Source organism: Musca vetustissima, unplaced genomic scaffold, assembly GCF_032173495.1.
Source record: "Musca vetustissima isolate MV318-11 ecotype Yass unplaced genomic scaffold, APGP_CSIRO_Mvet_v1 utg4378, whole genome shotgun sequence".
Taxonomy (NCBI): domain Eukaryota; kingdom Metazoa; phylum Arthropoda; class Insecta; order Diptera; family Muscidae; genus Musca; species Musca vetustissima.
In genome coordinates this window covers 398,738-470,826 of record NW_026887069.1, presented here as the reverse complement: position 1 = coordinate 470,826, position 72,089 = coordinate 398,738, and the positions used below count along the sequence as shown (strand labels likewise).

At 35.5% G+C, this 72,089-nt stretch overlaps 6 protein-coding genes across 6 annotated transcripts in view; 5 read left to right on the top strand and 1 right to left on the bottom strand.

Moving 5' to 3' along the window:
• The window catches only part of LOC133334569 (uncharacterized), a 19,100-nt gene extending 2,425 nt beyond the window's left edge, over window positions 1–16,675 (top strand). Inside the window, exons 3-5 of the mRNA XM_061542884.1 lie at window positions 1–418; window positions 16,076–16,425; window positions 16,640–16,675. The exon at window positions 1–418 is cut by the window's left edge and continues 492 nt beyond it. Of these exons, the coding sequence (XP_061398868.1) occupies window positions 1–418; window positions 16,076–16,425; window positions 16,640–16,675 (804 nt within the window). The remainder of the gene's footprint in view (window positions 419–16,075; window positions 16,426–16,639) is intronic.
• A 121-nt stretch (window positions 16,676–16,796) lies between these two features.
• LOC133334568 (uncharacterized) lies at window positions 16,797–20,215 on the top strand. Its single transcript, XM_061542883.1, has 2 exons — window positions 16,797–17,204; window positions 19,211–20,215. Exons 1-2 carry the CDS (start codon window positions 16,797–16,799, stop codon window positions 20,213–20,215), a joined length of 1,413 nt encoding a protein of 470 aa, XP_061398867.1.
• An 11,267-nt stretch (window positions 20,216–31,482) lies between these two features.
• On the top strand, window positions 31,483–34,571 carry LOC133334567 (uncharacterized). The gene is made up of 3 exons (XM_061542882.1): window positions 31,483–31,619; window positions 31,877–32,420; window positions 33,570–34,571. Exons 1-3 carry the CDS (start codon window positions 31,483–31,485, stop codon window positions 34,569–34,571), a joined length of 1,683 nt encoding a protein of 560 aa, XP_061398866.1.
• Window positions 34,572–35,916: 1,345 nt separating this feature from the next.
• Window positions 35,917–36,450, bottom strand: LOC133334566 (keratin, type II cytoskeletal 3). Its single transcript, XM_061542881.1, has one exon. The coding sequence runs from the start codon at window positions 36,448–36,450 to the stop codon at window positions 35,917–35,919; it is 534 nt and encodes a 177-aa protein (XP_061398865.1).
• A 6,442-nt stretch (window positions 36,451–42,892) lies between these two features.
• LOC133334565 (uncharacterized) lies at window positions 42,893–43,423 on the top strand. Its single transcript, XM_061542879.1, has one exon. It carries the CDS (start codon window positions 42,893–42,895, stop codon window positions 43,421–43,423), a length of 531 nt encoding a protein of 176 aa, XP_061398863.1.
• A 13,924-nt stretch (window positions 43,424–57,347) lies between these two features.
• LOC133334564 (uncharacterized) lies at window positions 57,348–57,728 on the top strand. The gene has a single exon (XM_061542878.1). It carries the CDS (start codon window positions 57,348–57,350, stop codon window positions 57,726–57,728), a length of 381 nt encoding a protein of 126 aa, XP_061398862.1.
• The last annotated feature ends 14,361 nt before the right edge of the window (window positions 57,729–72,089 follow it).

The window sequence follows — 72,089 nt, the reverse complement described above, 5'->3', positions numbered from 1 at the left end:
AATTATATTTTTCTCTCACCCGAATATAATGATTTTTATCCGCGCAATAAGACCCGAGTTATGAGCAATGCCTTCAAGAGGCTGCACGAGATAAACTCAAGTCGCGAGAAATTAACCGCCATGGCCCTACTAGACTATTTAGTTGATTTTATTGCTAAAAATATACACAACACTTCGTTGACCTATGTCGAGGAGGATATCTATTCGTTTCAGTGTGTCATGATGTTTCGTAAATATTCTGTGCTGCCGCAGAGTATTAATCCAAAATTGAAATTGCTGACCGATGCTGGCATTACAGATCACATTGCCAAACGCTATGTTCGTTGGCAAAAACAGAGTGGTAACCAGCGTGGTGGAGGAGTACCACCAACTGGGATACAAGAAATCACCAATCATAAATTGCGAGGTGTCTACAATGGTTATGGGGTCTTGTGTGGATTTGCTGTATTTGTATTTTTTATGGAACTATTGTCGGAGAGAATTGGATTTTTAAAGAGGATAATGGATTATTTAAATTGAATAACTTGGATTTTGAATTTTGAATAATATTGAATAATAATGAATAATAAATGTGTTTTGAAGTATTTTTTATTGTATTGGAATATAAGATAAAATGAGAAATACTTAGAGGGACTTTTACGAAGAGGCCGAGTTCCCATTCTTAGACCATAATTAAAGCAGTGGGTTTATAAAATAAATATATGTATGTATATCGCATATAAATATTTCGAGGACGCTGATTACAATTCTGCAAGAAAAAAATTCAAGAAGTCGGATGGAAAATGGCGGTCTTTATACCCTTCACCACACAGTGGTACAGGGTATTATGTCTTTGTGCATATGTTTGTAACAGGCAAAAGTAATCGAGATAGACCCATGGTTCCTTTTGAGAACGTGCATAGAATCACTTTCTGAGTTGATTTATGCATGTCCGTCTGTCCGTCCGTCTGTTGATGTTAAATTGTAAACAAAGTACAGGTCGCATTTATAATCCGATTTGGCTGAAATTTGACACAGCTCACTTGTTTGGCCCAAGGACGAACCTTATTGAAATTGGGAAAAATCGGTTCAGATTTAGATATAGCTCCCATATATATTTTTGTCCGATTTACGGACTTTAGTCCCTGAAAATGATTCGATTTGCATGAATTCTGGCATAGCGTACTGAATTAAGTCTAAAATGATGTGTGCTAAGTTTTGCCCGATTTTAGGTAAATAGTGCACCAAAGTCCCCATATATATTTCGATTTTGGGAAATATGAATATACCCAAAGTGGTGAAGGGTATCATACTGTTTTTTTTTTTAAATATTGAATTAATCCAATAATTTTTGAACATGGCCTATATAAAGATCTGTGGTCTCTATACAGATCAATTGACCTATATGTTGAACTGTGGTCGCTATCCGGACCAATTGGTCTTTATAAAGATCTGTGATCTCTATACCGACCAATTGACCTATATAGGCCTTTGTGGTCTCTATACAGAACAAGGCCTATATAATGAACTGTGGTCCGGAACCACGGATTTGTGGAAACGGACAATGCTATTTACTGTGCAACATAAAAAATATTTATGTTTTTAAAAATCAGCCAACAGGAAAATTGAGAACGCATACAACTCTAAATTGTTTCCTTATTAAATGTCCTCCCGTATTCAATTTACTCAATCTGCCTGCTGAGAAAGTTTAAGGGAGCAAATCTTTTTTCATTGAATAACTCGAAATTCCCAGCATTTTCATATATGTTACACATATAAGTGGCAATGGCTCAATTATAGGAAAGATATGGAAGCGATAGGAATATAAATTTGATCGATTTTCATTCATGTTTTTCAATTTTATTTTGAGGTTTCGAAAATATTACATTTTTCAAATAAATCATTTTTTTTCGATAATTTGTTTGTTTGTTTACTTTTTTCTGTCAAATGGTGCTGACACTAGTGTAACTTAACTTGGTTGTTGTATCGTTTGTTGTACAACAACAACTCATGTTAGTCCTGATTTATATTAGGCGAGTTTACTTGCGGCAATTTTTATCGTTCTCTTTTGAACTTGCTCCATGCGTCTATACAAGGCAATTCGGTTTCCAAAATATTTTTTATTTGTTGTTTTTTCACATTTAAATATACATATATAAAATGTCAACAAATACGAAATACACTAAACGAATTGCCAGAAAATTGTCGGTACGAGCGATTTTTTTCATTTCTATACCCCTTGCTCCTCTCTCCTACAAACAAAGACTTGCCGCAAGTAAACTCGCCTAATCTAAATTGAGACTTACCTTCTGTTATACCATGTTTTACTAGCTTTACTATTAAAAAAGTACTGGAACAGACCAATTATTATTTTAAACATTATTTACACTAACTTACTTAGCTGGCTTGTGACAGAACGTTTGTTGCTGGCGCGTCAATCTAGTACGCAGTTTTTCCAATTTGAAAGACCATGTACCGAGATGTTGTCTTCCACTTAATTTTTCAATCGAATTCGTCGCCTTCCTCTTCAGCTTCAACCATCAGTTGGCTCGTTTTTATATGCCTTTTGGGGCACAACATGGCCTAGCCAGCGCTGTCGCTGCTCCTCGATACGTCTGACTATGTTGATGATGAGAATATATGGTACAATTCATGGTTCATTCGACGGCGATATTCACTGTCGACGCAGATCGGTCCGTAAATCTTTCGGATAATTTTTCTTTCTTAGATTCCAAGAGCTGTCTCATCTGCTTGCATAAGTACCCATACTTCCGATCCATATAACAGCACGAGTAGTATCAGCCTCTTGTAGAGTGTTACTTTGGATAGTAGCATCTGTTGGCCAACACTATCATTTTCCCAATTTCAATACTATTATTGAATGACTTCGAGAGGTCCTTTCCGACTTTAACTACTGGCCTTGGTAATAGAGTTGTACAGTTCACGAATGAACTAGTTCAAATGAACGATTCACTTAACAGACTGATTGAAGTAGGTCTTACAAATTCGTTCTTTTTAGTTCATTAAAAGAACGAACTGGAACAATCGTTCCTTTTAGTTCAGACGTGAGCGTTTTACTGACATAGTTCTATTTGGTCTAAATGGAAGCGACACCGATCGAGTTTTATTTTGCATGTGATATTACAACGCTCCCATTTAGTAAACACTAATAAAAATATTTATGTTGGCAAGTAATTTTTCAATTATTCTAAAACTTTTCTTTAAACAAACTAAGCCTTATAGGTCCACATATTCTTCGAACATTTTTTATTCCACCCTATAAGTGCATCAAATCTTTTGAAACATTTATTTAAAAATCCATAAACTGTTCTTATTTTTTTCATTTTAATATCCTCGCCATATAGGTCCAAAAGTATCTTACAAGAACTCAAACTATCAACTGAACAAATCGGAGAGTGATGAACTATTAAAAGAATGGCCGAAGTAAAACGACAGTTGAATAAAAGAGCTTAATTGCGAACGATTTAACTACTGAACTAGAAGACCGAACTAGTTCAGCCAAACGAGCTGAACTAAAAAGAGTGATCAGCCAACTGAACTATATAGAACAACTCTGCTTGGTAAGAATGTGTCGATATATTTTATGTTTTTCGTGGGTCTTTTCTATGATTTGGCGCAGCGCGAAAATCTGGTCTATAGTGGTATTGTCTGCTCTGAAGCCGCATTTATAAGATCCAATAATATCATTGACGATTGGCTTCAGTCGTTCACACACCCTTTATATGTGATGGGAAGGAGACTAATTCCTCTATAGTTGGCACATATCTTATCTTATCTCCTTTAGAGTGCACGGACACAGGATGCTAAGGTTCCAATCATTGGGAATGCATTTCTCTAGACAAATTGTACTAGTCAGTTGGTGCAAGCTCCTGATCAGCGTCTTACCTCCGGTCTTGAATAGTTCCGCTGGTAATCCATCGGCTCCTGCTGCTTCATTATTCTTCAGTCGATTAATTGCTTGGCTAGGTAGTATACAATATATAACGTCATCTCTTTACCGGCACTATTTGATACCCGAAGCTTTGCAAAATGCTCCTTCCAGATCCTCAACGCGCTATTTGTATCTGTCATCAGGTTTCCTTCTTCATCTCTACAGGAGGATGTGCCTACAGCAAAGCCTTCAGTTCGGTGCTTTACTCGTTGATAAAATTTCTTCTTCTACAAGATAATGGTCCGAATCGATATTCGCTCCACGAATCGATCGAACGTCTAAAACAATGGCCTTCCGTCTATCACAATATGATTTTTTGTTTTTTGGTCAGGAGAAATCCATGTGGCCTTGTGAATATTGAGATGCTTGAATCTGGTGCTGCTCACTACCATGTTTTTTGCTGCCGCGAAATTAATCAACCTCATTCTGTTGTCGGATGTTTCTTAATGGAGGCCAAAATATTTTCCCTTCCGATTTTTGGATTTAAATCTCTTAGTAGAATTTTAATATGCTGTTTCTAGATGCTTGTAGAATATGTCGTTGGTATGTTCATCTTTTCTTCCGTCGGAGCATGGGCACAAATAAGATTGATGTAGAAAAACTTCACTTTTATACGGATTATAGCAATTCGCTCATCTACTGGAGTAAATGTGGAGATGAGATATTTTATTCTCCTATTAACCATAAATCCGCAGCCATATTTATGTCTCGTTTCATTGCAGCTATAATACTTACTTACGCATGTCCCTTTCCATCGCATTCCTGTAAGGTAATAATATCGGCTTTGTACTTTTTGAGTACATCCGCCAGAGCGAAAACTGCGCCTGCTCTGTACAACGTGCACACATTCCAAGTGCAGATTCGCAGATCGTGGTCCTTTATACATTTGCGGGGCCGTCAACATTAAGGTTTAGGTTTTCGTGGCTTTTTCATCCTGGGAGGGGTTTTCCGATTGTGGGCTACTAAACCATTTTTTATACCCTCCACCATAGTATGGAGGGTATATTAGTTTTGTTTTTTCCGTTTATATATAGCAGTGCTGCCAGTTAAATTTTATGAAAAATCGTCAATTTTTCAGAAAAAAATCGGCATAATCGGCATTTGTATTTTTAAAAATCGGCAAAAAATCGGCAGCATATAATTTATAAATAAATTCATATTTTTTTGGTTAAACGTTTTTTTGTTTTTGAATGGGCCAGTAAGTCGCATTTTCCCGAACTAGCTTTCAACTGCACGTTGCACAATTTACAAAAGAAAAAATTGTTCCTCATTTCTGCCCAACACTCCGTATCAGAGTCAATCCATTGTGATTTCTGCTTACGTCTTGTGTGTTGTTCCTGCTGGACACTTGATGCACAACGATTTTCCTCGTCTGTGTTGTTTTCTATGAAAAATCAACAAATCAACACATGTATCTTAGACACTATTGGTCTGTTCCCGTACTGCAAAAATCTACTCGGAGTAAAAAATAGTAGATTCTTGCAGTACGGGAACTATGGTCTGTTCCCGTAAATACCTTTTCGTTTTGTCAGGTATTTATCCATATTTATAATTAAATAAATTAACTTTATAGAATACACCACCAATTTGATACGTGTGCGCACTTTTTATTCGTTTATTTTTAATTTTGCCTTATTCGATGCAATGCTGACAAAAAATGCAGATATCTAAGCCATTGAAAACGGCTGCGGCGAGTCGCCGATAGTTATAATGATGTAAAGCTGCCAATTTTATATGTTTGTATGGTAACGCCGTATTAAATTAAAAAAGTTAGACAATTTGTGTCGATTGTTGAAATATCGGCAATTCTGAAGCAAAAATCGGAAAATCGGCATTTTCCATTTTTAGAGCGAAAAATCGTCAAAATGCCGATAAATCGGCAAATATGGCAGCCCTGCTCTAGCGTCTAAACGAATTGAGATAAATCGCCAAAATTTTGCATAGAGTCGTCCTTTGTCTGCAGGCAGGTCAAGTTCGAAGATGGGCTTTATCGATCCACGTTTAGGCATAGCTCCCATATAAGGGTACCTCCCATTTTTCGGTATTTTGAAATTCTTAAGCGTGTTTTTCAACCGAATTCACTGAAATTTGGTACATTGGGTTCTTATTGGTTTAAATGCCTCCACAAAAAATTATTTTTGGTCCACTCTTTCTGGTAGCCCCCATATAACGGTACCTCCTACTTTTCAGTATTTTGAGGTTCTTGAGCGCGTTTTTCAACCGAATTCGCTGAAATTTGGTACATTGGGTTCTTATTGGGTACCAAATGTCCCAAAACAAAAATTATATATATAGGTCCACTTTTTCTGGTAGCCCCCATATAAGGGTACCTCCCAATTTCCAGTTTTTGTTTTTATCTGAGGATTTTTTTGCCTAATTGACTGTAATTTAGTAATTTGAGTTCTAATTGGGTAGCAAATCTCTTCACAAAAAATTATAAATATAGGTAAATTTTTTCGGGTAGCCCCCAGTATAAGGGTACCCCCAATTTTCGATATTTTGAGGTTCTTGAGCGCCTTTTTCAACCGAATTCGCTGAAATTTGGTATTTTGTAGCATTTCGTAGCTCTGGTAAAAACATCTGCTTTTAAAAATTTTTAATATTCACCGCTCTTTATAATCAATAAACCCCACAAATTTTCCATACCCTCCACCATATATGGAGGGTATATTAATTTTGTTTTTCCGTTTGTAACACATCGAAATAAATCATTTCCACAGAATTATATATATAAAAAGCTTATGTTAAGTGAATGCAATGTTGCCCAGACGAAAAACGGCATAAAGCTAGAAGCTTGAAATTTTGAGTGTGGGTTTTCATATGTGTACGTGAGATAAGGCTGGGTTTTACTAAATTCAAAGAATGCACTGCACATACAAAATGTACCGTAAATTTATTCCTTTGTATTAATATCTTTATAGATGTTATTATTTTTCTGAAATTTGGAATGATTTTCACAAATGTATAGTTAGGAAGATGTACAAAAGCGAGTTTTATATGGTTTTTCAAGTAACCAGTAATCAGTCGTATTGCAAAAAGTGACGAAATTGATACCATTTGTATTTCGAACCGGTAGAGCTACGCACATCAAATTTTCTTGGTGGTCATAAATTAAGTAATTTATACCAACGGGTTTTTGGAAATTCAAATCAAAATCAAAAGTACCTGTACTTAATTTTGTACAATTTAAAAAAATTGATAGAGCTAAAAACTTGAAATTTGGAATGCGACTTAGGGATAATTGATGTAGTCAGTCTATTTAAGGAGATGGTTTTGAAAGCGTGTACTCATGTGTACGAAAAGTACTATATGATACTATATTTGGTACAAATTTAATTTGGAGATACAAATTTTTTTACCCAGTTTCAGTAATTTATATTCATGGGTACTAAATGGTACTAAATTTGGTACAATTTGAATTTTATGCGAACCAATAGAGCTAGAATCATGAAATTTGGAGTCAGGATAACTGTTGGGGTGTAAGATCGAGATATGTAGGAAGTTTTAAAAATTTTTACTAATGTGTACTAAATTTGGTACAATTTGAATTGTGGGTGAACCGATAGAGTTGGAATCATAAATCTTGGATTTAGGATCAGTCTGGGGGTGAAAGTTTGGGTTAAGTGGGACGTTTTGGAAATTCGTACTACTGTGTACTAAATTTGGTACAATTCGAATTGTGAGTGAACCGAAAGAGATGTAATCCTGAAACTTGGATTTAGCATCTCTGTTTAGGGTAAGTAAGAAGTTTTCGAAATTCGTACTACTGTGTACTAAATATCGTACAATTTGAACTGTAGGTGAACCGATAGAGTTGGAATCCAGAAACTTGGATTTAAGATCACTGTGAGGGTGTAGGATTGGGGTCTGTAGGAAGTTTTGGAAATTCGTACTACAGTGTACTAAATTTGGTACAAATTGAATTGTGGATGAATCAATAGAGTTGGAATCTTGAAACTTTGATTTAGGATCACTGTGGGGGTGTAGAATTGGGGTATGTAGGAAGTTTTGGAAATTCGTACTACAGTGTACTAAATTTGGTACAAATTGAATTGTGGATGAACCGATAGAGTTGGAATCCTGAAACTTGGATTTAGGATCACTGTGGGGGTGTAGAATTGGGGTATGTAGGAAGTTTTGGAAATTGGTACTACTATGTACTAAATTTGGTACAATTTGAATTGAGGGTGAACCGATAGAGTTGGAATCCTGAAACTTGGATATAGGATCACTGTGGGGGTGTAGGATTGGGGTCTGTAGGAAGTTTTGGAAATTCATAGTACTGTGTACTAAATTTGGTACAATTTGAATTGGGGGTGAACCGATAGAGTTGGAATCCTGAAACTTGGATTTAGGATCACTGTGAGGGTGTAGGGTTGGGGTCTGTAGGAAGTTTTGGAAATTCGTACTGCAGTGTACTAAATTTGGTACAAATTGAATTGGGGATAAACCGATGGAGTTGGAATCCTGAAACTTGGATTTAGGATCACTGTGAGGGTGTAGGATTGGGGTATGTAGGAAGTTTTGGAAATTTGTACTACTATGTACTTAATTTGGTACAATTTGAATTGAGGGTGAACCGATAGAGTTGGAATCCTAAAACTTGGATTTAGGATCATTGTGGGGGTGTAGGATTGGGGTATGTAGGATGTTTTGAAAATTGGTACTACTGTGTACTAAATGTGGTACAATTTTAATTGTGGGCGAACAGATAGAGTTGGAATCCTGAAACTTGGTGTTAGGATCACTGTGGTGGTGTAGGATTGGGGTAAGTAGGAGGTTTTGGAAATTCGTACTACTGTGTACTAAATTTGGTACAATTTGAATTGTGAGTGAACCGATAGAGTTGTAATCCTGTAACTTGGATTTAGGGTCACTGTGGGGTTGTAGGGTTAGGGTAAGTTGGAGGTTTTGGAAATTCATACTACTGTGTGCTAAATTTGGTACAATTTGGATTGTGAGTGAACCGATAGCGTTGGAATTCTGAAACTTGGAATTAGGATCTCTGTGAAGTGTAGGTTTGGGTTAAGTAGGAAGTTTTGGAAATTCATGCTACAGTGTACAGTCATTATGGGGGTGTAGGATCGGGGTATGCAAGAAGTTTTGTTGGAAGTAGAAGGGTACGAAAAGTACTAAAATGTACCAAATATGGTACCCTTTTTATTAGCGAACGGGAAGAGCTAGAATTCTGAAATTTGGAATGTTGGTCACTGATGGAAAGTTAGAATGATGTGCAAAGGGTTTTTGGAAATTCGACCTATAAGTGTACTAAAGGTACTAAACTTTACTGAATTTACTTCCTGTTGTATATATATTGAACATATATAGCATGAATCTTGACATATGAAATGAAATACTGGTTGGGAAGTAGTGTTGATGTACGGAAATAAGTACATTCGTACTTATGTGTATAAAAAGTGTAAAATGGTACTTAATTTCGTACTATTTACATTCAGTTGAGTGTGTAGAGATGGAATCTTGATAATCGGAATTAGCTTTAAAAAATCGTACTTATTTGTACGAAAAGTACTAAATGGTACTAAATTTGGTGGAAGTTGGATTTAGGTGAACAGACAGAGCTGAAGTCTTCAAATTGGGAATTAAAATGACTGTTGGAATGTAGGACTGAGGTAGATTATGAAATTCGTACTTATTGGTACGAAAGGTACTATATGGTACTAAATTTAGTACAATTTGGATTTTGCTTGAAAGGATAGAACTGAAAACCTGAAATTTGGAATTAAGATTTCTGTTGAAGATTGAGCTATAGAGACATATTTGGAAACTCGTATTTATGTGTACGAAAAGTAATAAACGGCACTAGATGGATTTGGGTGAACGGAGAGAGCTGGAAACCCATAATTTGGACTAATGGTTGATGTTTGAATATAGAATTGAGATATGGAAGCATAGTACCTATGTGTACTAAATAGTACTATATTTCGTACAACTTGATTATGTATGAACGGATAGAGCTGGACTCCCGAATTTTTTAATTAAAATTACTGTTGGAGTGTAAGATTGACATAGTTTAGGAAATTGTTAATTATAGAAACAAAAAGTACTAAATGGGTCCGGAAATCTTACAAATGTGTGAACGGATAGGGCTGTATTCTAAAATTTTGAATTAATATTACAGTTTGAGTGCAGAATTGAGATATGTCGGTAATTTTTTTAAAATTCGTCATTATGTGTACTAAATGGTAAAAAAATTGGTACAATTTTGATTCGAGTTAACGGATAGAGATAGTAAACGTAAATTTGTAATTAAAATTGCAAGATTAAGGAAGTATAGGAATTTCGTACTTATGGATACGAGAAGACCTAATTGGTACTAAATATGGTACAATTCGTTTTGTGTGAGCGGGAATCTTAATATTTGGACTTAAAAATAATTTGGAACAATTTGGACTTTGGTGGAAGTAAGATTAGGATTGATGGATTGATGTAGTTTTAGAAATTCTTACCTATGAGTATGAGAATTACTAAATGGTACTAAATTTGAAACCATTTGGATTTGGTTGAATCTTGAGATTTGGAACTTGGATTACTGTTGAAGTGTAGTATTGAGCTATGGAGACAACTTTGGAAACTCGAATTTATGTGTACCAATAGTATAGAATAGAAAATTCACTAAACTTGGATAACGGAGAGAGCTGGAAACCTAAAATTTAGAATGTTGGTCATTGACAGAGAGTTAGAAAGAAGGACCAAAGGGTTTTTGGTACTAAATTTAGTGGTGTTCGAAAAGTTCTAAATGGAATTACATGTGGAACCTGCACGTTTTTGCTAAAGTGTGGATTTCGGAAAATAGCATGGACAGACAGACAGACAGGCGGACTGACATGCATGAATCTACTCACAATGTGATTCTATGCATATCCTCAAAAGGAACCATGTGTCTATATCGTTTTCTTTTGCCTGCTACAAACATATGCACAAAGACATAATTACATAGAACACCTTGTATTTTGATTGAAGGTCATAGGTCATCTTCCAAAATACCAGAAGGTATTCACGTCAGAAGGGCCAGAAGGTCTTTTATCGAAGATAACAATGTCTTCTTATTGAGGAACAGATGGTACTCTCATAGAAAAACAGAATGTCGAAGACCAGAAAATCTTCTTGAAGAAGGCCAAGTCTAGAAGGTCTTTCCATAGAAGACCAGAAAATCTTCTTGAAGGAGACCAGAAAGTCTTCTAGAAAAAGACGAAATGGACTTCTTTTCAAAGATCAGAAGGTTTTCTTATCAAAGACCAGAAGGTTTTTTAATCGGAGATCAGAGAACCTACCTTCAGAAGTCCAGAAGATATTATTTTAGGATAGCAGCAAGTCTTCATTTGGAAGGTCTAAAGGGACCAAAGGATTTTCCTATAGAAGACCAAAAAGTTGTAGGATACCAGATCTGCTTATTGAATTCTGGATGTTATGCCTGTTGAAATCCAGAATATTTTCTTTAGAGGACTAGAAGAAGAAGAAAAAATCTTCTGAGAAAAGTCCACAAGGAGAATAATAGTAGACATTCTAATTCAGATTTTCATGTGAGGTCCTCATACAAAAGACTAGGAAATCTTGTCATAGAAAGCGAAAAGGGTGTACTCTGTTTGTTTTCTTCTGTTATAACAGGCTATTACAAGGCCTTGTTATACAGACACCTTTGCTGTCAGCCGTCTATATAAACGCCCTGTAATTCGGCCTTTAGTTCATTTATGTAGGCTCGCTGGTTTTTAGATTGTCTGTATAGGCTCGCTTTTTTTCAATACTTCCTGACCTGTATAAACAGGTGGTCTTCAGTTCGTCCACTTTTCTTCCTGAAATTGAGATACTATATATTTTGCTAAAGTGTGGATTTCGGAAAATAGTGCTTATGTGTATGAAGAGTAATTAATGGTAATAAACTTGATATTAAATGTAGGAATGGAGGTGGAATTCAGAACTATAGTACAACTAATTATACGGTATTCACCATTTCCATATGAAATATTTTTTTATTCCCTTTCCGCATACGAAGTAGCGGGTACTTTGCTAGTAAAGTATATATATTCTTGATCAGCGTAAAATTCTTAGACGATCTAAGCATGTCCGTCCGTCTGTTGTAATCACTCTAGCGTCTAAACAAGTTGAGATAGATCGGCAAAAATTTGCACAGAGTCGTCTTTTGTCTGCAGGCAGGTCAAGTTCGAAGATGGGACATATCAGTCCACGTTTAGGCATAGCTCCCATATAAGTACCCCAAAATTTTCGGTATTTTGGGGTTTTTGAGCGCGTTTTTCAACCGAATTCGCTGAAATTTGGTATATTGAGTTGCTATTGGGTACCCAATTTCTCCACAAAAAATATACATATAGGTCCATTTTTTCTGGTAGCCCCCATATAACGGTACCCTCTAATTTTCAGTATTTTGGGGGGTTTTGATCGTAGTTTTCAACCGAATTGGCTGTAATTTAGTACTTTGAGTTCTTATTGGGTGCCAAATATCTCCATTAAAAATTATAGATATAGGTCAATTTTTTCTGAAAACCCCCATATAAGGGTACCCCCCAAATGTCGGTATTTTGGGGTTCTTGAGCGCGTTTTTCAACCGATTTCGCTGAAATTTTGTACATTTGGTTCTTATTGGGTGCCAAATATCTCTACCAAAAATTATAAATATAGGTCCAATTTTTCTGGTAGCCCCCATATAAGGGTACCCCCAAATTTCTCTATTTTGAGGTTCTTGAGCACGTGTTTCAACCGAATTCGCTGAAATTTGGTATTTTGTAGTCGAATATGGTAACAAATTTCCTTACAAAAAAATTTTAATATGCACCCCCTTTTTGGGGTAGTCACCATATAACCCCTTTTTATACCCTCCACCATAGTATGGAGGGTATATTAATTTTGTTTTTCCGTTTGTAACTCATCGAAATAATCATTTCCGACCCTATAAAGTATATATATTCTTGATCAGCGTAAAATGCTAAGACGATCTAAGCGTGTCCGTCTGTCCGTCTGTTGTAATCACTCTAGCGTCTAAACAAGTTGAGATAGATCGGCAAAATTTTGCACAGAGTCGTCTTTTGTCTGCAGGCAGGTCAAGTTCGAAGATGGGACATATCGGTCCACGTTTAGGCATAGCCCCCATATAACGGTACCCTCTAATTTTCAGTATTTTGGGGGGTTTTGATCGTAGTTTTCAACCGAATTGGCTGTAATTTAGTACTTTGAGTTCTTATTGGGTACCAAATCTCTCCACTAAAAATTATAAATATAAGTCCATTTTTTCTGGTAGTCCCCATATAAGGGTACCCCCCAAATGTCGGTATTTTGGGGTTCTTGAGCGCGTTTTTCAACCGATTTCGCTGAAATTTGGTGCATTTGGTTCTTATTGGGTGCCAAATATCTCCATTAAAAATTATAGATATAGGTCCATTTTTTCTGGTAGCCCCCATATAAGGGTACCCCCAAATGTCGGTATTTTGGGGTTCTTGAGCGCGTTTTTCAACCGATTTCGCTGAAATTTGGTACATTTGGTTCTTATTGGGTGCCAAATATCTCTACCAAAAATTATAAATATAGGACCAATTTTTCTGGTAGCCCCCATATAAGGGTACCCCCAAATTTCTCTATTTTGAGGTTCTTGAGCACGTGTTTCAACCGAATTCGCTGAAATTTGGTATTTTGTAGTCGAATATGGTAACAAATTTCCCTACAAAAAATTTTTAATATGCACCCCCTTTTTGGGGTAGTCACCATATAACCCCTTTTTTATATTAAAATAGTTATGCAATTTGTTCCGCGTTTTGGGTTGGGTTCTAAAACTCTGTTGTAATCATATTACCAGCGGAGGATATCGAGATAAAAAACTAGAACATAAGGATCGATAATGAACTATATATGAACTATAACCCGTATTTAGACCTAGCCCCTGTGTGGGAGGTAATAGAAGGAGTGGATCGATATTCCCCATCTTCGAATTAGATTAAGTTTGGAAGAAATAATAAGATGAGCAAAGTTTGGATGAAATCTAAATTTTTTGAAACAGATTTGGTCCAAAGAAACATGGGGTGTAGAACCAATATTTCGATGAGGCACATTTTCACGGTGTTAAAGCGTATACACCCAAATTAGCAGTAAGGCTGAGGCTATAATTATCCATTAAAAATTTCTGAAATTTGTATTATAGTTTACATAGAAATGTCGGTATAAGTCCACTTTTTGGTATGTTCCCTATATTTTCATTTCTAGTACCTGTAAGTATATCTATGGTGGAGGGTATCCAAAGTTCGGCCCGGCCGAACTTAACGCTTATTCACTTGTTTATATTAAAATAGTTATCTGATTTGTTCCGTGTGTTGCGGTTGGGTAGTCGTTACGGGGAATAGTCAATGTTTACCCTACAAAGACTATTTAGCCATAAGCATTCCGCCTTCTAAAGATATTGTGATAAAAAAACTCAAACATGATGATAATGAAATATATCGGCAGACATTTAGGCATATCCTCAATATAGTGATACCTCCTGAAGGAAAGAATTGAGATAAACAATTAAAATATTTGGTTCAAAATTGGCATATACCGGTCATTAATTAGGCATACCATCATATGATGATATCCCCAAATATTCACTATTTCCTACACTATGTAATCAATATTGGTCCCTCTTTAGGCATAGCCTCATATAACTTTGTAATCTAAATTACAGTAGTTTGAGGATTTTATACTCTACAATGCGTTATCAATATCAGTCCACTTTTTGGATCTTACAGATTTTAGGAAAAATCCCCATTAAAAATTGCCGAAGTTTGTATTTAATGTACATAATGGTTTACATAAATCGGTTTGTATTATCGGTATATGCCCACTTTTTGGTATGTTCCCTATATTTTCATTGCATGTATCTGTCAGTATAACTATGGTGGAGGGTATCCAAAGTTCGGCCCGGCCGAACTTAACGCTTTTTCACTTGTTAAATATTATGGGTGAACTCGCGGCACATATCAATTAACTATTTCAACGGATGATGAAAGTATCTACCACAGGTGACGCCATGGGGAGGTAAGTGTCCACAATTGAAATGAAAGAGCGACCAAAATAAGCCTGGGCTTTGCCATGTTAAAGCCGTTGCTTGGCATCTACCATTCCCTACGTCACCCACTATTTTACTACTCCACTATTTGCGCTCATTTTCCCTCCCTCCCTCTCTCGCTCTCTCTCTCTCTCTCTTACAAAAACAAATGTGTTTCTCCCAAGAATGAAAACACAACTACCACAACCACCATTCATTGATCAGTTGTGCTTTGTTTTGGTATTGTTCTCTGTCTCTCCCTTTACTTGGTGATTGTTATTTTTGCAACCGTTTATATGACCATTGTTTCTACCGACAAAATTCCCATATGTATATTTCAAATTATTTCGATATAAATGCTTACTGCAATGTACCAAAAAATTGTTGATGCGAACAACAAGCCCACCCAAATGTTCAACATTTCATATGGTAGTTCTAATTACGCAGAACGTGAACATGATGTAACTAAATAAGAATAACGAGACAATTCATAACAAAGAAGAAGAAAACATAAAATGAAAATGAAAAAATAGAAAAAAACAGAAAAACGAAAAGAAGTTTCGGTGCCATGATACCCACCACCAGACACTCCCACACTCCAAAGTTATTTTTCACTCTCTCTGACATGAAACCAGTATTTAAAGTTTTATGAATTGCATTCATAAAATGCAGAAATTCCGACATTGGCAATATTTTATGAACATTTTTTTCAGTGTATTGTAAGTTGGTTGAGCCGACTTTTATAATTTCTTTTATTTTTAAACCACTGTAAAATTCGGACTACTAAAATTAGGACTCATGCATTGCCTACCTGCCAGTTATCTACTGTCATATCTCAACTAGCTCTACTAACTAACAATCGATCGCTACGAATTGGATATAGGTTATGAAATTTTAATGAAACACATTAATAATAAATTATCGAAGAAAGAAAATCTACAAAAATTGTCACAGCAACAAATGTTGCAAACGACAGTTCCATACAGTTGCCGTTAATACATTCGTGTAGTAGTTTCACACTGAACGCTAATAAAAATCGAAGAACGAACTTAAAAATTGCAATATGCAAAAATTTTTGCTTTTATTTCATTTTGCAGTTTTGTACTGCTCTGACCCTGCCGATATACATGGAGTTAAACATAATTATAGCCGTTCATTAATATTGGGAAATATTGAAGATTCTCAGGCGTCATTAATGCATTATGGCCAGGTGGCCTTGTACATGGTCACCCAATATATAAGTCCACGTACCAATACGCTGATAATAATGGAGAATTGTCTATCCCATTGCGATAAACATCGTCTGTATCATTCTACGGTTTTGAAATTTTTCCTCAATAATCTCAACTATTCGATGGCAACACAATTGTTTCTTGGCCAACCCGATGAACGGCCATGGGATTATAATATGTTCGTGGTGCCGACATGGCGTGAATTTGAGTTGAGTGTATGAATAAAAAATAAAACAAAACTAAAAAATTTCAGGAAAAGGAATATAACTTTTGAAAATTTGAATACATTTATATTATATACTTTAAAATCCAGAAGTATGACACTGTCAGCCTTAAAATTTTTTTTAATAAAAGCTTACAGCTCTGCTGACTCTTGACAAAATTTAAACATTCTTATTAATGAAATGTCTTCACTTCTTCATCTTTCAGAACCCTGCAGCTGAACATCCCGAAAACGATTTATGATCGCCAATACTACTTCTTCATTGTTTTCACCTGGTTTATGCCATATCGTGATTTGTATTTTGAAAATATGAGAAAAATATTCGAAATCTGCCGTAGTATGAATGTAAAAAATGTCGTCATTATGATGCAACCGATTGCCGAACAATTTATCAGCTTCTATACCTATACCCTCTACACGGGAGAGTTTTGTAATACCGTATTGACCATCAAAGAAATTAATCGTTATGAAAATGGTAAATTTCAAAATACATTTCTATTTCCGGATCATATGAGAAATTTTCATGGCTGTAAGCTGACAGTGTGTGGTCATGTTGTTGAACCACTACTGCAGTTCAATGGTGATGTGAATAATCGGAAACATTTGAAGGATATGAGTCGTCTAAGTGGTATAGAGGGTGAAATTTTGAAATTGGTCGCCTCGACAATGAATATGAAATTGGAATATCGTTTTACATCGAACGACTATCGGGTGACATCGAATGATTATAGTGTGCGTTGGGATAGTAATTTTACGGGATGCCTGGCGGATGTAAGTATATTTTTATAAATAAGGATATTAGATGAAAGACATTTCATTGGCCTTCTTCAACTAGAACGCCTTTCTGACGATAGATATATAACTTTTCAGATGTAATCTCCTAGTTCATATACAGATTTTATATACGAAAGTCTATGTACAGCATAGCTTTTATGGAATTCTGATAAACAAGAGATCTTTCAGAAGCGCTCTGTTGATGAAATAACGTACAGAATCTTCTGTTGATGGAAGATCTTCCAGAGGTCGTACTTTTTTCGATCGGATCCACCCTGATCATATCCACCCCAACTGATCTTGCAGACTCAGACCGGACTATGGAGGGTTAGTATTTGATGGTGATGAATGAACGGCTACATATGATAGACACAATATTTTCCCTCTTGAAGGCAGGACTCAAAATACCACAAAAGGCTTTCTAGAGATAGAATAAATTTCAGAAAGAAAACCTTTCACTTGGAAAGGTCTTATATAGACAAAAGACCTTTCGGAGGCCTTCTTCAAACTGAAGCCATTTTAAGGAATTTCTATAGATGACCTTCTGTAGATGGGTCTTTCAGACTTCTGTCGACAGAAAACTTTTCGGAGGTTTTCTACAGACAAAAGCCATTTTCGAAGTGTTATATAGATAGAAGATTCTTTGAACACTTCTACTCTCCGATCTTGTTGAAAAAAATACAGAAGGCAGGAGATCTCACTTTATAGGTAAAGGACCTTCAGAAGCAGAAGAATCTCCTTCCACAGAAAGGAAAACCCTTTGAGGACCCATAAACAGTAGGTCATTTATTAGACAATTCTTTTTATAAAAAGAAGGACATTTAGAGGTCTTCAATATGGAGAGGGCCTTTTTGATTTCTTTTGAAGACAGGCAGAAGACGTGTCGGTTGGTCAGGAGAGGTCTTCTTTGGTCAAAACAGGTCACCTTTGGTCAGAAGAGGCCTTCTGTGGTCAAAAGATAAATTCTGTGGTCAGAGGAGATCTTCTGTATTCAGAAGAAGTATTCTTAGGTCAGAAGAGGTATTTTTGGTCAAAAAGTTCTTCTGTGTCTGAAGGGGTCTACTGTGGTAAAAAAAGATGTCTTCTGTAGTCAGAAGAGGCCTTCTGTAAACCAAAGAGGTCTTAAGTATGCAGAAGACGTCTTCAGTAGACAGCAGAGGTCTTCTGTAGACAGCAGAAATCTTCTGTAGACAGAAGAGATCTTCTGTAGACAGAAGAAGTCTTCTGTGGTTAAAAGAGGTCTTCTGTGGTCAAAAGAGGTCTCCTGTGGTCAGAAATGGTCTTCTGTGGTCAGAAGAGGTCTTCTGTGTTCAGAAATAATCTTCTGTGGTCAGAAGAGATCGAATGTGGCCAGAAGACGTCTTCTGTGGTCAGGAGAGGTATTCTGTGGTCTGAAGAGGTATTCTGTAGAGATCTTCTTTAGTTAGAAGAAGTCTTCTGTGTTCAGAAAATATCTTCTCTAGTCAGAAGATGTGATCTTCTGACCACGGAAGACCTCTTCTGTAGTAAGAGGTCTTTGTAGACAGAAGACTTTTCAGAAATCTTAAATAGACAGGCCACTATTCAAAGAACCTATCGGTTCTTTTGTAGACGGAATACCATTTAGAGGGCTTCTGTTAACGGAAGGCATTCCAGATACATTCTATCTACAAAAGAGTTAATTCAGAGACCTTTCGTAAAGGTCTCCTGAGTAAGTTTGTACACAGAACTTCTATTAGAGATCTTATAGGGGATGAAAATGTATTTGTTGAGGGAGATTTTCGGATGAAGTAGGTAGACCATGCAATGTTTTTCAATAGAGATAAATGCTTTTTGAGTTATTCTATGTACAGTAGTTCTTTTAATGGAATTCTGTGGTCAAAAGAAACCAGAATCCCTTCCAATGTATGTTATAAATTAATGAGTCGTTTTAGGTCTTCTATAAATCAGACTCTAAAATAGAGGTCTTCTATTATCCTAAGTATTGAACATTACCTAATTTTCCTGTACTTTTCTCCCTACAGTTACATGAACGTCGCGCCGATATGGCCATTGGCGGCCTGGGAGCCCTTATGCCGAACAGTACCAAATTCAGTATATCCTATACTCATCACACATCACCATATGTATTTGTGGTGCGCGGAGGACGTCCATTTGGACCGATAACACAATTACTAAATCCTTTGCAACACAATGTTTGGCAGGCTATCGTAGCACAACTGCTGATACTTATCGCCCTAATCAATTGGATAGAAAGACGTGGCAAACGTACCGTTCGCAATTTCATATTGGGAGCACATAATAAATATTCGATACATCATTTATTTGTAACACTACTGGGTAGTCCCCTGCCAAGTTATGCAGTGCCGAGGAGGAACTTTGCACGTTTTTTATTTATTGCCTGGCTTCTATGGACACTGGAACTGCGTAATTTTTATCAGGGTAAAATGTTTGATAGCCTGCGACTGGCAAAATATCAACCCACACCGAAAACCATAAGGGAACTTATTGAGAGGGACTACACCCTGCTATCGCCACATTATGCTGATTTTTATCCACGTAACAAAACCGTAATTATATCCCAAGATGAGGAACGTTTAACAAATTTGAATAATATGGAGGATATGCCATTCGCCACTCCGGCCATATTGGATTTTATGGCCTATTATAATATGATTAATTTCAAGTCATCGACTCTGACCTATGTCGATGAGATTATCTATTTATTTCATTCGGCTTTGTTCTTTCCCAAACATTCGATATTAGTGCCGAGTTTTAATCGAAGATTTAAGTTACTCTCGGATTCTGGTATTACTTCGTATGTGGCTCGCCAATATATTCATCCATATTTTCACAATACCCAAGATCATATCAATACTGGAGATGCCCAACAAATAACATATAAAAATTTAATTGGCTTGATTTATATCTATATTGCAATGAATGGATTGTCGCTGTTGATATTTCTCATGGAATTGGGTACGAAGAGATTTGCAGTATTGAAACGTATAATAGAAGGATTGAATTGAAGGTGAAGTTTTTATAAAAATATGCGTTGTAAAAATAAACATAAATAAAGACATTATTAATTACACAGTGAGACAAATCGAGGACACCAAGGGCTGGGGTGGGGGAGGCGAAAATTCGCATTATGTAGAACTGTCGAATTCTTTTATTATTTTCTGAAAACATATATAGTTATACCAAATAGTCAAAAATAAATAAATAAAAAAAATAAATTTCGAGTAAGGAAAATCCGATTTTATTTATATAATAAAACCGGTTTCAATACCTCGTATCATTAGAAATCTAATAAACAAACGTTTAATGAACCGTATTTTTATCGGATTTACTACTTAATATCCGGCTCAAAATATTGTTTTTTTTATTTTTATACCCTTCGCCACACTGTGGTACAGCGTATTATGTATTTGTGCATATGTTTGTAACAGGCAAAAGGAAACGAGATAGACACATGGTTACTTTTGAGAATATGCATAGAATCACTTTCTAAGTCGATATATGCATGTCCGTCCGTCCATCTGTCCGTCTGTCCATGTTAAATTGTAAACAAAGTACAGGTCGCATTTATGATCCGAATTGGATGAAATTTGCCATAGGTCATTTATTCGGCCCAAGGACGAACCCTATTGAAATTGGGAAAAATCGTTTCAGATTTATATATCGTTCGATTTGCACGAAATTTTGCATGGGGCAATGATTTAGGCCTAGAATGATGATATCTCTCAAATGCCCGCCTCTGGCGTTGATGACGTATTGTGCCCTTTTTGCTGCATTTTCCATCGTTGTTGCCAACATTTCGGCCGGAATAGCGGCTATTTCTTCAAGAATGTTGTCCTTGAGCTCTTCTATGGTTCTTGGCTTGTTAACGTAAACCTTTGACTTCAAATATCCCCACAAGAAGAAGTCAGGCGGCGTCAAATCGGGCGAACGCGGTAGCCAGTCCAAATCACCACTTTTCAACATCAAACGGCCCGTAAACAAATTCTTCAGAAAATCGATTGTTATGCGACTTGTGTGCGGTGGAGCGCCATCTTGTTGAAACCAGAACTGCCTCATACACTTTCGACGAATAATTGGCATCACAAAATTGGTCATCATGTCGCGATAACGCTTCTGATTGATGGTAACAGCATGGCCATTTTCTTTTTGGAAGAAAAACGGCCCAATGACCGTTTTCGCACTTTTTCGTCATGAAGAGGCACTTCTTGAATCTCCTGAGGATTTTCAATGGCGTAAAAACGGCAATTTTGCTTATTTACGGTCCCACTCAATGTGAAATGGGCTTCATCGGACATGATAATTTTGTTCCAAAATTGCTCGTCATCTTCGGCCATTTCGATGACTTTTTGGGCCCATTCCAATCGACGAGGCTTGTCCGCAGGCAACATTCTTTGCGTCATTCTTTGAATTTTGTACGGGAACAAATGCAAATCAATGCAAATAATCCGTTGTAAAGTGGACTGAGCCATGCCCATCTGCTGAGAAAGTCGTTTTTGGGATGTTCTTGGGGACCTCTCAACACTGGCTAGTACGGCAGCGATATTCTCGGCCGAACGCCTTGGTTGACTTTTATATGACCTCTTCGGATTAGAAAGAGCCTTACAAGTCGAAATTTTTTCGTATAAACGCTTAATGGTGTTCTTAGAAGGCGCACTTCTCACATTTTTTAATGGTAAAAATCTGCTTGGACTGACACTTCAAACGCGGTATGTCATTAAGCGATGTGACATCTCTGTCAAAAGTTATGGCGTTGCCAGATGGGTCCGTCGAATATGGGCAACTCTGTATATCTTTCTATTTGCACGAAATTTGGCATAGCGTACTGAATAAAGTCTAGAATGATGTTTGTTATGTTTTGTGAAATCAGTTCAGCTATAGATATAGCTCCCATATATTTTTTCTATGGATTTAATCTAGCTCCTATATATATTTTCTTCCGATTTTTGTAAATTGTGCACTAAAGTCCCAAAGTTTGTCCAATTGCCACACAATTGTGTACAATGAACTGTAGTCAATATAAATTAATCTCTGACAAGTCTCTTTGAAATCGGTTCAGATTTTAGTATAACCTAGAAGATAGATATAAATTCTACACCAGACACCCCCGGTGGGTACGATTGGCACAAAATTTTGCACAACGAACTGAAGAGATGTAATACATAACGTGTGGCATGTTTTGTTGAAATCGGTTCAGATTTAGATATAGCTCCTAGATATAGTTTCATCCCATTTTTAGTAAAAGGTGCACCAAAGGTTAGCTGTTTGCTACAAAATTTTGCACAACGTACTGAAATTTATATTGCCTTACGTTTGCAAAATTTTGCCCAACGTTAGGCCGATTGGCATAACATCTTGCACAACATACTGAAGTTAATATAACTCAGCATGTGTTAAGTTTGGTTGAAATCGATTCAAATTTGGATAGAGCTACCATATATATTTTCTCCCGATTTTATGTAAATGATGCACCAAGAACTCGAAATGTGGTCATATCCACAAAACATACTGAAATTTGTATAACCTAACCTGTGACAAGTTTATATTTCGATATAGCTTTTATATATATTTTCGTTAATCAAGCTTTCGTCGATATTTTTCGTTTTTAATAATAACCTTTGTGCGCAATTTCATCATCAGGAGATTGTGGTCTGATAGAACGTTAGCACCTAGGTATGTTGAAGATTTTGTATCGGATGATTCATAACTCGATTCAATAAAAATGCAATCTATTTGATTCTGTACAATATTTCCTTTTCTGCCTTGGGGAGATTTCAAAACATGGGGGGAGAGTCAAAACATGGTATAATGTTCATATTGTGTTATTGACAGAACTAGATTAACCTATTTCCTCTTACGTTTCTTTCCTGCTATTCCAGGAACTTTTTCGCTTCCAATTTTAGCGTAAAAATCGCCCTGAACTATTGTTATTTCCTGAGGCTTTGTTATTTTTAGCAGATCTTTAATTTCATTTCAGATTAAATTCGCTATTGCTTTTATCGGCAGTGGGTGCATATATTTGGATGATGTGGTTCTGATGAGTTTTGAGAATTAATTTCACCGCTTTCAGGCCACCATGTCTCACCGAGAATATATATTTTTAATCTATTCGTTACCGAAATAGTGTTAACCAATTTACCGGCTTCGTAGAGCCTTCGTAAATTCCATGTACCAATATCAGTGTTGCCAGTTTAGGGGATTTATGCCCAAATTGGGGATTTTTATTGGAAATGGGGATGAAATTTTTGGTTTGGGGATCTGAGGATTTTTCTGGGGATGCAATCATTGAACTTAGGATATAAGTTTGAGGATTAATTTGTATTGCTAAAAATACGAGGTTTTTCAAACAATGCTGCAATTCGGTTGATAATCCGGCAAACTAGTTTCATTTTAAAAATCTCAAAGAAAATAGAGGGAACTATTTGAAGATTATGTTTCAAGCAGTTTATGTTCTTTTTGAAAAAAAAAGATCTCAGGGTGCAGCAGAGTTAAAAGACATTGCAAGACTATCATCAAATATGCTTCTCGTCAATTGGTGAAACATTTCAATCAAAAACGTGAAAAAAATTACGTATGATTTGAATTCTTTTATTTTTAAAAATTTTGTTGTTCATTTTATTTTTTGTTTGTATTTTTTATTATAGGAATACTTCTAAAAATATAAATATTAATTAAAACATTACAATAAAAAAAAACTACTGAATACAATTGGCCTTTTTCCCTACTGCAAAAATCTTCTAATATTACTACACTTTTGATATCATAAAGGAAAAATTGAAATGTTATCGAAAATACAACAACCACAAGGAAACGATAACACAAACGCATATCGTTTCCCTGTGGTTGATGTATTTTCGATAAAATATAACGACGGGTGGCTCAACGCGAGCATTCTGCTTAGCCCTTAAGTGACTGACTGATCATCAAAGCTCAAACGAATCGGCTAAAGCTAGAAACTTGAAATTTGGCATGTAGGTCGGGTTTGGTGAGTAGGCGTGTGATGAGGCGGGGTTTTTGGAAATTCGTACTAAATGGTACTAAAAAGTACTAAAAACTGTATTGCGCTGAATCGGTTATATGTAGAAATCTGAAATTTGCTACGTAGTTTTGTCTATGACAAGCGAAGTGGAATGTGTAAAATTTTAAATTTCGTACTAAAAGGTACTAAAAAGTACTAAACATTATATTTCAATGGAACCGGTGGAGATAGATATCTGAAACATGGTATGCAGCTTAAGCTATTACAAATAGAATGCTGTGCAAAAATATTTTTTGGAAATTAGTACTAAAAGGTACTAAAAAGTACTAAAACTGTATTACTGCGGAACGGTTGAAAGTAGAACTCCGAAATTTGGCATGCAGCCTTGTCAATGATAAGCAAATCATAATTTGTGAAGAAGTTATGGAAATAAGTACTAAAGGTACTAAAATGTACTAAATATTATACTACGATGGAACAGGTAGGGATAGATATCTGAAATTTGGTATGTAGCTTAAGCTATTACAAGTAGAATGATGGGCAAAAATATTTTTTGGAAATTAGTACAAATATGGTACTAAATAGTACTTAAAACTGTATTACGCCGGAACGATTGGAACTACAACTCTGAAATTTTGTATGCAGCTTTGTCATTGATAAACAAATTTTCCATTTAGCACACATTATTTCCATAAGTACCCTGTTCAGCCATCCAACAAAACTTCATACATACCCCGATCCTACACCCCCGCAATGATTCCAAATTCAAATATCAGGATTCCCACTCTAGTGGTTCATCCACAATTTAAATTGTACAAAATTTAGTACACAGTAGTACGAATATCCAAAACTAAATACCCCAATCCTACACACCGACAATGATTCTAAACCCTAGTTTCTGGATTCCAAGACAATCGGTTCACCCACAATTCAAATTGTACAAAATGTAGTACACAGTAGTACCAATTTCCAAAACATCGTACATACCCCAATCCTACACCTCCACAGTGATCCTAAATCCAAGTTATAGGATTCTAACTCCAAAACCTCCTTCCTACCCCAAACCTACACTCCCACAGTCATTCTAAATCCAAGTTTCAGGATTCCAAATCTACTGGTGCACCCGCAATTCAAATTGTACCAAATGTAGTACATAGTTGTACCAATTTCCAAAACATCCTACATACCCCAATCCTACACCCCCACATTCATCCTAAATCCAAATTTCAGGATTCTAACTTTATCGGTTGACCCACAATTCCAATTGTACCAACTTTTGTACACTTTTGTAGTACGAATTTCCAAAACTTCCTACTTAACCAAACCAACACCCCCACAGTGATGCAAAATCCAAGTTTCAGGATTCCAACACTGTCAGTTCACACACAATTCAAATTGTACCAATTTCCAAAACTTCCTACATACCTCAATCCTACACCTCCACAGTGATCCTACTTCAAAATTTTAGGATTCCAACTCCATCGGTTCACGCACAATTCAAATTGTACCAAATTTAGTGCACAGTAGTACGAATTTCTAAAACTTTCTTCTTACCACAAACCAAAACCCCCACAGTGATCCTAAATCTAAGTTTCAGGATTCAAACTCTATCAGTTCGCCCACAATTCTAATTGTACCAAATTTAGTACGATGTAGTACCAATTTCCAAACCTTCCTACATACCCCAACCCTACACCCCCACAGTGATTCCAAATCCATGTTTCAGGATTCCAACTCTATCGGTTCACTCACAATTCAAATTGTACCAAATTTAGTACACATTACTACAAATTTCTAAAACTTTTACATATTTCAATCTTACACCTCAACAGTGATTCTAACTCCAAATTTCATGATTGTAGCTCTATTGGTTCACCTAAAATTCAAATTGTACTAAATTTAGTACCATTTACTACCCCTAAGCATTAAATTCTCAAACTGAATCCTGACCCCAATCCCACACCCCTACAGTGATCCTGACTCCAAGTTTCATTGTTCCTGCTCTATCGGTTCACCCAAATCCAAACTGTACCGATTATAGTACGATTTAGTACTTTTAGTACACATAAGAAACAAATTTCCAAAACTACGTTCATATCCCAATACCCCAGTCCTACACCTCCACAGTGTTCCTAAATCCAAGTATCAGGATTCTAAGTTCAGGATACAACTTGTACCATATTTAGTACACATTAGCACAAATTTCTAAAACTTCTATATATATCTCATTCTTATACCTCCACAGTGATCCTGACTCCAAATTTCATAATTCTAGCTCTATTGGTTCACCTAAAATTCAAATTGTACCAATTGTTAAACTGAATCCTGACCCCAATCCCAAACCCCTACAGTGATCCTGACTCTAAGTTTCATTGTTCCCGCTCTATCGGTTCACCCAAATCCAAACTGTACCCATTATAGTACGATTTAGTACTTTTAGTACACATAAGAAACAAATTTCCAAAACTACGTTCATATCCCAATCGTACACTCCGACGGTAATTTTAATTTCAAATTCCAGGATTCCAGCTCGATTTGTATCTCCAAATTAAATTTGTACCAAATATAGTACCATATAGTACTTTTCGTACACATGAGTACAAAACCATCTCCTTAAATGTACCCTACTTCTCAACTTTAATTCACACTCCAAATTTCATGTTTTTAGCGCTATCCGTTCACATGCTACATAATTGTACCAAATTTAGTACATTTTCGTATTTTTCGGATAGTAATAGTTCGAATTTCCAAAAACTCTTTGGTACATCTATCCTACACTCCATCAACGACCACCAAACCAAATTTCAGAGTTCTAGCTCCACCGGTTTGCCAAATACAAATAGTATCTCATTTAGTACTCTTTAGTACTTTTCGTACCGTTCTGGTACCAATTTCCAAAAACCCAGCCTTATCTGTCACATTTGGACCAAGAGTGACCCTCACCCAAAATTTCAAGATTCTAACTTCAGCCGTTAATATCTTTTTTGAAATTTGTACTAAAATGGTACAACATATTAACTTGTAATGGAAAAGTTATAGATTGAGATCTGAAATTTAATATGTCGCTTAACTATTACAAATAGATCGATAAGCACAAAATTGTACTAAATATTGTACCACAGCGAATGGTAAAAAATATAAATGTAAATTTAGAGTACAAAAATGTCCAACTATTAGTATAAATAAGAGGCATGGTTTATTGAAAATTCGTACTAAATGGCACTAAAAATACAAAATATTGCACAGTGTGGGAAAAAGTATAATTCTGAAATTCTTATATTTTTTGTATATTTTGTATATTATAAACAAATAGAATACGAATCGAATATAAGTACTAAATATTGTGTACGGTAGAATGGATGAAGATAGGAACTTGTTATTAAATAATTATCTGGAACTATGACAATAACAATTTATACATAAATATTTTGCATTAATATGTTATAAAATGTACTAAAAAGTACAACACTTTGTGCCGTATACAATGTGTTGTATTTTTAGTACATTTTTTTAGGTACGGTTGGTTATAGAATTTGGATATAAGGCTTTTTCTATAAAAAAACAATGCTTTTGGCAATTTTGTTTGACATTTGTACTTAAAGTAATAATTATTGTATACGACGGAACGAGTAGAGGTAGAGTCCTGAAATTTTATATGTATATTTTGTTTTAACAAATTAAAAAAGTTTTTTTTTTTAATTTGTAGTAAAAAGTACTAAATAGAAAAGGTTAGAGAAAGATATCCGAATTTTAGTATTACTCATTGACTATGGCAAATAAAATGTTTTATGGAAAAAACAAAACAACAAACTGGGATTCAATGGGGATTCAGCCTGACTATTTTGCAAAAACAAAATACAAATGGTATCCCAAACAAACCGCCAACACTACTGAAGTTGTAGACGCAGGCACGGTTAAACTGTTTGGTTTGTTGCTGTACACTAGCAACACCAACAAAGTCGTTGTGTGCATTTGTCGCGATGTGACAACACACAACAGTGGGAAAGGTGTGGTATTGTTTGTAAATGCCTTGTTAACCTCGAAGTGAGGCTCCAGCGAAATTCTCATGCAGTTTATGTCGTTGGTCAGCTAAGTACTTCGCTTTGTTACAAGAGACATTTGGGTATGAAAGGTTTTTTGTATAGAAGCAATAGCTTCTGGGGAGAATATCCCAACAAAAAACTAAGGGAACTGATGAGGATCAGTGGCGTGATCCGAAACTATAGTCTTCCCTGCCTTACCCCTCCGCAAACAATGCCATATATACCCCACTAATAAATAGTTGTTTTTTATAAAAACAACAAACTGGGATTCAGCCTGACTATTTTGCAAAAACAAAATTTTATGGAAATAATTTTCAAACATTTTTACTAAAAATTATTAACGGTTATATGAAATATAGTTTCTAATTCCACATGGATCAAAAATTTTCTAAAATAATAGTACTGATATTTCCAACCACACTGGAAATATATTATACTGCATTGACCTTTTGATGTAATGATAAATGGGCTGGATCATTATTATGAGGATATACTAAAAATACCGACAATTTCATTGATGGTGCAATTTTAATGGAAATCTTCACTATAAAGGCAGGTCTTTGCATAAAAAATGATGCGATGTGCAAAATTGTAATTCATACTATAAGGGTACTAAAACGTAATAGATATTTTACCATTATTTACCCGGACAGAGAATCTACATAATTTATAGGGTCGGAAATAATGACGGAAAATATAAGTCGTTATTACACAATGCATTACCAAATTTAGAGCATACTTTTAGGAGGTAATTAGAGAAAATGCAAAATCGATCAATATTGGACCGATATAATCAAAAATATATGGATTATAGACAGGATGGTATATCTATAGACAGACAATCGTGTGTCCGTGGCTAACTCGACTATATATTTCAATAGATATGATCCAAACCTATTTGAAACTATTTTGACATATTTATAATTAGAGACTTTCTGTGGCTTGCCCACGTCTTTTATGGTTAGTGAGGTTTACTAGAGAGCAGCAGAACTAACAACCTTCTATGGCTAGCATAGAAGACCATTGCTAATCACTATTCTCTATAGGTATATCCATAGACTAAATAACATGTGCTACCCGCTATATCTCTACTATCCACAGAAGATAGAGATTTCCAACAAAGAAAGATATCTGATGTATATATCAGAGTTCTTCTGCAGATGGCAGAGAACATCAGAGGTCTCTATGATTAGAAGTATTCTTCTAAGGTAATCAAAGGATGTCTATGGCCAGCAGAGGCCTTCTGTAGATAAAATCATAATTCTATTGGTTTTGAACAATGTCATTCTCTAAGTATTAGCCAATCATCTATAAAGACTACAGTTATCATCTTCGGATAAAATCAACACATTATCGATGTCAGAGCCAACGTATCTTCTTCTATATATAAAACAAAAACTGCTTTATAAGTTACTGACTGACCATCACGTCCAGACGAAATGTCTGTGATAAGACGGAAATTGGTACTAAAGGATACTAAAATGTACTAAAAATTACGTGTATTACTTGGCAACAGTACGAAGTAGAACTCCGGAAAAAAATTTAGAAATTTTTACTAAAAGGTACTAACAAGTACTAAATATTATATTACAAAGGAACCGGTAGAAATGGATATCTGAAACTTAATATGTAGCTTAAGCTATTACAAAATAAAACGAGATGCAAAAATATTTTTTGGAAATTATAATTAACAAGTTAAAATCAATGTTAAGTTCGGCAGAACATGAGGATAATAATCAAAATATCTAAAATTAATAGGGCCTCCTAGGAGAAAACTCATGATATGATAGGAACTTGAACATACAGAAAAAAAAATAAAAATATCCACAATACTGAATATTGGGGGTACCGTTATATGGGGGATACCCAGAAACTTGGGTCTATATTAATAATTTTTGGAACAGATATATATTATTCAATGGGAACCCAAAATACAGCCAATTCGGTGGAAAACCGTATCCAAGATCTCTAGAACGCCGAATATTGGGGGTACCGTTATATGAGGGATACCCTGAAACGTCGGTCAATATTAATAATTTTTGATACGGAGATGTGATTTATAATGAGAAACCAAAGTATCAAATTACAGCCAATTCAACTGGAGACCCTGTCTAAAATACCGAGAATTGGGGAATACCTTTATATGGGATTTTGAACACGTTTTCCATCCGCACTGTCTGTAATTTGGTATTTTGGGTTATCTTTGAATAACACATATCCGTATCAAAAATTATTAATATTGACCCAAGTTTCAGGGCAGCCCCGATATAACGGTAACTCAAATTTAGTAAATTACATAATGAATGATAAATCCAGAATGGATTAAAATTTGCACTTAAAGTAGAGACATATAACCGAAATTTAGTATTTATCAGACATCTCACAGAAATGATTTCCAATCGAAAGCGGAGTTAGTTCTGTATTAAGCTTCTTCAGAAAACGATTTTTTTCGGAATGAAACCAATTTTGATTTTGTAAGTTTCAGAACATTTCACTTAAAAACACTCTGAAATAACTTTCAGTTTTCGGAATTAAAAAAATCAATCGGAGTCTAGAAAATGTAAAACAAAAACGATCAAATGGAAATATGGAATTGAAAACATTACGATCGGAATCCGTGACATGCCTGTATGACCTATACAACAGCGAATGATTTAGTGAAGTGTTCTTAAACTTTCGATGTTGTGAAAAACGGGCGGTGATAATGAATATTCGTACAAATTCGTACTAGAAGGATACACAAATACTAAAATGTACTACATATTTATTAGCAGTATGCGGCCGAGAGGAACAAAAAAATTTAAAGAAAAACTCTGATAGCACTATTTGGATTGATCCATCGGGGAGATCGAGAAAGTAGTGCCCATTCATAAAATATAAAAATTATTATGTTGAAATCGATTTAGTAGGATTCGAGCACCAACGCTTCGTAATTCCCATTCAATGGGACCTAATTCGGATATTTGTTTATTTTTGGGACCCTGTGAATCCAAATTCTACAGCAACTGTTATTCCCTTCCCTGACCATAATCAGTTAACGTATTTGCATTATCTCATTGGAGTATTGATATGAATTGAATATTAATATTGAAATTGTAATGAAGGACAATTAATAACAAAATAATCTTTCGAATAAAATCTCTAACATTGTAACAAGCTACGAAATAATTATTTTATATGCGAGTAGTTCAATTTCAAATTTTGCCGTAATAAGTTGAAAACAGTTTTGAGAGCAAAAAAATTAACTAAAAACATGCAAAAGAAATTCGCCTTATTAATTTGCACCTCCCTATTCGGATGGGCACTGTCCTATAGTGATTATACATATCATCTTTTGGGAGATATTGGAAATCCACTGAACGAATTAATGGAATATGGTCGGGTCGCATTGTACATGGTCATGAGATATATTAGTCCACGGACCAACACTTTAATTATTATGGAAAATTGTCTCGACTTTTGTGATCAACATCGTCTCTATCATTCGACAGTTTTAAAATTCTTTCTCAATAATCTCAATAATAATTTGAATTTGATTTATCTGCTGCGAGAATTTAATAGCCAAGCACATTTCAGCACCTTAGAATAACAAGTAATTAATACCGCCCTCTCTACTTCTATTCCATATTTTTTGTTTGCAATTTCAGAGCCCTTCAAGTGAACATTCCCAAAACCCTTCACGATCGTCAGTATTACTTCTTCATTGTCTTTACCTGGTTTATGCTCTATCAAAGGCACTTCAACGAAGATATGATGAAAATATTTGAAATTTGTCGTAAAATGAATGTAAAGAATGTAGTGATCATGACCAGACCTGTGCAGGAGAATTTCATTAGTTTCCACACCTATTCGCTGTACACGGGTGACTATTGCAACACCGAAATGACAATGAAGGAAATCAATCGTTACGAAAATGGTCGATTTCGTTATGATTATCTATTTCCGGATAATATGAAGAATTTCCATGGCTGCAAGTTGACAGTGTGTGGTCGGATTATAGCTCCGATGTTAATATTTAATGGAGATAAGCGCAATGAAACTCAGTTGAAAGAAATGCATCGTTTAGGTGGTATCGAAGGAGAAATTTTGAAGTTGGTCGCCTCAACAATGAATATCAAATTGGAATATCGTTTTCCGCAGACCTTCCATAATCCGGGAAATGTACACAATTTCACGGGATGTCTAGCAGATGTAAGTAAGAAAGGAGATTTGGAGATTTTATGTCGATTGTGGAGGACCTCTATCAGTTAAAAAAACATTTAATGCATGGATGAGGCCACCTATGGATAAAGGAGGTCTTCTATCCAAATGTGCTGCAGAAGTCCGATGTTAGCCATAGTAAAACTCTTTATGGGCCGAAAAGGTATTTTAGGGACAGACAGACAGAAGAGGTCTTCTCTAGCCAGAAGAAATACTTCTGTAAACAGAAGAGGCCTTTTTTAGACCGAAGCGTCTTGTGAAGTCGGAAGACAGAAAGACTCTGTATATAGAAGAGGTCTTCTATAGCCAGACAATGATTTTTATACTCAGAAATGATCTTCTGCAGGTAGCAGAGATCTTCTGTAGACAAAAGAGGTCTTTTGTAGCCAGAAGAAGCTTTCTATAGGCAGAAAAGGATTTCTGTAGTCAGAGTAAGTACTCTGTATCAAGACGGGGTATTCCGTAGGAACAAGAGGTCTTTCGTGGACAGAAGAGGTATTCTGTAGACAGAAGAGGCCTTCTGTGGACAGAAGTGGTCTTCTGTAGACATAGGAGGTCTTCGGTGGGCAGCAGAGGTCTTATGTGGACAGAAGAGGTTTTTGATGCGCAGAACTCGTCGGTCTTCTGTAGACAAAAAAGAGAAGAGGTCTTCTATAGTCATAGGTCTTCTTTGGACAGGAGAGGTCTTCTTTAGGCAGAAGAGGCCTTCTGTAACCAGAAGAGGTCTTCTGTAGACAGGAGTGGTGTTCTGAAGACAGAAGTGGTCATCTGTGGACAGATGAGGTCTTTGGAGCGCAGAAGACGTCTTATGTGGACAGAAGAGGTATACTATGGGCTGAAGAGGTTTTCTGTGAACAGAAGAGGACTTCTGTGGGCAGAAGTGGTCTTCGGTGCGCAGAAGAGGTCTCCAGTAGGCAAAAAAGATGTTCTGCTATAGAAGACGTCTTCTCTAGCCAGAAGAGGTATTCTGTCTAGTCTGATGACTAGACAAATGTTTAATGTTAGGGACAGCAGAGGTTTTCTATGGATTAAACGGGTTCTAATAATTATTTCAAACATATTTGCAAAAATCTCCATGAATTTATTGTTTTACTTCGTCTTTTCTCACTCTCTCACTCTCTCTCTCCCTCTCTTTCCCAGCTCTATGAACAACGCGCTGATATGGCTATTGGCGGCCTGGGTGCCCTTATGCCGAATGGCCAGCAATTTAGCATTTCCTATACACATCATCCATCGCCGTATGTTTTCGTAGTACGCGGAGGACGTCCATTAGGGCCGATAACACAACTGTTGAATCCATTGCAAATAAATACATGGCAGGTACTTCTGGCTCAACTTTTAATCCTTATTGCCCTAATCAATTGGGTAGAACGGTGTGGCAAACGTAGGGTACGCAACTTCATATTGGGAGCTCACAACAAATATGCCATACATCATTTATTTGTAACGTTGCTGGGAAGTCCTCTCCCAAGCTATACGGTTCCACGGCGGAATTTCGCTCGTTTCCTTTTTGCCGCCTGGCTGCTGTGGACAATGCAGCTGCGTAATTTCTATCAGGGTAAAATGTTTGATACACTGCGACTGGCAAAACGGCAATCCACCCCAAAGACCATACATGAGCTAATCGATAAGGATTACACTTTGCTATCATCGATATATCGGGACTTCTATCCACCCAATAAAACCATAATAATATCGGATACAGTGGGGCGATTGGATGTCGTCAACGCTGTGGATATGCCATTTACAACCACAGAAGTGTTGGATTTTATGTCATATTACAATATGATCAATTGGAAGACATCGACCCTAACCTATGTGGATGAGGTCATCTATTTGTATCATTGTGTGGTGTATTTTCCCAAACATTCAATTCTATTGCCCAGTTTTAATCGGAAATTTAAGTTGCTCTCGGATGCCGGCATTACTTCGTTAGTAGCCCGTCAATGGGTCCATCCGTATTTTCGTAATCCTAAGGGTCACATAAATTCGGGTGAAATTCGTCAAATAACCCATAAACATTTGATTGGCCTTTACTACGTTTATGTTGCCATGAACGGGATTGCTGTGGTGATTTTTATCGCTGAATTGGGTTCGAAGCGTTTTAGTGTGCTAAAGCGGATTATTGAAAGGTGGAATTGAAATATTTTTTTGCGGAAATATAAAATGAATGTTTTGATCTTTAATTATAAATAAAGCTATTGCAAATTAATTAAAAACCATAATAAGCCATTTTTATATTTATTGTGTCCTGAAGAATCACTTTGTGGAGAGAATATATCATAGACGTTCCTAATGGCAACAAATGAGAGTGCTGCCACCTCTACTACCACCCTTGCCGGGCTGTAGCAGGAAGATAGAAGACCTCTTCAATCCATAGAATACCTGTTCTATCCATAGAAGACCACCTCTATCCACAGAAGACCTCCCCTGTCCATAGAATACCTCTTTTATGTACGAAAGACCTCTTCTACCACAGAAAACCTCTTCTATCCATAGAAAAAATTTCCTATTCACAAAAGACCTCCATCCTTAGAAGACCTCATCTTTCCACAGAAGACCTCATCTATCCTCTTCCATCCATAAAAAACCTTATCTATAGAAGACCTCTTCTATCCATAGAAGACCTCTTCTACCCATAGAAGATCTCTTCTATCCATAGAAGATCTCTTCTACCCATAGAAGACCTCCTCTATCCATAGAAGACCTCTTCAATCCATAGCAGACCTCTTCTATCCATAGAAGACATTTTCTATTCATAGAAGACCTCTTGTATCCATTGAAGATCTCCCATATCCATAGAAGACCTCCAATATCCATAGAACCCTCTTCAATCCGGGAGAACACCTTTCCTACAATAGAAGGTCTCTTCTATCCACAAAAGACCCCTTCTATCCACAAAAGACCTCCTCTGTCCATAGAAAAACCTCTTTTATCCACAGAGGATCTCTTCTATCCCTAGAAGACCTCTTCTATCCATAGAAGACTTCTTCTAGAAGACCTATTCTATCCAAAGAAGACTTCTTCTAGAAGACCTATTCTATCCAAAGAAGACCTCTTCAATCCATAGAAGACTCTTCAATCCATGGACGAACTCTTCAGTCCATAGAAGACCCTTCCAATCCACAGTAGGCCTCTTCTATCCATGGAAGACCTCCACTATCTATATAAGACCTTTTATATCCATAGAAAAATCTTCCATCCATAGAACACGTTTTCTATCCATATAAGGCTTCTGCTATCCATAGAAGACCTCTTCTATCCATAGAATACCTCTTCTGTCCATAGAAGGCCTCTTCTATCCATAGAAGACCTCTTCTATGCATAGAAGACCTCTTATATCCATAGAAGACCCTTCTATCAATAGAAATCATCTTCTATCCACAAAAGACCATTCATAAAAGACCTCTATTAGTAGACCCATATCCAAAAAAGTATAAAAAGTGTTATCTCTTATTTGTAATTTTATTTCCTTATTCTCGATTTCTTAACCTAATAATGCACCACCGCCACCAATGAGACCAGCTCCGCCGAATGCACCAGCACCACCACTCGAATAATGCACCTTAAAACGGCCACCACCAAATCCGCCACCTAGGCCGCCCAGACCATGACCACCGAAACCGCCGAATCCACGACCACGAACGGTATATGTTTCGTGATATTTTTTGAAACCACCACCAAAACCAGCTCCACCAAATGCACCCAGACCGCCAATAGCACTTGGAGCCGAGTATACAGGATATGCTTGAACAACGGGAATTGTTTGAATCTGGACGGGAACTTGTTGGACAAACGAGGGATAATAATATGATCCATAACCGCTGGGAGCAAAACCACTGGAAGCTGTCGAAGCTGATGCCGAGGCAGAGGCCGTTGCTACACCACCACCTGTAGCAGTTGCTGTGGCTACTGCACTGCTGCTGCTCGCTTCACTACCTCCACCCAATATTGGTGTGCCGCAAATCAAATTAATTTGCAATATTACCACAAAGAATACAGAATTCCTTAACCACTTCATGTTGCCAATCTTTTTCTTTGGATATGTAATCTCCGCCGTCTTCACTAAACTACTAATCGAATGGAATTTAACTGAATGTTGTTTTGGGCCATAGGCTTCTATATATTTCCATTTCATAGCACACTGTCAATATCACTATTTTCGATTATTTACACAATATTTAGCATAGAAGCTCCAACATAAACAGCGACCTCAACAACAACATAATGTAGAAGATGATGTGTAGAATGTTGGGGTTTTCATCATAATGGCATTGGGGGATTTTTGGACAGCAAATAAAATGGTAACTGTGATACTGGAGACACACACTTTGCTTGTTCGACAATCAAAATTTGTTGCTGAGTTCTCTCTGACGGTCGATCTCTCAGAGCCAATGTTCTGCGTTTCAATTGTGCGATGTGTGCCCTGAAAAATTTTAACAGTTTTCTATTTTTGAAATGATTCACAAGAAGCTACAGCCGTAGCAGCAGAAGCATTCATGGCTAGTCCATGAAACTAGCGGAACAAGTTGCCGGTGTTTGTTTTCGTCTTCCACTGATGAGGTGTTAATTTTTTAAATCGATGCAAAAGTGGAACAGTGGTTTCGTTAAAGGGTAAATGGTAATAATTGCTGATAGTTAGATAAGTTACAGGAATAAGAGGCTATGCAATAAGAGGTTTTCTGTGGATTGGAAAGGTCTTCGATGGACAGAAAAAGATTTCTATGGGCAGGACAGGTGCAACATGATTATCGGGATAGATGAGATTATGTATTACTAGAATGGGTTATCGATCACAAAATACTTTCTCTACGAATAGAGTAATATAGGAATATAAGATGTTTCGTAAGGTTTAAAGGTCCTCGACATAAACACATCGTAGATTTATAAGAAGAAGTGTTATCGAGATAGAAGAATTATTCTCTGGATATTGAGCGTATTCCATGAGACTGACCTCTTCCGTTATCTGGGTTTTGAAGACGTCTTCGAAAGATAAAATAAGAATGGAATAAGCGAAATAGGGTTAGAAGAAAAAAGTGATAATTTGTATAGTTTAAAGTTTTATTCTGACTTGTGACAGAACATTCCAGCCGCGTCGATCTTTTGCGCAGTTCTTCGAATTTGAAAGACCATGTTCGTCAATGTTGTCTTCCACTTGATCTTTCCATCGGATTCGTGGCCTTCCCCTTCTGTGTGAACTATCAGATGATTCGTTTGTATATGCTCTTTGAGCTGGGGCATCTTCATCCATAGTTGCTGCAGCTCGATACGTCTGTCAATGGCCGAGAACAGCTCATTGTTCATTCAACGGCGATATTCACTGTCGACGCATGGATCTTCCGGAGAATTTTTCTCAAATACTACAAGAGCTGCCTCTTGGAGTGCAAGAGGCAAGTAGCCATGCACAAGTACCCATGCTTCAGATCCATACAACAGCATGGGTAGTATCAGTGTCTAGTAGAATGTGCGCTTGGCGAGAGGTGGCCTTGTTTTTGAATTGCTTACTCAGACCATAGTAACATCTGTTGTTCAACACTATTCTTCTCCGAATTTCAAAACTGATATCATTCGTTTTATTTATTGCGGTACCAAGGTATATAAAATCGTTAACTACGTCGAAGCTATAGTTTTCAAGTTCCATAGTTGGTCGGAGTATACTAGAGGTCTTGCGCGTTGATAACATCAGCTTGAACTTCTCGTCAATTACTGTCAGGCCCACTTTGGCAGACTCCTTCTCAATTCGTTCAAAGATGGCTGTTACCGCTCGCAAGGTGAGTAACATGTGTTGCTTGGTGTACAGATTGTCATTTCAGTTGACATTTGCATCTCACATGACCTTTCCCAGCAGAATGTTAACAAGGTCACACGACAAACTATCACCTTGTCTGAATCCTCGTTCGGTATTAAAGGGTTCCGAGAGATCCTTTACGACTTTAACTGCTGATCTTGTGCCTGTTAAAGTTATCCTCCATAGCCGGTTTAATTTTGCAGAAATGCCAAACGCGGACATGGCTTTATACACCTCTGAACGGATAGGGCTGTAGAATGCGGCTTTATAGTCGACAAATATGTGGAATGTGTCGATGTGTTTTTCGTGGGTTTTTTTTCAGGATTTGGCGCAGAGTAAAAATCTGGTCAATGGTGGATTTGCCAGGTCTGAAGCCGCATTGGAACCTCAGGATGCTGAAGTTCCAATCATTGGGCATGCATTCTTCTAGCCAAATTGTATTAATCAGCTGGTGCATGCTCCTTACATCTGGCCACCAGTCTTGAATAGATCGGCTTGTAACCCATTGGCACTAGCTGCTTTATTATTCTTCAGCCGATTGATTGCTATTCTGACTTCATTTTGGCTAGGTGATATACACTCTATACAGTCATCTATTATTGGTTCTAGGGTATCCACTTTAGTGCCACTATTTGATACCAGAAGTTTTTCAAAATGCTCCTTCCAGATCCTCAACATGCTGTCTGTATCTGTCACCAGGTTTCCTTCTTTATCTCTACAGGAGGATGTGCCTTTACCCGTTGGTAGAATTTTTGGACTATCAGTAGCATTACAACACTCCTGATCTTACCACGGAATTCTTGATGGTGGTCTTTGATACCCAAGTGTTGCTTTTGCTGCAGTTTGTAGAGAGTGGGCAATTCTCTGCCATTGTGCTTCTATATTATTATCGGAACAAGAGGTGCTTTCGTCAAGCAGTTGGGTAAGTTGAGCGAAGTAGGCTTCTGCTATCAGTTGTGTTTGCATCTTTTCGACGTCGAGTTTCCGTGTTACATTAGATCGCACCTTTGCTGCTATATTAAGACGGATGCGTACCATGGCTGCCACAAGGTAATGGTCGAATTCGCTCCCCGGATTGATCGGACGTCTAGAACACTGGATAAATGCCTTCCGTCTATCACAACATGATCGAGATGCTTGAATCTGGTGCTGCTAACTACCATGTTTTTTGATGCCGCGAAGTCAATCAACGTCATGCCATCGTCTGATGTTTCTTCATGGAGGCTGAATTTTCCGATTTTGGCATTAAAATCTACTAAATCTAAATAGCTCACCAGGTGGCACCGCGGGGAGGTCAGTGTCCGCAATTGAGATAAAAGAGGGACCAAGATAAACCTGGACTTCGCCATGTTAAAGCCAATCAGAGCCGTTGCTTGGTATCTATCATCTACTCCACCCTATAGGTATAGATCGATGTATTTTTTTAGAGTGCACCGAAATCGGATGCGCGTTGAAGGCATATGGACTTTTCGGAAATTATTCGCGTTTTACGAGTTTTTGGGTACTTCAATGCAACATGTAGTACATCTTAGCCGTCAAATGAAACTTCGCAAAATATACATGGATTGGAAGATTGGATTTATTCCGATTCCCTTCACGGTGGGTTGTGTTGTGATGTTCGCCTATATTCGACGAGAAAACACACAAAAAATTAAGTTTTCGGTCCACTTCATCCCAAAATTTTAATCAGATCATTATTGAAAATTATAGGCGTTGTCGCTATATTTCCGCCCTCTAATGAGGTAATGGGTTACTAAATAATATCTGAATACGTAAGCACCTGTAAATATTTGTGTGTAACTCCCACATCCTGGTACTTACGACAACGTAATTGGAGTCATTTTGAAGGTCAACCATTCTTCTTGGATACACTATCAACTTCGCGGGTCTATATGCGTAACGAGTAAATATATACGCCATAGAATACAAATTTTGTCATTTTTCACAGAAAAGTCAGTTTCCATTTGACCCTAAAAAATGTCCAATTTTTTCAAAGCAGGCATTCATATTCTCTGGCCTAATCCTCTTCTGCATGTAAAATGTCGCGATGATCAGAACCGACAAAAATTAAATATTTGGTCCATATCATCCCCTAAATATTAACCGATCTTTACCAAAAACAATAGGGGTCTTCATTGGCCAAAACCCTTCCTACATGCAAAATTTCGTGAAGATTGGTCCATAACTGTGGTCTGTATCGTGTTTACAAATCATAATGGACAGACGGACGGACACACATGTCTAGATCGACTCAGCTAGTCGAGATAAGACGATCGGTATATTTCGCGGCGTTACAAAATTCTTACGGCGGAACAAAGCTATAATACCCTGACAACATAGTTGTGTAGGGTATAAAAAATTATTATGATAACATTTGGTCTGTTCCCGTACTGCAAGAATCTACTCGACCAATTATTGCTTCGAACCGAAAACAAATAATTTTCCTTAATATCTTGTTTTGTTGTCGCTGTAATTTACAAACCCTACACAGACATGTGTGATTTTGATATCATTTGATTTATCGTGGTGTTTAGAATATGTAGATATTTTAATATTAATTGTTCGATGCGTATGTCATGAATATCATGAAAATAATGACATCATCTCCTATTTTTCTATTATTTTTCTCATATTTCGCGAAAATGTGCAACTTTTTCGAGATTACTATAATATATTCATATTCTTATTTTATATCAACGTTTTTGATCAATATAATAAACGTTGTAATTTTAAGATTTTTTCTTATGCCAAAAATTAAAGCCTTGATAAATTTTGCGTGCATCAGCTGTAGTTTAGTATTTTGGGTTCTTACTGCGTAGACAATTTTCATACAAGAACTTATCCAAAGTTGTCTACTTTTTAAGGTGGTCCCCATAGATCGAGCTTTTGGACATTGGTTCTAATTAAATATTAGGGATTAACGCACGCTGGACGTTAATGAAGCAGGCCTCATGCTGGGCGTCGATAAAGAAGCTCGACCTTGGGTGTCAATGTGGCTTGCCCCACGTTGGACGTCAATAAAGCATGCCCCACGTTGGGCGCCAGTGAAGAAACTCGAAACAACAAGATTTACAATAATGTTGGCTACTCCTCCTTGTTTAGGAACTACTTCCAGCTTAGAGTCAAAACGCAACCAGAGAGTCACGAGTCAGCGTCATACTTTTTCGCCGGCGTGAAAACCAAACGAAAGAGTTAGCGTTAGCGGCACAAAATGTCAATTATTTGTTTTCATTTTCTGACAGAAAATTTTACGTTGTGCAAACCAAAATCAATTTATTATTTAATAAACAATAATGTCAAGGAACTTGGATAAAATTATTGAAAAAATTATTTTTCTTCCATTTTATTATTAATTCGTTAAAAAACATCCATAATCTTTGTAAATATTTGTTTTTTAACAGCACTGCCATATGTTTTGATATAAATTCTCATTGAAATTAGGCAGCACTGTTGATTTTTACCTAAAATATGGCAACTCAATTGAGAGCAAGAGAGAAATTTTGAGTATGACGCTGAGCAAAAATGAATAAAATCTATTCTAGCGTCATGCCGCTAGACGCGAACGTCAGCCGTCGCGATTTCCCGTTGGCAATAAGAAACACACGGCAAACGACTGTCGCTGACTCTAGACTCTATGGTTGCGTTTAGACTCTTATGATCTAGTCCATCAACTTGGGCAAGCGTGGGTAATGATCTTAAGCCTTCAGTGTTCACTAAACGAATTAGAGCCGGGTGGTCCATAAATAAAACGTATGTGTTTATACTATAGTAATTAAAATATGAATAAGACTAGAGTTGATCCGCTTCAGGATTATAATTGAGTAGCAAATCTCGGTACTAAAAATATCCATGTTGGAGGCAATTGGCCACGTTTTTCAGCCTAATCGGCTATATTTTGGTATTTTGGGTTCTTACTCTTCCGTGTAGATGGGAGCAACACGCTACATCCCAAGTTTCAGGTTTATGGGGAGTTTGGGCTAATATTTCGTCCACATTGCCTGTAAATTTATATTTAGAATTTTCATTGAGCAGAATATATCCATACCAAAAATGTCAGTATTCACCCAAATTTCCGGTAGCCCCTATAAAATGGTGTCATACATTATTCGATATTTTATTTACATTTTAAAAATAAAACAGACATTAAAAGAAATTTTGTATAAGTCAGTTCTTCAACATTTAATATTAGTCTAACCTTCAGTGAAAGTGTTAATGCAGAAACAAGTTATATACAGGGTATTTAAGATATAATAATTGAATTAAAATAAATTAATTAATTTTAGTTTAACTAATAATAATAATATTTTTACATAAACAAAATTCAGTAGCATTCATCATCATCAGCAACCACAACATTATCGTCCATAATCGTCAACCGTAAAATTTGCACATCTCTGAAACAAAACACAGAGGTGTTAATTTTCTAAATTGAAATTTCTGAATGCAATCTTTCTGTATTTTATTCTAAACATGTATTTTGGAAGTCCCAAATGTTATTTCCTGCAAAATTTATACTAAAAAATCAAATCTACGGATCACATATAAATAGTTCGAAGCTGAGTGCATTCTAATCATAACTAACTTTACTACGAAGTCTACAACAATTCGAAGGAAGAACTATATTTTCCCAACTTATAAAAAAATGCTATCAGTAAAATTTATTTTACTGATACTGATGGCACATTGTGCCTTCGCCAGGCCGAGTGAGGTGACAACTCAGGACGTCGATATTAAAAATCAGGAATTTTCGGCTGATGCAGATTCGGATACTACTGAGGTGAAAGAGGACTTTTCTGGAGTACGTCGTGCCCGACACTTTGGTGGACTGGGTGGTGTTGTTATTGGTGTCGTACAACCCATTGCCCCACCACCACCTCCTCCTCCACCACCGCCACCAGTAGTTACCACAATTCCCGTGGTGGTACGAACTATCCCGGTACATGTACATTATGTAAGTGGAGGATATGGAGGTGGCGGCGGAGGTTGGGGAGGTTATGGTGGTGGAGGATATGGCGGCGGTGGATATGGCGGCGGAGGCTGGAGTGGAAGTGGTTATGGTGGAGGCGGTTATGGCGGTGGCGGCTATGGAGGTGGCGGTCATGGCGGCGGAGGTTGGGGCGGTGGTAGTTATGGTGCAGCTGCTTCAGCTTCGGCTTCCAGCTATGGTGGTGCTGCATCTGCTTCTGCCAGTGCATTTGGAAAATAATAGTTCGCTTATATAATTACACACTAAAATTAATAAATAAAAATGACAGTACCACGAAAGTATAGCATAGCTTATATATGTGTTTTTATACCCTACACAACTACGTTTTCAGGGTATTACAGCTTTTTATATATGTGTCCTAGACCCACTTTTAGTATACCGATCGTCATATCTCGACTGGCTGAGTCGATCTAGACATGTCCGTTATAATTTGTAAACAAGATAAAGGCAAAACTTATGGACCAACTGTCACGAAATTTTGTATGTAGAATGGTTGTTGGCCTAAGAATTGATTTTGGTAATGATAGGGTGATATTAAGGGGATAAAATGGACCAAAACCTTTATTTTTGTCGAGTTTTCTAGTCGCTCAAGAGACCACAATTATAACCCAAACATCAGGAAATTGTAAAAAGAGAATGGGGTCTGGCCAAGGTATAAGCTAGCGATACGTAGTCAATTTTTAGAATTTTCGATTTTGGCCTTTGGCTAAAAATCGACGAAAAGACAACTTCGATGTTTAGACATTTCAATACAAAAAGCCAATTAATCGATTAGTCGAAAGTCGACTAACCGAAAGTCGATCGGTCAATATTTGGCGTGTCAAATGGGGTCATTTATATTGTTGTATGTAACCGGATGTGGTAGTTTTACGTAAATATTCTCTATCTAATTTGAATTCTATAGAGAAATTATGGAGTATTTTAGAGAAACATATTAGAATCCATAACATCTCAAATATACCAAGTCTAAAAAATGCTTTACAAGTAGAATAAGGAAAGATTCAGAAAATTGGTAAAATATATGCCGGCAAGATTGAGAGCTGTACGAGATAACAAGGGATATCATATTAAGTATTAACCATCCAAAAAATCAGTTTAAAAAAACTGTTATCATGGATACTTTTCACTGTAAGGTTGCAACTGCCTTTGTTTAACAATCATTTTTTATACCCTTCACCATACTTCAGGGTATTATGTCTTTGTGCATATGTTTGTAATAGGCAAAAGGAAACGTGATAGACACATGGTTTCTTTTGAGAATATGCCTAGAATCGCTTTCTGAGTCGATTTATGCAGGTCCGTCCGTCCATGTATTTACGATCCGAATTGGATGAAATTTAGCATAGTTCATTTATTTGGTCCAAGGACGAACCTTATTGAAAGTGGAGAAAATCGGTTCATATTTAGATATAGCTCCGATATATATTTTCATCCGATTTACGGTAAATGGTACACCAAAGGCCCTATATATTTTTCGATTTGCACGAAATTTAGAATAGCGTACTAAAATAATGATGTGTGTTTTTTAATTTATTTTATTTATTTATTTTCCTTAAAGACAATATAATACAAAGTGTAGTACTTAATATCATGAATTTAAATATATAACAATTTTACTTTTCAATGTTTCACGATTCATAGAAAAATCAATAAGATTATATAATTCATAAAAATCTTTAGACATTCTTGTTAAGGGTTCTGCATTTGAATAATTCATTCTAGAAAATTGATACATAATTGCGAGTAGCTCTTTGGGGAATATTGAAGCAAATATTGTTGATTAAAAATCCAGCATTAACGTCACCCATTATTACTTTAAAAAGAAATGATACATTCAACATTTTCCTTCAGCTTTTTAAAGTTGGCTGCTTGATGAGGGAAAGTCTATCTGTATATGATGGAAGATTATGAATCGAATAGTTTAAGTTCCGTAAACAGATGCGATCACTGTGTGTAATATATATAGGATCCCATATGATCGAAGAGTATTCCATTATAGGGCGAACGAGCGTTGACATATGACATAAGGATCCATGAACTCTTTACTCCACCGTTTAATAAATCCAAGCACTGACTTGGCTTTTTTTATTGTTATTGAAATGTGAGAATTAAAATTCAGTTTACGATCCAAAAGAACTCCTAGATCCACAAACTCATTAACTTTTTCCAGAGAGTAGTCGTTAAGTGTGTAATCAGTATCAATTAACCTCTTTCTTGTAAATCTCATGAGTTTGCATTTCGAGTAATTTATTTCCATAAGGTTAATATTACACCAATTCAATTCAATTCAAATCATGCTGTAACAAGTCATTACTTGAGATGTCTGAAAAAACTGAGAAATAATATCACATCATCGGCATACATCAGGATATATGAAAACTTTATTGTTTGAGGTAGGTCATTTATGAATAAAGAAAATAGAAGAGGGCCTAGATGGCTGCCTTGTGGCACTCCAGAGGAAACGGTATTATTAAATTTTACATTTTGTGTCCTATCTTTTAGGTATGAAGAAATCCAGTTGAGACTTCTGTTAGTAAATCCCAGGCACTCAAGTTGTAATCGTAATAGCTTGTGATTGACGTTATCAAATGCTTTGCTGTAGTCCGTGTAAACAGCATCGGTTTGCATACCTCGAAGAAATCCCCGAATAACTATGGTGGAAAAGTGTAGAAGGTTCATTGCTGTGAAACATTTTTTCTGAAATCCATGCTGATAGGGAGATATATAGGAGAACTAACATGATGGTAAATGTTATCAGTAATGATTTTTTCAAAGAGCTTTGGAATTACACTAAATTTTGCAATTCCATGATAATTAGCAACATCGAATTTATTTCCACTTTTAAATAGTGGAATGATATACGACATTTTCCATATGTGAGGAAACATAGCTTGATTAATCGAAGCGTTAATCAGCATAGTTAAGGGTAAAACAAAAGCTTCAGCACATTTTATTTGAATGCAACTTGGGGTCTTATCAGTTCCAAAATAATATCCATATATTAAGTGTTTCAATCCATTTAAAGACATTTTACTGTCCAACTGTGTAATTGATATTGATTGGTTAGAGTACAATTCAAAAGGGTATATATGGTTAGAATAGCTTTTAGTTGAATATGTTGTATTGAAGAAATCTGCTAATAAGTTGCTTATATTGCTTGTATTGTCGCATGATTCAGTGATTACATATCTTGGAGTTGCAGGAAAAGCTAACTTTACGTTTGGAATTGACAAATTTGTAATATGATTTCGCGTTTTGTCTAAAATTATTTTTGAGTCTTGAGGTATATTTTGTATAGCAAATATTATTCAAGTTGGTATATTCTGAACGTGCCACTGAATATTTTCCGTAGTCAATTTTTAAATCTTGCTAATGCTTTTGTGTTCCATGGTGGTCCAGACAACTTTTTATAAAAATCTTTCGGCACACAGACCTCAATGTACTCGATAAGAGGTCATGCCAATTAGTGTTCTGTAACAAGTCACTTAACAGTATATAGTTTGTTTTAGCAAAACAGAAGGATTTTTCGATACGAGGGTTTTTTCGACTTTATTGTCGTATGGTATTGATCTTCGGGGCATGTTAGTGGATCAGTTCGTTTAACGTAATACTCTTCTACTTGATTTCAAAGATAAGCTCTAGTAACTTATGGCTGCAGTTACGTATAGAATTTACCTGAAATAGACCAAAATCAAAGAGTGTGTCGAAAAATTCTTCATAGGATTTGTGTATATCTGCCGACATTAAGTATTTATCTTCGGGCAGAAAATTCCACGAAATACTTGGTACATTAAAATCACCCAAAACAAAAATCAAATCCTCAGGTTTAGCTTTTTGTAAAACAGCTTTAAAAGCTTAACTATGTTTTTCATAAGTTATTTGGGGAGACGAAGATTTAACATAGGAACATAATATTATCATTTTCATAGAATTATGTTTAACTTGAAGGCAACAAACTCAATGTTAAATGTAGAATCGGTATCCCACAATCGATATCCCACCAGCATTGCTGCCACGGTCACGTCTGAAAATATGGTAGTTGTTTGACAGAATTTCTAATTTTATAATTGTCTCATTTAACCAGGTCTCTGTATGTACTATGATATGATAGTCAAAGGAAAAATTTTCCAGATACAATTTTGATATTTTGGTTCGAATACCACGGCCATTTTGATAAATAATGGAAATAGTGTCATTATAGATAGAGCCTAGTTTTTTGAAACATGTTCAGTATTTTCAGGTATGAAACCAATATTAACAGGTCTTTGTCTTTCCCTGTATATAAATTCACGAACAATTGTATATTCTGACCAAAAATCGGAGACAGTAACTTTAAATGATGAAATTTAGCGTTGTTGAATTGAGTTAAATTTATGAATTGAAATATCAGTAGTTTGCCCAAGTTTCGACATTATGAAAAGGTCAACAGATTCAACCGTAGACTCAGCTGCAGGTCTCGTTATAAAAACATTTTTTCGGTGGAATGGCTCTAAGTATAATAATACCAGGGTGTTCATCATTCAAAAGAGGAGCAGGAGGATAGTTGACTATTCATGGGTAACTTATTGGTAGGTTTTAAACCACCATGTTAGATACAGTATTTGTAGGCTGACAGTTTAAAGGCAGATCATTATTTGAATTAGAGTTCTTTGATGACATGTTAGATGATGTAGAATTTCAGGATCGATTTGAAGTCGACGGAACATTGGATTCATTGTTCTCGTTTTCCAAACGTTTATCTTTGTTTAAATTTCTGGCTGATTTACGTCGTTTCGGAGTTGATTGAGGTGATTTCAAGTTATCCAGTCATCTATTCGATTCGTTAGTTTGGCCATTTCCAGTGCAGCACCAATGAACTCCCTTATGTTTCGTGAAAATCAGTTCAGATTTAAATAAAGCTCCCATATATATTTAGTCCGGTTTTTAGCAAATGGTGCACCAAAGTCTCTTTATATCTTGCGTTTTGCACGAAAATTGGTATATCGCACTGTATTATGTCTAGAATCATGTCTGTTCAGTTTCGTGAAAATGGGTTCAGATTTAGATGTAGCTCTCATCTATATTTTCTTCCCATTTAAATTATTGAGTCTAAACTTATATGTGTTAAGTTTCGTAAAAATCTGTTCAGAAACTTCATTTTTCGTGCATAGGGCTTGACCCTACGGAATATTCTACGTCAAATTTCACTACGAGTCTCAAAACAAACTGTATACTTAAATTCAATAGTTTTTTAGAAATAAACAGTATAAAATGAATAATATTTTGGCAACAAATTCTTTGTTGTCTTCAGTAAGTGCTAATTTTATAAATATGTAAAAATTTCAAAAATACTTCATATGGGAAATTACAAAATTCCATAAAAAAATTCCATAAAAATTTTTTACGAGCACATTCATGATTTTTGGTACATATGTTAAGAAAAATATGCTAATTCGAATTATGTTGTCGTTCACAAATTCATATGGCGCGCAAAAGTTATATCGATTTTAAATCTTGTATTTAAAATATAAATTAAATTAATTCCTATTTGTTGTAATTCGCGAATTTCTTCACAAATGGTTAAACACATTTGTTTTCTTTGCATACTTGTCAAATCACTTTGAATTACGGTTAAATTGTCGCGAAAAACAAATAGAAGCATGAAGATATCTGAAAATAAAACCAGTGAGCGCAGCAGTATAGTCGGACGGGGCCGACCATACGATACCCTACACAACTTCCATGAAAATCCAACTTTCTGTGGCTCTATATTCTGAGATTGAGCAATATTTCGCGATATTTGCACACTTTTGACTGGCTAGAGGTCAGTAAATGTTACTAATTATCAGCACAGTCCCTCTAATTACTTGTCCAGATTCCCTTCACCGTGGGTTGTGTTGTTATGTTCGGCTTTCGACTCGGCAAGTACAAATAATTATGTTTTCGGTCCACTTCATCCGAAAAATTATTATCTGATCATCACCTAACATTTTAGGCGTTGTCCTTGGCTATAACTGGAACCTCATGGAACATTTCAAAGCGATCAGCGCTATATTTCCGCCCTCCAGTGTGGTAATAGGTTACTAAAAAATATATGAATACGTAAGCACCTGTAAATATTTAAGTGTAACTCCCGCATCCAAGTACCTACGACAATACAATTGGTATCAATTTAAAGGTCAACCACTCCTCTTGGACATACTATAAACTTTTTGGGTCTAGGTCCCTCAGGGGCAACTATATACGCCATAGAATACAAATTTTGTAATTTTTCACACAAAAGTCAGGGTCCATTTGACCCGCTAAATATTGACCGATCTTTATCAAAACAGGCATGCTTATTCTTTGGTCCGATCCCCTTCTCCATGCAAAAATTCGCGGTGTTTGGGCCATAATTGCGGCCTCTGGAGCGACCAGAAAAACCGACAAAAATAAAGTTTTTGGTCCATTTCATCCCCTAAATATTAACCGATCCTTTCCAAAAACAATAGGGGTCTTCATTGGCCAGAACCCATCCTACATGCAAAATTTCGTGAAGATTGGTCCATAATTGTGGCCTGTATCGTGTTTACAAATTATAATGGACAGACGGACGGACACACATGTCTAGACCGACTCAGCTAGTCGAGATATGACGATCGGTATACTTAAAGGTGGGTCTAGGACCAATATTTCGCGGCGTTACAAACTTTTGGGGCTGCACAAAGCTATAATACCCTGACAACATAGTTGTGTAGGGTATAATAAGTTAATTTTTTAATTAAAACTAAACTTTTTTTAATTTTCGATTTTTTTAGTATGGATAAGGGAATGCGGATTTGCCTCAGTCTTCTAAAATATGCGACGCTTTTTTCTTCAAATTCTTTTAGATCATTGTTAAATATCGGTATATTCATCTGATAACAGTTTCGACTGTAAAAATGACTAAATATATTGCAGTTACAATACATACAAATTAACCCTAAAAATGGCTAAAAATCAGGCAAGTGGGCAAGTGCAAATACACAAAAGGACACCTATTTTAAAAAGATCCGTTAAGAACCGCGGATGTGCCTCCATAATCGATTTTGGATAAAATACGCATATTATTCGCGTATCGATATATTTTTGACCTATTTTCACACAGATTCGCGAATATGATAACACAAGAATGAATGTATGTGAAATCAATTCGAAGAAAAATGCGATTATATACGCAAATTTGTCAAAATAAGTTTTTGCAGTTTTTCCCACATTCAAGGTACCTATATCCGCCGTTTTATTGGGCGGAATTGAACATGGATGGGCTCATTAGATCCGGCACGTAAAAAACTAAAATCACATGGGGTATTCTGCAACTTAGTCACTGATCACATGTGCGTGCGTTGTGTAGTTTAGCCACAAATCAGGAACGAACACAAAAAACTCGTTGGCTTCACAGGTTCCACGCAACTTATTATTTATTACCAATATTTTAAGATTTTGACAAGAACACTTCATTTTATAGAAATGAATTTAAATTATATACAATATGTTCATATTTCGCGAGTTATAACCTTGCAAACCTCAGTTTCAAGGAATTTAAAAGATGTTTGTATATATGTATATATATACAGTGAGTGTAATAAGTATTTTGCCCCAATACAAATTTGACAAAATTCCAATTTATACGCCTAATGCCAGCATAATAAAGATGAAAAATTAATTATTTATGATGGGATATGTTTGTCGACATATTTAAATCTTTGAATCTGACTCCCTTATTGGTATTTCCATCGCATAGGGTAAACGCACCTAATTCCGGCATGTACCAATTGTCGGCATCTGTTTTATATAACTTCAAATAACTAAAAAATCCTATGACTAATAAAAATAAAAACTACCTTCAATAATCTTCAATAACACTGCAACCTATCTCTGCATAAAATTTATTCGAGCTAAGTACATTTATTTAGTCAAAATTTGGCATTTTGTCAATGAGGTTTGTCAACCCTAGCGATTATTCACTTTTTTTTTTTAAGAAAAAAAATAGTGGACATGTCAATTTCAAAAGACTTGTAATTATATTAAAATAATATATTTTTACAAGGATCGTCTTCGTAAATGTAAAGAACATACAGGAGAACACGTTAGAATTTAAAATTATAAAAAATATTTGTAATTATGATATTTTTAACGATGCCGACCTTAGGAACAAATTTTTTAAGGTGTTCCAATAGTCGGCATATGGGTGAATAATAAGCAAATTTTCTATCATTTTGGCTCAAAATTAAAAACAATTTTAAATAAATGCTCTAAATAACGATTAATTTATAAAAAAACGGGTTTGAGTGGTTTTTACATAATGGAAGACATTATTGAATCTTAATTTTTTTAACCTCTGAAATGCCTTATTTAGACATGCCGAGAATTGAATAACAGGTTCCCAAAGTCGGCACCATGTTTTATAATTGTAATATTTTAATAAATATTATTTTATATAATTTTTTCAATACAACACTGATGGAAACGTCCCATAGTAATAATTTATTATTGCAAATTGCAGAAAAATCAATTAAATATATAATTGTTGTTTAACTAAAATGCGACATGCCGACTATTGGAACATAACATGCCGACAATTGGAAACCAGTAAGGAAAGTTGTAAAGTCGGACGGGGCCGACTATATGATACCCTTCACCACTATGGGTATATTAAACAGGACTATTAGCATGAACTTGAATGAAATAAAAAATGTGATATTTATCTAAATGTGAATCTACGTAGATCTATCCATAAAGTATGTAAATCGACTTCAAACAAATATAAATAGGATACGTTATACTAATTTCAGAACGTTTTGTTTCTATTGGTTCCTTGGTGCGTCAAGTACTTAAAATCAATCTATAATAAAAGGGAGCTATACCTAAATGTGGACCGATTTTCACGAAACAACGCAGACATCAATCTAGGCTCAATTCAGTACGTTATGCCAAATTTCGTGCAAATCGAAAGATATATAGGGACTTTGGGGTACCATTTACATGAAATCGGACGAAACTATATATGGGAGCTATATCTAAATCTGGACCGATTTTCACGAAACTTTACATACATCATTCTAGACCTAAATGATTAGGCTGTACCAAATTTCGTGCAAATCTAAAGATATATAGGGACTTTGGGGCACCATTTACATGAAATCGGACGAAACTATAAGTGGGAGCTATATAGAAATCTGGACTGATTTTCATAAAACTTGGCAGACATCCTTCTAGGCTCACTTAAGTACGTTATGCCAAATTTCGTGCAAATCGAAAGATATATAGGGACTTTGGGGTACCATTTACATGAAATCGGACGAAACGATATATGGGAGTTATATCTAAATCTGGCCGATTTCCACGAAACTTTACATACATCATTCTAGACCTAAATGAATAGGCTGTTCCAAATTTCGTGCAAATCGAAAGATATATAGGGACTTTGGGGCACCATTTACATGAAATCGGACGAAACTATATGGGAGATATATCTAAATCAGGACCGATTTTCATGAAACTTGGCAGACATCATTCTAGACTCAATTCAATACGTTATGCCAAATTTCGTGCAAATCGAAAGATATATAGGGACTTTGGGGCACCATTTACATGAAATCGGACGAAACTATATATGGGAGCTATATCTAAATCTGGACCGATTTTCACGAAACTTTGCAGACATCATTCTAGACCTAAATGATAAGGCTGTACCAAATTTCGTGCAAATCGGAAGATATATGGGGACTTTGGGGCACCATTTACATGAAATCAGACGCAACTATATATTGGAGATATATCTAAATCAGGACCGATTTTCATGAAACTTGGCAGACATCATGCTAGGCTCAATTCAGTACGTTATGCCAAATTTCGTGGAAATCGAATGATATATAGGGACTTTGGGGCACCATTTACATGAAATCGGACGAAACTATATATGGGAGCTATATCTAAATCTGGACCGATTTTCTCTAAACTTGGCAGAAATCACTCTAGGCTTAATTCAGTACGTTATGCCAAATTTCGTGCAAATCAAAAGATATATAGGGACTTTGGGGCACCATTTACATGAAATCGGACGAAACTATATATGGGAGCTATATCTAAATCTGGACCGATTTTCTCGAAACTTTGCAGACATCACTCTAGGCTTAATTCAGTACGTTATGCCAAATTTCGTGCAAATCAAAAGATATATAGGGACTTTGGGGCACCATTTACCTGAAATCGGACGAAACTATATATGGGAGCTATATCTAAATCTGGACCGATTTTCACGAAACTTGGCAGACATCATTATAGGCCTAAATGATTAGCCTGTACCAAATTTCGTGCAAATCGAAAGATAAATAGGGACCGTTTACATTAAATCGGTTAAATATATATATGGGAGCTATATCTAAATCTGAACCGATTTTTCCCAATTTCAATAGGGTTCGTCCTTGGGCCGATTAAGAGACCTATGCCAAATTTCATCCAATTCGGATCATAAATGCGACCTGTACTTTGTTTACAATTTAACATGGACAGACAGACAGACAGACGGACGGCCATGCATAAATCGACTTAGAATGTGATTCTATGCATATTCTCAAAAGGAACCATGGGTCTATCTCGATTTTTTTTGCCTGTTACAAACATATGCACAAAGACATAATACCCTGTACCACAGTGTGGTGAAGGGTATAAAAAACCTTAGCTAATAATGCAAAACCCAGCTAGGGATTTTCTTCCACCATCACAAGCTTCAAGATTTTGGGGGTCTCGATTGGTTCAAGATTTTAAAGTTGAAAAATGTGTCACTGTGTTATTTTTCTAAAATAATAATAAAAAAGCAAAATACATTTTTGTGATAAACATTTTTTTGGTTGTTATTGATTTCGGCCGATATCTTCGAGATCAATAGGTCTTTCGCTGTCTTTCTTGCAGAAATACGATCTAAATATGTCCACAAACATATTCCATCATACATAATTCATTTTATATCTTAAGCGCATTGGAAATTTGTCAAATTTGTATTGAGGCAAAATACTTATTGCACTCACTGTAATTAACCATGTAATTAAGTTCTTGTTACCTATATGTGGCTATATGTAGCTATAATGTTCCTCCATTCAATGTTTATATATGAGGTATTTTTAACATGACCAAGCTTGTTTTAGAATATCAATCATATTGGCTAAAAAATTAAAATTTGAATTTAGGTGTTGAAATAAATATAGGTGTACATACATATGTATGTCTGTACATGTGATATTGAGAGGGGATTTCATTCAATCATGTTGTAATGACGTCTAAACTGGTTTCATCGAACACCATACTCAAGTTCAAGGTTTTCTATTTTTTTTTTCGAAAACTACAATTGTTTTGAGTAATTGATATGGTACAGAAATATAGTTAAAAAATAATTACACCGTTTTCAAAATTTATATTTATCGTTATCAAAAATAAAGACAGCATCAGATAAAATATCGATTCAAAATACCATTGGAATTTCCATAGACAAAATAAATTATTAAGGTAGCTGAAAGACCTTCTGCTAATGCAACTACATGAACCTCAACTTGCCTCCAATTCGAATAATAAATCTAATAATTTAAAAACAAATAATATAAAAAAATGAGTTCAAAATAAATAACAATATTTTTAGATATTTGTTTGAAATATATATGTATGTACATATGGGCAATATTGCCAATTTTTTAATATTCCATTTTCAAAAAATCAGCTTTTTTGTTTTTGTGGCACATCAATGATTTTTGGTACACATATAGAGAAAAATGTTCTGACTCCGAAACCGTTCGCGATCAAATTTTTGGTTGATGGGCGCAAAAGTTATCGAGGTTTTAATTTTGGGCATAAGAAAAAAATCTTAAAATTACGCCGTTTATTATATTGACCAAAAACGTTGATATATATCTTCCTCCGTAAAATAAGAATATGAATATATTATAAAAATCGCGAAAAAGTTGCACATCTTCGCGAAATATGAGAAAAATAATGAAAATATAGGAGATTACGTAAATATTTTCATTATATTAATGACATACACACACCAAAAAATTATTTAAAAATATCTACATAATCTAAACACCATGGTGAATTAAATGATATCAAAATCACACAAGTCCGTGTAGCTGTTTGTAAATCACAGCGACAACAAAACAAGATATTGAGGAAAAATATTTGTTTTTGGTTCGAAAAAATAATGTCATCATATTTATTTTTTTAATTTTATACAAGAAATTTCAGAAAAAAATGTTGGGGTTATTCTGGTATTTTACCCGAATTTCGCCGAAAAATTGACATATATAATAATAATCACTTTTTGTGTATAAGTATACGCCTTGCGGATTATATCAAGACCCTTCCGATAAATCTTAGGGTTCTATAAATAGGAATAAATCTTAAAATAAAATAATATTATGAAATATACATTTTAAATTGCGTAATTCTCAAAATCATTTGATGCGCATGCGGTTTCCAGGAAGTACTGAAGTTTATCTTCCAATCCATATATATTTTGCGAAATTTCATTTGACGGCTAAGATGTGCCACACGTTACATTGAAGTACCCAAAAAATCGTAAAACGCGAATAATTTCCGAAAACTCCATATGCCATTAACGCGCATTCGATTTCAGTGTGCGCCCAAAAAAAATCATCGATCTATACCGATTTCAATGTGGTCCATTAAGAACCATGGATGTGCCAGCTCACACTATTTTTGAGATAAATTGCGTCTACATCGCGTAATTCTCAAAATCATTTGATGCGCATGCGGTTTCCAGGAAGTACTGAAGTTTATCTTCCAATCCATATATATTTTGCGAAATTTCATTTGACGGCTAAGATGTGCCGCACGTTACATTGAAGTACCCAAAAAACCGTAAAACGCGAATAATTTCCGAAAACTCCATATGTCATTAACGCGCATCCGATTTCGGTGTGCACCCTAAAAAAATACATCGATCTATACCGATTTCAATGTGGTCCATTAAGAACCATGGATGTGCCATCACAATCTATTTTTGAGATAAATTGCGTACATCTCTCTTTCGGCTGAAGTTTTTAAAGTTCTCTTTTCGAAAAAGATCAAAATCTGTATGAGGTCATTTATTGAAGCGGAAATGATACACAGAAAACGCAAGTAAATCCGCGATATTTTCAAAAACATTTTTTGCCAAATTTCGTGTTTTTGGAAGGCCAGTTCCCGCCGTTCTAGTAGATGGATTTTCACGAAGAAGATTTTATATCATCCGAAACGTAAAAAACCTTATTGATCGCGGGTACCCATATCATTCAGTTGACAGATCTAAAAATTTGGCCCTAAAAATAGGTTCTTTAGAAATTTGATCGCACAAAATTCGCACCTTCGGATGAGTATTACTCTGAAGCTGTGCATACTACATACACAAAATACATATCAAATTACGCAGATTCGCGACTACAATAATCGTATAATCGATTTTTAGAAATTCCTGTTCGCGTATTAATGCTAGAACTAAAATTCAAAAAACACTCAAAATCGAGCTTCAAAATGTCAGCATCATTTAAAGGTAGATGCAGTTAAAATTTTGAAAAATGATACATGAGGGGCGTAGTCCCCATTTTGTTGGCTTCTAGTTTTATTTTGACACGAAGGCCGTGCAATGAGTGGCTTAGTCACAAATCGATAGAGAACATAAAAAAACTGGTTCGCCTCAACCTGTTTTTACACATTTTTTTACATTAAAGTAGACACAGCTTCCACTAAAATAAAGTTTGGAAGTCAATATCATGAGCAGTTTGCAACGACAGATCAATTAACCCAAAACTATTCACTTTTTTTCATATACTTAAGTAGTTCCCGAGTTATAAAGGTGTGAACCTCCGCTTCAGCTATGTTAAAAAATTGGCAATATTGCCCATATACATATTTCTACATGGAAACAGTGTAGCAAGTCATCATCATCATCACCTAGAAATAATTGTTTTTACTTTGTCTTTGTCAAACTTCCGCTCTAGGGTATTAGCAAAAAAATATACTAAACAACATTACCACAAGAAACTCCAAAATAATTCCCCATAAATAAACTCCACATCCAAAAAAAAAGAAATAATAAATACTCCCCTCCAATTCTAAAACAGTTTAGTTCAATTTTTATCTTTGTACGCAGAATATGTTTCACAACATTCTGAAATCGCGACTAATAGCGATATTAGCAGGATTGCTAATTATTTCCCGTAATTTAGCGACCATTAAAGCGGAAGAAGAAATTGCAGCCGTTGAAAATGTAGCGCCCCTTACACCGGAATTATTGTCGCTGGATATACAAGGACATGAAAATACTTCTGGACGTAAAGTAAGACAATTTGGTTATTATCCTCCTCCACCACCGCCACCACCATTCGGCTTCCCTCCCCCAGCCTTTGGGCGACCTCCTCCACCACCACCGCCATACTTTGGTTATGGTGGTGGTTTTGGAAGAACCCGCGTAATAACACGTACCCGTACACGTTACGTCAATCGTTATGGAGGATTTGGCGGTTTCTATGGTTAATGGATTTTTAAGTGTTGGAAATTATTAAACAATAAAAATAAATTGCTTGCAAAATAAAGAACAGCGTTTATTTAACTATTTGCTAAATGGTTGGTCATTTGTATACCCTATGCAACTAAGAGTGTATTATCAATTTGTGTGGGCCCAAGAGTTTGTAGCTTCGAGAAATATTTGATCCAACATATATCAAAGACATAGAAACCGTAAAGACTCGACAAAATGCATTTTGGCAAAATAGTTTATGAAAAAATATCCAGGGGGAATCACGGTTAACAGAGGCATGTTAAGAATAAAAACGTCAATACGCGAAAATGTGTGAATAAAATTTTAATAAAATTAGATGCCTGCACTCAAAATATGTATTTTAATTTTATAAGGCTAAGATATAGCATTAAAAACGTTTAATATTGTTTTCTCTGTTGTTATGATATCGTAACAACAGAGGAAAAGCCATCTGTTGGAAATTGCTTACGTATCAATTGTCCTATCTTTATACTTTTATGTCTTTGCATATATATCGACTAGATGAATCGATCTAGCAATGTGAGTTCGTCCGTCCATGATAATTTGTAATTTGCGTGTAGGTTTGGTTCTGACTAAAGGCGACACCAATATTTTTTGGTAACGATGGTCAATAATTAGGGAATACAATGGACCATAAACTATATTTATACCCTCACGGCTATGTTATGGCAAAAATGTGCCTCATCGAAATATTGTTTTATGCCCGTCCATCCATCTGCCTAACCGGCTGGTGGATAACACTCGAATGGAGTAACCAATTTCATCCAAACTTTCCACCCATTGGTCCACTTCTTCTGGTACCTCCCCCAACAAATGGTTAAAATTTCATATACCGACACATGCTTTAGCTTCACAGAAAGTTCATTGTTTGGGTCGTATATGATAACCAACACCATGTTATTAACGGACAGAAATTGAAATACAGATATTCGCATCTAGCGTTTGTTTCTTAAGCCTTTTGTTTCACTGAAGGATAACATACATATAAACAAGAGTGAAAAATGGTTTTCATATGACCATAACGTTCCGAACTGACAGTCGTTCCATTATTGTTTTCGAAGAATTGAAGTCTAATTACACCTTCAACCCAAAGGGGGCACCAAACAATGACATTTTCTAGATTCAGATTTCAGGATTCTCGGAACCCCAGATACGAAAATTTTGTTTCTTAAGATAATCATAGAGTCAGAAATATGCTTCATCGCTGAAGAACATTTTGTATGAGAAATTGCCTTCCGCCTCCTGTTGTATAGGCAAACATTATACGTATCTACGACGTTGTGAATGGTCAGTTGGTTTCAGTTTTTTCATGAGCTGGACTTTATATGGATGTAGGTGTAGATGTAGAACATGAAATTGATAACCATTTACTTTCCAATCGGCCAATAGATTATGCTATGATAGAAAATTCATATTTTTTTTTAGATTTTTCCCGCCATTTTTTATTTTACTATTCTGACCATATACCATTCAGAAATTCTTTTGGCACTTGAATTGAAAGATGTTTAATTGTGATACAAACATACAGGACATATATAGTACCTTTGGAGGACCATTAACATGAATTCGGACGACATTAATTATGTGATCTGTACAGATATATGAACCGATCAAGACATACATGTGTCATTTTGCTGTCTATCGGCATATTCTTGTCAACCGGCATAAATAGGGTCTTTGGTCTACCATTTGTATAAAATCGAACAAAGTTATTTATGAGAGCTATATATAAATCCGGACCGTTTTTAAAAAATGACATACGCCATTTAGTATGCTACAACACAGCGCACTATCCAAAATATCACCAAAGACATAAAAGTATAAAGATAGGACAATTGATACGTAAGCAATTTCCAACAGATGGCTTTTCCTCTGTTGTTACGATATCATAACAACAGAGAGAACAATATTAAACGTTTTTAATGCTATATCTTAAGTTTATTAAATAAAAAAATATATTTTGAGTGCACATCTCTGATTTTATTTACATTTTATAAACACATTATCGCGTATTGGCGTTTTTATTGTTAACATGCCTCTGTTATACCTGATTCCCCCTGGATATTTTTTTATAAACTATTTTGTCAAAATGCATTTTGTCGAGTCTTTACGGTTTCTATGTCTTTGACAAAGACATAGAAACCGTAAAGACTCGACAAAATGCATTTTGACAAAATAGTTTAAGAAAAAATATCCAGGGGGAATCAAGGTTAACAGAGGCATGTTAAGAATTAAAACGCCAATACGCGAAAATGTGTGAATAAAATGTAAATAAAATTAGAGGCCTGCACTCAAAATATGTATTTTCATTTTATAAGCTTAAGATATAGCATTTAAAACCTTTAATATTGTTTGCTCTGTTGTTATGATATCGTAACAACAGAGGAAAAGCCATCTATTGGAAATTGTCTACGTATCAATTGTCCTATCTTTATACTTTTATGTCTTTGATATAGATACGACAATCGAAACGTAAACAATTTCCAACAGATGGCTTTTCCTCTGTTGTTACGATATCATAACAACAGAGAGAACAATATTAATCGTTTTTAATGCTATATCTTAAGCTTATAAAATGAAAATATATATTTTGAGTGCAGACCTCTGATTTTATTTACATTTTATACGCACATTATCGCGTATTGGCGTTTTTATTGTTAACATGCCTCTGTTACACCTGATTCCCCCTGGATATTTTATTATAAACTATTTTGTCAAAATGCATTTTGTCGAGTCTTTACGGTTTCTATGTCTTTGACCTCAACAAAGACATAAAAGTAGAAAGATACGACAATTGATACGTAAACAATTTCCAACAGATGGCTTTTCCTCTGTTGTTACGATATCATAACAACAGAGCAAACAATATTAAACGTTTTAAACGCTATATTGCAAGCTTATAAAATAAAAACATATTTTTTGAGTACAGATCTCTAATTTTATTTACATTTTATACACACATTATCGCGTATTTGCGTTTTTATTGTTAACATGCCTCTGTTATGCCTGACTCCCCCTGGATATTTTTCATAAACTATTTTGTCAAAATGCATTTTGTCGAGTCTTTACGGTTTCTATGTCTTTGACCTCAATCGGACTAGGGATAAGTAAATCGACTTTCGACTAATCGATTAATCGACTTTTTGTATTGAAAAGTCTAAAAGTCGAAGTCGACTTTTGATTTTTGAGAAAATCGCAAAGTCGACTTTTCAAGATCGACTTTCGGTTTTCTACAGTAATACTTGGTTGATTATCACAAATCCGAAATTGCCCAAAAATTACACATTCCAGAACTTTATTTCATCCGTTGGCAACAATTCTTATAAAAAATTAAATTTTTAGTCAATTTTTCATTAGTTGGTAAAAGTCGAAAATCGATTTTGAACAGGTTTGAAAAAATCGAAAGATCGAAAAGTCGACTTTTTAGTCAATGGGAAAAATCGAAAAGTCTAAAAATCGACTTTTGCGATCGACTACGTATCCCTAAATCGGACAATCGTTGGTGCATTATTTGCATGAAATTTTTGGAGAATTTGGAGAACAGATTCAATAAAAAAATATTGCGTTTTTTGCGCTATTACGAAAAAAGATTTTTTCCCCTACTAGGTTTACATAAAATCGGACGAACATATATGTGGGTGTCAGGGACATACGAAGGGGGGCCAGGACAAACAATTTTCCAATATATTGATAGAACAAAAGTATTAGGTTGAAAATAAATCTATTATTTTTACATGAACTATAGGACTTTATTTAACATGCTTCGGAATGTTCGATTGCACCGTTTTGTTGTATGATTTGTTGCCATTTTAAAGGTAACTTCATAATGTATCTCTCATAGAAGTCCTGCTTTCAATTTGCAAAAAACTCTAGTAGACGATTTTCACAATCCTCCCTAGATACCAATTTTTATACCCTTCATCACACTGTGGTACAGGGTATTATGTCTTTGTGCATATGTTTGTAACAGGCAAAAGGAAACGAGATAGACAAATGGTTCCTTTTGAGAATATGCATAGAATCACTTTTTAAGTCGATTTATGCATGTCCGTCCGTCTGTCCGTCCGTCCGTCTGTAGATGTTAAATTGTAAACAAAGTACAGGTCGCATTTATGATCCGATTTGGATGAAATTTGGCACAAGTCACTTATTTGGCCCAAGGACGAACCCTATTGAAATTGGGAAAAATCGGTTCAGATTTAGATATAGCTCCCATATATATTTTCGACCGATTTAAGGTAAATGTGGCACCAAAGTCCTGTATATCTTTCGATTTGCACGAAATTTGGCACAGTGCACTATAGGTCAAATGACCACTTTTTCTGTGCAAAATTAATAGCGGCAACAAAATCATAGTAGTCGTCATGAAATTTGGCCCAACTGATTTTTTTGTTACTTGAATCGTTATTTTTGAATTTGGAAGAAATCGGTTCAGATTTGGATATAGCTCCCATATATATATTTTCGTCCGATTTTATGTAAATGGTGCACCATACTGCCAATATTGGTCCGATTTAGACAAAATTTTGCACAGAGTATTGAATTATGTCCAGATTGATGTATGCGAAGTTTTGTTGGAATCGGTTCTGATTTAGATATAGCTCCCATATATAGTTTCGTCCAATTTTATGTAACCAGAGCACCATACTGCCAATATGTATGCGAAGTTTTGTTGGAATCGGTTCTGATTTAGATATATCTCCCATATATAGTTTCGTCCGATTTTAGGTAAATAGTGCACCAAACTGAAAATGTTTGCCCGATTGGGACAAAATATAGCACAGCGTATGGAATTTAATCGAGTTTGACATCTGTGAAGTTTTGTTGAAATCGGTACAAGTTTATATATAGCACACATATATAGTTTCGTCCGATTTTATGTAAATGGTGCACCAAACTCCCAATAATGGTCCGATTTAAACGAAATTTTGCACAGCGTACTGAATTCAGTCCAGTTTGGCATCTATAAAGTTTTCCTGGAAATCGGTCCATATTGAGATTTTTGGTAAATGATGCACCAAACTTTCAATATTTATGCGATTGGCATGCAATTTTCTTATAGATTTCAGAATGTAATGTGTATGGTTTTTATTGGCTCAAATATCTATGTAGATCACATTTGTTTTTTACCAGATTCCATGCTAATGGTCATGGTATGGTATGTCTCTTCTATCAACAGGTAAAGGGTATCATATAGTCGGCAAAGTCTGACTTTTGATCTTTCCTTACTGGTTGTCTTTGAAAACATTCATATTTCTGTGACATTTTTCCAAATTTTGCGCTAATGTTAAGCAAAATAAATGTACTATTTGCTTTAAAAATTTCTCTCTTTCATCCGAAATGTTGTAGACAGAAATTTTGCTCACTACATGTTTGAAAACAGCACCAGGTTTTTTCTTTTTGTTACCTTCTTTTCGCCATATATCAAAAAGTTCGATTTTTTTATACGGAGGTTGCCTAGATAAAAGAGGCATTACTCGTAAAACGCAAAAAATCGCAACATGAAATAAACTTAAATTAACTCATTACTTATCACTTAATTTGTGTGCAAAATTTCAAAGAGGTCATATTGGGTCATTTTTTTAATAGCCTACTGAAAGTCAATCTATCAAATTACATTAACTTTTTAAAGTCTTCATAGACTAAAGGGTTATTTTCAAGTATAGTGTCGCAAACATAAAAATGTTTTGATTTAAAATAAAAAGGCTCACTTGTATCTATATTTTCCATTTCACACTAATTAATTATTGTAAACACAATCGAAATAATACGCACTCAAAGTTGACTAAGTCCCACAGAAATATAAGCATATTTATAGAATAAATTGTATTGAGCGACTTGCACGGCCAGCTATGTGACGGTACTTTATATTTAGCACTAATAAATATCACGTGTCTCTATTTTAGAGTGTTCTAAATACAAAAACAACAACAACTCGTGAATAACGACACTTTGATTTTCTCCAATTTTGCACAGAAAAACCGGTCATTTGACCTATAGTGCAGTGTGCTGAATTAGGTCCAGAATGATGTGTGGCAAGTTTCGAGAAAATCGGTTCAGATTTAGATAAAGCTCCCATATATAGTTTCGTCCAATTTAAGGTAAATGGTGCACCAAAGTCTCTAAATATCATTCGATTTGCACGAAATTTGGCATAAATTACTGAATTAGGTCCAGAATGATGTGTGCCAAGTTTCGAATAAATCGGTTCAGATTTAGATATAGCTCCCATATATAGTTTCGTCCGATTTAAGGTAAATGGTGCATCAAAGTCCCTATATGTCATTAGATTTACTCGAAATTTTACATAGAGTACTGAATTAGGTCCAGAATGATGTGTGCCAAGTTTCGAGAAAATCGGTTCAGAGTTAGGTATAACTCCCATATATAGTTTTGCCCGATTTTATGTAAATGGTGCACCAAAGTCCCTCTATACCTTTCGATTTGCATGAAATTTGACATAGAGTACTAAATTAGGTCCAGAATGATGTGTGCCAAGTTTCGAGAAAAATCGGTTCAGATTTAGATATAACTCCCATATATAGTTTTGTTCGATTTTATGTAAATGGTGCACCAAAGTCTCTATATATCCTTCTATTTGCACGAAATGTGGATTTATAAGTAAATGAAGAACTCAAGATGTGGCCGAATGCAAAAAACATACTGAAATAAGTGTAACCTAACATGTGAAAAGTTTCGATGAAATCGGTTTAGATGTCGATATTTTGATTTAAATTTATTTACATAATTTTGTCCCATTGTAAGAAGCAACCCTATATCTGACCAAAATTTAGTATATGTTGCAGAATGACATGTTTAATTTCATGTTAATGGTCCTTCAAAAATGCGACGTCTTTTAGGATTCCATCTGATGAATATACCCAAAGTGGTGAAGGGTATCATATAGTCGGCCCCGACCGACTTTACTATTTTCCTTACTGGTTTATCAGTAAAGAAATTTGTCAATGCAAGAAAAATATAAGAATCGCTTGTGCCAGGTCCGGACTGTATGGCGGATGGTTTAAAACTTTCCAACCAAGCTGCCGAAGTTTCTGGCCAGTCACTATAGTTGTGTGTATCCTGGTGGAATACGACACCTCTCCTCTAAGCAAATTCTGGTCGTTTCAGGTAAATTGCTATCTTCAAACGATCCAGTTAGGTTAAAAGAACTGATCCACTAAAATGCCCCGAATATCAATACCATCCGACAATAGAAATGAACGTCGCCATTCCAACAATCAATAAAGTCGAAAAAACCCTCGTATCGAAAAATCCTTATGTTTTGCTAAAACAAACTATATACAGTTAAGTGACTTGTTGCAGAACACTAATTGGCATGACCTCTTATCCTGCACTTATGATCTGAATTGTGCCATAAACCAATTTTACACAAAGTTATACGAGTACATTGAGGTCTGTGTACCGAAAGATTTTTATAAAAAGTTGTCTGGACCACCATGGAACACAAAAGCATTTGCAAGATCTAAAAATAAAAAAATAAACAGTTAAAAAAATATCAGCGTACCGGTTCAGCTATTGACTACGGAAAATTTTCAGTGGCACGTTCAGAATATACCAACTTGAAAAATATTTGCTATTCAAAATATATCTCAAGACTCAAACATAACTTTAGACAAAACCCGAAATCATTTCACAAATTTTTCAATTCCAAAAGTAAAGTTAACGCTTTTCCTGCAACTCTAAAATATGGAAACACTGAATCGCAGATTTTTTTCACTACAACATACTCAACTAAAAACTATTCTAACAACATATACCCTTTTCAATTGAACTCTAACCAATCAATATCAATTACACAGTTGGACAGGAAAATGGTTTTAAATGAATTGATTTTGGACCTGATAAGATCCCAAGTTGCATTCTAATAAAATGTGCTGAAGCTTTTGTTTTACCCTTAACTATGCTGCTTAACGCTTCGATTACGTCGTATATCATTCCACTATTTAAAAGTGGAAATAAATCCGATGTTGCTAATTATCATGGTATTGCAAAATTTAGTGTAATTCCAAAGCTCTTTGAAAAAATACCATTTACCATCATGTTAGTTCTCTTATATCTTCCTATCAGCATGGATTTCAGAAAAAATGTTTCACAGCAACGAACCTTCTAAACTTTTCCACCATAGTTAATCGGGGATTTCTTCGAAGAATGCAAACCGATGCCGTTTACACGGACTTCAGCAAAGCATTTGATAAAGTCAATCACAAGCTGTTACGATTAAAGCTTGAGTGCCTGGGATTTACTAACAGAAGTCTCAACTGGATTTCTTCATACCTAAAAGATAGGACAAAAAATGTAAAATTTAATAATACCATATCGAGAAGTATTGCAGTTTCCTCTGGAGTGCCACAAAGCAGCCATATAGGTCCTCTTCTATTTTCTTTATTCATAAATGACCTACCTCAAACAACAAAAGTTTTCATATATCCTGATGTATTCCGATGATGTGAAATTAGTTCTCAGTATTTCAGACATCTCAAGTAATGACTTGTTACAGCATGATTTGAATTGAATTGAATTGGTGTAATATTAACCTTATGGAGATAAATTACTCGAAATGCAAACTCATGAGATTTACAAGAAAGAGGTTAATTGATACTGATTACACACTTAACGACTACCCTCTGGAAAAAGTTAATGAGTTTGTTCAATAACAATAAACAAAGCCAAGTCAGTGCTTGGATTTATTAAACGGTGGAGTAAAGAGTTCATGGATTCTTATGTCACAAAAAATTTATACACAACGCTCGTTCGCCCTATACTGGAATACTCCTCGATCATATGGGATCCTATATATATTACACACAGTGATCGCATCGAGTCCGTTCAAAAGCAATTTCTTCTTCATTCATTCTTCTTCGATTCATAATCTTCCATCATATAAAGATAGACTTTCCCTCATCAAGCTGCCAACTTTAAAAAGCCGAAGGACAATGTTGAATGTATCATTTTTATTTTAATGTAATAATGGGTGACGTTAATGCTGGATTTTTAATCAACAATATTTGCTTCAATATTCCCCAAAGAGCTACTCGCAATTATGTACCACTAGCTATTCAATTTTCTAGAATGAATTATTCAAATGCAGATCCCTTAACAATAATGTCTAAAGATTTTAATGGATTATATAATCTTATTGATTTTTCTATGAATCGTGAAACATTGAAAAGTAAAATTGTAATATATTTAAATTCATGATATTAATTACAACACTTTGTATTATATAGTCTGTAAGGAAAATGTCCATAGACTAATAAATAAAACCAGTAAGCGGAGTAGTATAGTCGGACGGGGCCGACCATGTGATACCCTACACAACTACCACGGAAAGCAAACTTTCTGCGGTTCTATATTCTGATAATGGGCAATATTTCGTGATATTTGTACCCTTTTTACCGATTATAGATCAAAAACTACAATTTCTAAGCCTAGCATATTTTCCAAAATTTTTTTCTTGAAGTGATTTTTTACGCCATAAAATAAAAAATTCGTCACTTTAGGTTTTGGTTGATTTGACCCTCGGAATATTGACCGATCATCACCTAAACAGCCGCTCTAAGTATTTGGTCAGATAACCTTCACCTTGTAAAATATGCGATGTTCTGCATATAATAATTGCCTCAGGAGCGACTACAAAAATTTGAAGAAATTAAAGTTTTCGGTTCAATGCACACCCTGTATGAAATCTCAACTTCACCGAAAAGTATAGGCGTCGTCCTTGACCATAATCGGCACTTCGTGTACAATTTCAAAGCGATCAACGCGACATTTCCGTCCTCTAATGGAGTAATAGTAATACTATACACATAGTCACCTTTACCTAATTACGTATAACTGCCACATCAGAGTACATACAGCCATATAATTGGTATCAATTTGAAGGTCAACAACTCCTATTGGGTATACTATCAACTCCCAGGGTATATGTCCTTCAGGAGCAAGTACATACGCCCCAGAATAAAAATTTTGTAATTTTTCACACAAAAGTCAGTGTCCATTTGACCCGCTAAATATTGTCCGATCTTTATCAAAACAGACATACTTATTCTTTGGCCCAATCCCCTTCTCCATATAAAAATTCACGATGTTCGGATCACAACTGTGGCCTCTGCAGCGACCAGAAAAACCGACAAAAATTAAGTATTTGGTCCATTTCATCCGCTAAATATTAACCGATCTTTAGGGGTCTTCATTGACCAGAACCCATCCTACATGCAAAATTTCGTGAAGATTGGTCCATAACTGTGGCCTGTATCGTGTTTACAAATTATAATGGACAGACGGACGAACGGACACACATGTCTAGATCGACTCAGCTAGTCGAGATATGACGATCGGTATACTAGGACCAATATTTCGCGGCGTTACAAACTTTTGGGGCTGCACAAAGCTATAATACCCTGACAACATAGTTGTGTAGGGTATAAAAAATAAAATAATAAACATATTCCAAAGCGAATTTATTTAAAACCTCGCACGGCACTAATTTTCTTTCTAGTGGCTCCATCTGTATGTCAACCTTCGTACTTTTAAATTGAACTGTTAAGGGCTCCACACAATGGTCGCGTTACGTGTTTTTTTTTTCATTGCGCGACAAGTTAAAATATATTTAACTCCGAACATCAACTTCAACATGTTTACCGATGACCTATCAAAAACTTGCCGCTTTCCTTTGAAAATAATATACATATCAATAGTTATAGTTTCATAAAAAAATAAATATTTCTATTTTAATGAATAACTTAAATATAAAAGAGGATATAGTATAAAATTAAAAATGCGTCACTTAATTTTCAATAATTTCCGGTGGCTGTATGGTATTCTCAATGAAACGTCTGTTCAGTGCTCCATAATATTGGAGCCTGGGCCGCTTTAATGGTTTCGTTTTAAGTTCGACGGTAATATTCGTTGTTGTTTCATTGGCTAATGGTTTTAGTGTTGCTGATGTTGTTGTTGTTGCAGTGGTTGTTGTGATTTCATCATTAATTTTCGTTGGCTTTTTCGGTCTTGACCATTTTTTAAATGTTGACTGAGTTTTCACACGTAAATTATTGACAATTTTCTTCACTTGATTTACCACTCGATTGACCGGTGTCTGATTCGTTACAGTCGAATTGTCTGCTGTTTGAAAAGAAGCAAGTGGTACTATTTACAATACTAGTATATTTACTTGTATAAATGTTTTCACAGCACTCTCAAAAAAAAAAACTTACATAAAGGTGTTACATTTTTGTCAATTTCCAAATTATTTGTAGTCGTCGATGATCGAGCGGCATTGCAGCAATCTGTATTTATAAGCCATGTATAGAAGAGAAGCAGAACGACTGTTGCACGTAGCATTTCGATTCATAGTTTTATAGGAAATGATTTGAATAGATTTGTTGTCGCTTGTATTTATAGAAAATTCAGATGGAATGAAATTATGAAATGTTGGGAGATGTGTAAACCGTTATTGTTGATGAAAAAATAGAAAACTTTCTATTATCACAGCCCCTAATAATGGAAGTCATTCATAAAATATAGTTAGATTTTTATAGTTATTTTGTAAATAAAAAAATTTACACTAGCTTACAAAGAAACACCATGTAAATATGATGTCAAGTTTTGCCGAAATGTCAATTGATTTTGAGTATGCTAAATTGCTACGTGAAGGGATTTAGTAAAATCAAAATTTCATCGCGATCGCACATGAATAAATATACAACACAAACATGAATATCCGCAAGGAATTCGATTCTCAAGGAAATAATTTTCTAAAAAATAAAATTTGAATATTGTTTTTCTTATTAATCAACCGTGTGCATTAGTTCCCAATTTGTGTGCCCTTATTTAAATTTTGATCGCTAAGGAAATTTATTAAAGGCAATTAAAATAAGTAAAAAAGTGTCAGTCGTGTTACCGACAGATATTTACCCTCAGTCTATGGTTGCGGAGGGGGTATTCGGAGTTATACACAGGTTTATATAAGGTATATGTTTAAGTAAAGATGTTTCGGATTTAATGTTGATCAAATATATAATATTGCCCTTTTTGTAGGATTTACCCGAGGAGAGGACAGATGGGTCCGATGGACCGATATTCCCCAACTTCGAACTTAAACTAAGTTTGGAAGAAATATTAAGATGTGCAAAGTTTGGATGAAATCGAATATTCCCTTCGATAGTTATCGTGTGCACCAGTCAGACAGACGGACAACCAGCGTACTGACGGGCATGTGTAAATCGACTCCAAATGTTCTGAAACGGACTTGGTCCAAAGAAACATGGGGTCTAAGACCAATATTTCGACGAATCATATTTTCACCGTATCAAAGTGTATGTACCCTCATAAGCCATAAGGCTGAGGGTATAATGAATGGGAAAATAATGGACAGTTTAGCACACTGTAATTATTTAGAGGAGAGATTTCTTCTTCTTCCTCTAGGGAAGAGGAAATGCAATTTAGAAGAACATCAAGGTGATATTTGAACCTCTAGAACAACGTCAATCACCACCTTTAAGAATAGAAAAAATGCTATTATAGATATACATTTGATCTGTTCCCGTACTGCAAGAATCTACTCGATTTTACTATTTTCTTCGATATCATAAAGGAAAAAAGTGTTATCGGAGTAAAAAATAGTAGATTCTTGCAGTACGTAACAGACCAATTAATTCTACTACAGATTTAAGAAATACTACATGGTAAGCAAAAGGGATACGAAGTCGAGCGCAAAAGTCGACTATTAGATTTTATTAATGTTTGCCAATGATTAAAACGTTAATTTTTAAACTATTCGATTTTGGATTTTGAATAAACAGTCGACTTTCGATATTTTGATTTTGTCAAACCTGTTCAAAATCGATTAAAAATTGGATAGAAAGTATAATTTTTGGGTTATTTGGGCTATCTGATAATAAAACAAGTATTTATGTAGAAAATCGAAAGTCGGTCTTGAAAATCTTAAAAGTCAATCTCGACTTTTAACATTTTCAATACAAAAATTCGATTAGTTGAAAGACTAATGCCAAGCCGGCATTCTATTACTAGTGATGGCATTTACAGGGTAAATATCCATTTGCAGTATTTATTTGGGTATTTAATGGCTAATACAATATCTTACACTCTATTTCCGGGATTCTGTTGTCAACCGATGGATAGTTTTACAATACTTCAAGCACGTGGGTAAATTAAGTAAATATCCGAGAATTTACCGAAATATTGGGTACAAACTCTTTAACTGACGAACTACACAGCCAATATCTGGGTGTGGCTCTATGTAGAAGAATAAATATAGGGCGATATTTATGTAATTTATAAGAAATATAGTTAAAAATCATTTAATTCAACTTTATTTCAAAAACAAATATTAAGTATATGTATCACAAAAAATAAACATTTGTACCCTTTCTTAAGGTTAAGGTTAAAAATAAATAGAATAGATGTTCTAGGAACTTATCGAGAGGCTTAATATTCATATTATATGCCTTTGTTTTTAATACTAACAAAGGCATATAATATGAATATTAAGCCTCTCTATAAGTTTTGTTTTAGGTAATTTATATGCGACCTCAAATCTACGAAGTGTCTTCATTAGGTTCTTGTGGCGTATTATTTCTTCTAGTTCCTTTGTCTTTAAATTCTCCATCTCTTATTAGTGTTTTTTATAAAGTTCTCCTAATTTGTCTAAATATCTGTAGATTCGCTTGTGAATCTCGCATTGCTTGCTTTTATCTGTGGTATTGATTGCAAAACTTGTTTTTAGACCTCTAGATCACTCCCAAATATTTTTGTAAAATATTGTACTCAACTGTTTTTTTTTTCGAAAGCAGTTCATGATTGTAAGACCGCTCTGAGTGATATACGACGGATAGTTTGGCTATGCTGGGTTCCAGGACATAACGACATTGAGGGGAATGAGATAGCCGACGAGTTTGCTCGAGGGGGTCGGTAACAGATGGCTTGCAGAATCTCTAAATATATGTGGCCAGAATTCTCTCGTAAAAGAACGTCTTCGCTGCTGGAACACAGCAAGAGAATTATGAAAATCGTTGTGGGGATTATTACTGGTCACTGCAAAGTTAGATCTCTCAATTCTAAGTGGGACTCCAGTGGAGAGGATTACTGTCGTCTATGTGAGGACTAAGAAGAACTGGAAACAATTGAGCACATCCTCTGCAAATGTCCATCGCTGATCAGCAGAAGACATAAACAGTTTGGATGTCATGAAATTGATAATATAGTCTTCTTCTCCAAAATAGACCCTAACCAAATTCTAGGCTTTGTCAAAAAATTGACTTGGTTAAAATAATCTCTCCTCCCCCCCCCCCTTTTTTT

Excerpts from the sequence above, each read along its gene's own strand:
- LOC133334565 (XM_061542879.1), top strand. The coding sequence starts at position 42,893 with ATGGCACATTGTGCCTTCGCCAGGCCGAGTGAGGTGACAACTCAGGAC.
- LOC133334564 (XM_061542878.1), top strand. The coding sequence starts at position 57,348 with ATGTTTCACAACATTCTGAAATCGCGACTAATAGCGATATTAGCAGGA.
- LOC133334568 (XM_061542883.1), top strand. The coding sequence starts at position 16,797 with ATGATGCAACCGATTGCCGAACAATTTATCAGCTTCTATACCTATACC. Across the intron at positions 17,205-19,210 it reads TTACGGGATGCCTGGCGGAT|TTACATGAACGTCGCGCCGA; the intron begins GTAAGTATATTT and ends TTCTCCCTACAG.
- LOC133334567 (XM_061542882.1), top strand. The coding sequence starts at position 31,483 with ATGCAAAAGAAATTCGCCTTATTAATTTGCACCTCCCTATTCGGATGG. Across the intron at positions 31,620-31,876 it reads GAATATGGTCGGGTCGCATT|AGCCCTTCAAGTGAACATTC; the intron begins GTACATGGTCAT and ends TTGCAATTTCAG. Across the intron at positions 32,421-33,569 it reads TCACGGGATGTCTAGCAGAT|CTCTATGAACAACGCGCTGA; the intron begins GTAAGTAAGAAA and ends TCTCTTTCCCAG.
- LOC133334566 (XM_061542881.1), bottom strand. The coding sequence starts at position 36,450 with ATGAAGTGGTTAAGGAATTCTGTATTCTTTGTGGTAATATTGCAAATT.